At 34.1% G+C, this 72089-nt stretch overlaps 3 protein-coding genes across 5 annotated transcripts; 2 read left to right on the top strand and 1 right to left on the bottom strand.

Annotated features, from left to right (window-relative positions):
- Positions 1-33883: 33883 nt before the first annotated feature.
- LOC131028622 (UPF0496 protein At4g34320-like) lies at positions 33884-36287 on the top strand. 2 transcript variants are annotated; one of them, XR_009372371.1, is made up of 2 exons: positions 33884-35237; positions 36158-36287. XR_009372371.1 is itself a non-coding variant. In XM_057958926.2 (1 exon), exon 1 carries the CDS (start codon positions 34091-34093, stop codon positions 35156-35158), a length of 1068 nt encoding a protein of 355 aa, XP_057814909.2. In that variant the 5' UTR covers positions 33885-34090; the 3' UTR covers positions 35159-35319. The 2 variants fall into 2 exon arrangements, 1 of the variants encoding a protein (XP_057814909.2); XM_057958926.2 differs by lacking the exon at positions 36158-36287 and having other exon boundaries at positions 33885-35319.
- Positions 36288-36809: 522 nt separating this feature from the next.
- Positions 36810-38169, top strand: LOC131028660 (UPF0496 protein At4g34320-like). Its single transcript, XM_057959000.2, has one exon. It carries the CDS (start codon positions 36929-36931, stop codon positions 38000-38002), a length of 1074 nt encoding a protein of 357 aa, XP_057814983.2. The 5' UTR covers positions 36810-36928; the 3' UTR covers positions 38003-38169.
- A 3000-nt stretch (positions 38170-41169) lies between these two features.
- On the bottom strand, positions 41170-45308 carry LOC131028625 (chitinase-like protein 1). Of its 2 annotated transcripts, none has more exons than XM_057958927.2 (4): positions 45115-45308; positions 44611-44977; positions 42299-42452; positions 41170-41939 (listed from the first exon to the last, which is right to left on the bottom strand). In XM_057958927.2, exons 2-4 carry the CDS (start codon positions 44951-44953, stop codon positions 41531-41533), a joined length of 906 nt encoding a protein of 301 aa, XP_057814910.2. In that variant the 5' UTR covers positions 44954-44977; positions 45115-45308; the 3' UTR covers positions 41170-41530. The 2 variants fall into 2 exon arrangements, with proteins under 2 accessions (XP_057814910.2, XP_057814911.2); XM_057958928.2 differs by having other exon boundaries at positions 45119-45263.
- Positions 45309-72089: the final 26781 nt, after the last annotated feature.

Genomic DNA, 72089 nt, shown 5'->3' with positions numbered 1-72089 from the left:
AAATGAGTTAGGCTGTGAAAATCTCAGGCAGACAAGACAATTTAGGGTTAGCATCAATGAAATTCAAGGCCAAGTCAAGAAAACCTTAAAAATATATTGTTTATAGAACAAGCAACTCAGAAATTTATAAGACAAATTTCACAGAGAAGAACGATTATTGTTACTGAGTCGAACGAGTAAACCCCAAAAAAGACGACAAAGTAGGAACTCGTATGATGATTCCCACAAAGTCGAACGAGTATTCCCAAAACTCGTCCTGTAATGCACAAAAACTCATATGACCTTTTGCAGAGGTTGTACAGACGAAAACCTAAAAATAAAATAAGGATTTTGCAAGGCCGAAAATGAAATTCTCAAGCCCCACTGTGGGCACAAAAAATGTGTGTGTGAAAATTGGATTCGTATCTGTATATGTATCTGAATACACAAAAGTTCAATTAAGTCATTAGATGTATGGTTAGTAAATCAATAATCAACAATGAACAATAAACCATTATAAAGCGACCTATTGCCTTCTAGTAGATGTGAGTTTAGTTTTGCTCTCAGATTTCCATATGCAACACCAGTGACTAGGTGACACCTAAATGAAGGATTTAATCTATATGAGTATGAAATTGAGCTAAATGGATGCAAGATTAAGCTAGATATGCATGATTAATCTAACATGATTTTAAGCAATATGAATGAACATTAAGCTAGATGATTTAACAAATATACAATAACTAATATGTAATATCTCAATGCACAAATCTCAATAAGCCTAGAGAAAAAATAGCATAATAACAATAATCTCCAGGTTCTTTTTTTATGAGAGATGAGGGCCTAAATTTATTAAAAATCCAGGAGAGACCAACGGTCAAGATCGATCAATGATGAGTGACAAAGATTCTCCAAGAGGAAGCACAATCCAGGTGAATTGATGTGATTGGCTGCTTTTCTCAACTTTAAAGGAATTTGAACTAAATTTAAGATAAAATCAAAAAAACTGATTTATTCCATATTTTATATTTTTTATATTTAATTTTGATATTTAATTGATTAAATTCATTTAATTGCTTTTCTGAGATATTTTCAATTTAATTCCATTTTGATTTCTTTTCTCAATTTTAAATTATTTTTCCAAATTAATTCTTTTTTATGATTTAATGGCAAATTGATTTATTAATTAAATATGCTAGGATATTTAATTAAATAAATAGGATAATTGATTAAAATGATTTACTTGGAATGATTATTTAATTAATATTGAGTGATTTATTTGCCATGTGACATTTATGACTGAAAATTAATTAATTAGGTGCTCATGATTGATTTAATTACCTTTGGTTAGGACCTTGGTGATGTAGTCAAGATTAGGGGCCCATGGTTTAGGTGACCATTTTTAGGGTATTACACATATGATAGGTGACATTGATTTTTTTTGTTCAGTCTCTTGCATAACTCAATAACACTTTGTTTATTATTTTTCACCTCACTCTGTGACATTAATAGTTCATCTCTTAAGGGGTCATTATCACTTGTGGTGGTACAGTTTTATGTGCAATCATACTTGAGTAGCAACATAATAGTCTCTGGTGTAGTTACTATTGCCTATGCACTAGGGGACAAGGATAATTGATATCTTGGAAATATGTATACTTCATCAAGGATATTGTCTCCTTTCTTTTACAAGGGTGAGTATCCCTAGAAAGGATCTCCTTCCCCTTTATTTAAAAAATTAATCCTTCTTTGAGGATTTCATCTCTTTGTTTTGAGGAGGTAGGTGTCCTTAGACAAATATTTCCCCTCCTTGCCTTTTGGTAAAATATACATATCCCTTAACGAAGATCCATTCTCTTTGTTAAAAAGTGTGTATCCCTGCTATGGAACTCTTTACATGTTTATAAGATGTATCCTTTATGAAGATATCTTATGTTCTCAGAAGTGTGTATCATTATGAGGATGTCTTCCTAGTTTAAATATATGCATCCTTTTTTAGGATCTCTCCTTGGTTTTGAAGGTGTGTATCCTTGATATACATCTCTTTCTTAGATCTTTAATATATTAACATAGCAGTATGCTAACATCTTAAGTAAGGGCATCTTGCCACCTTGTTGCTTTTTTTTTTCATTGATATGCTCCTTGAGTGGTTATTTGTGTTGTATAAAAGTACTTGAGGTGTGGTTGCCAATATCTCTAGAAATTTTTATGGCGTATGACTTATCTTGATAGGTTTGATTTTCCTTGGATGAAGGAAAAAGATTAGGAATTTCTCCTATCTTATATGAAGGAATGTTTCTTTTTTTGTTCAAAGGTAGTGAAGGAAGAAGTGGATGTAAAGGAGAAGAAGATAATATTACATCTTCTCTATAATGGTCCACTGTAAGGTCTATATCAAGACTAATTCCTTCTTCCATATGCCCAATACCATGCTCGTTATATCCTTGTTTAGAAAGTATGTTGAAACCAACACGATTATGTATTTGTAACTCTAAAAGATTACTTTCATCTCAAACATAACTAGAATAATTTTTATAATCATATTGTGAAGCTTGGAAGAGATGAATAAGGATTGATCCTTTTTTGAGGATGTGAATCCTTACTATCATTATTCCTTCCCAATTGAGAGTGTAGTGTTAGCAAGGGAGTCCCATTTTATTATAATATCCTTATGGTATTACAAGTTTTTTTAGAGGTGGAAGTGCCTTAATCCTTCAATATTTCATCTCTACTTAATATAAAACTCTTTAGGTGACATATCATAAATAGTAAGTGACTAACATCCTCTTGTACTAAAATATGTTGATTAGCAAGATAGTTTCTAGGAGAGGAGTGATTATATTACTTCATCAATGTGTTGTGATGGGGGTTATCAATTTCTAATATATGTTTTTCTTGCACCCAAGTATCCATGTGAGAGGAAATTTTGGGGAGAAGGACAAGCATACTTAACTAATGCTTGATTTCTAGGAGAAAGATCATTGATAAAAGTGATAATGATATCATCTTCTTGCACCAAAATATCATCATAAATGGGACAAGCTTTGAGAAAGGAACAAAACGAGTTCACCTACTCATCATTTATGGGAGTACCAAATGTACAAAATGAAACATCTAGAAATTCTTTGATAAAATAAAAGCATGATCAGAAAAAAAAATTAAAGTGCCTCTTGGCCTAGTTCTTGTTTGTGTGGAGCCTTTTTTCTAGTTGTGTCTAGTTTTATAGTTTTTAGTCTACGATTGTTGCCCTACAAGTTGATGGGTGTGCATTCTTTTATATTTTGTTTATTTTTCTTTGTTTTTGGTCGCTCCTTTGCCAATGTCCTTGTTTCGTTCTAGGTTCGGGCCCTATCAAAAAACCACCTTATCTTAATCAAAAATATTTTTAAAAATTCCATTATGTAATGTTTAACTAACACTAAATAAAATTTATATGATGTGTAGACACATAAAATTTTCCTAACCTAATTAAATAAATATTTTTATTTATCTAATTATCTATCCTAAGCTTTATATTTATTAAATATATTTTTTATTTATTTAATTAATTCACTAATCCTCTTCTATCATTTTCTCATTTAAATAAATATTTTTATTTATTTAAATTATCCTTTCCCTAAATTAAATAAATATTTTATTTATTTAATTGAACCCACCTCTTCTATTAATTATATATAAATATTTAATTAATTCATTAGTTTTTTCTCTCCATGACACCTGTCATTCATCTCTTAATTTATCTTTTACCACCTCTCTAATATTTACCTATTTCCTATACCTACCCTCTAATATGAGCCAACCATTTATCCCTCTACTTCTTGATCCTAGTCCTCCATTTTCTAGGGTATTCTCAATAAAAGAGGATTCTTTCCTTATCTTTCCATGATAGGAATAAATCAATCAAGTGTCTACACTCTACCAAATTACACAACCACAATCTCTTCTTTATTGAGCTCTTGAGAGCAAATATAATAAATATCAAGCAAGATCAATGGAGATAAGAAAAATCGGAGATCAAACCCTAATGAGCATGTGAATGGTATAATCTTGCTACTATGATGTTTTGCATGGTTTTAGGTTCTTTGAATTGGTGTATGGTGGATTCATTGTAGAACTAGGGTTTTATGTGGTTGAATCTTATTTATTTTTACAATAATTGAGTTTCCAATTCCATCGTATGCATTTTGGCATGTTCAATGGGACCTAGTCCTTTTTTTCTAATGTTTTAGTGTTTGAAGGTTGGTAGATCTAAAATTTGTGACAATTTTAGTTTTTCAGGCATATGCGATCATTTATGTTGCATCTGTTTTTTTTTTTTGTTTTTTTCCTAATGTGTTTTTGTTAGATCCTAACACATTTTTGTGCATTCCTAGTGCATTTCTAGCTCATTAGGGTATCTGATGATTTTGTAGCATTAGATCTTGGTGAATCTACAATTTGTCTTGTTGCATTTTGTCAAATCTTATTATGTTTACAATCAGTCCTATTGCATTTCTGATTCTCATAACTTTCCACATTACAGTTTTTTGTCACGTTTTGTCATGTCTATGGCTTGTCCCACCACGTCTAGGGTTAAGATCATATTTCCATTTTTTTGCTAACTCTTAACATGTCTATGGTACGTTCTATTGCATCTATGTTTTTCAAGTTGGTTGAAGATTGAAGCATCCAAAATCGTTTGTAGAAGGCCCCTTTGATTTCATTTATGTTCTAATCCTTTTGGTTGCTATTTGGGCTATTTTGAAAACTACTAATACATTTTGTGCTTGTAAGGGTAATTTAGGAGAGTGATTGTTTTTATTATATTAGAAAACACTTCCATCGGTGCACTAAAAAGAATAATTTGATTAAAGTGTTTGGGGCGATTTCCCAATATATTGTAGAACCCTAGGTATTCAATGATAGTATCATCTCCCCTCACCTTAGCAGATCTTGGGTGTAAGAGAACTCATTTAGCACCTCTCTTTTATTGTAGAGAGTCTACTTTGGTACAAAAAAGTACTCACCCCAAGGTGACTCAAGTGATACTGTCCTTCGGTTTGCTAATAAAAAGGGTAGAGATGAAATTTGTAACCTAATTGGTATTATCTTTTGTTGTACTTTTCAATCTAAAAGGGGTTTTATACTCTAACTAAGGTTGATTTGGATGCTCGTAGGGTATTGGTGTCCCTAGATTGTGACTAGAAACTTCAATATTGGCCCACCCTATTTTTCACTGAACATTTCAATAGCTTTAGTGCAAGGGCATAGTTGGTTTTTCCCCTAAGATACTCACCATAAGGCTCCCTTGAGATGAGACATAAATCCTTGGCTTAGCATAAGCTACTTGTAGTTTTTTAGGGAGAGGGTGATTGGGTCATCCTTCTAGTCCTAGAGGCCCCTACCTATCCTCTCTCGAAAAGACATAATAGTGTGCATACCCATTCAGGTGTCCCTACATTTGAGTCAAGGAAGATTCAAAGATATGGGATGGAGTTATTGCCACAAAACCTTGGCCTTAGGGCTAAGAAGTGTTTGAAGTGTATTCCTTTGTGTTGAAGACCCATGGAAATTGGGTTATTTTTACCTATATAACATACATGTTGCACTCATACCTAGACAAAAACCCTTTCAAATATTGTGTCTTCTTGTTTGTTGTGTCTTCTTACCACAAAAACATCAACATTAAGATCTAATCACATTTTTACAACTTCAAAATTTTGGACAAACTTGAGGAAAATAAAAAAAATTATCAGAAACGTGTATGTGGCACTTCCCAATGCATATTTGATCGTTCTGGTCACGTTTGTGTTCATTTTCAGCACGTTTTTAAGACATTTTGTTGCATTTTTGCAACTTTCTAACACGTGTATAAACAAAAAATTTGAACAACAATCAAACTGAGAAAACACATTTTTGGATAATTTTGTCACTTTTATGCAACATTCTAGTGCATTTCTAAGATATTATATTGCATATTTGGACAAAACTAAGAACAACTTTACAATTGTAAAATTGTGTTTTTGGATTCCAAAGTTGCATACTTGAAGTATCCTGATGCATCTGTGGATTAATATTCCGTCTGTGATTTTAAGATTCAAAGCGCTTCTAAGATCGATTCCATAGCATTACATTTAGTCAACCATCATCTTTTCATGGCTTTTCATTTGGTTTCAAACGTCATTTTCCAAGCCTTCATTCACACTCTTCAACTAGAGTCAAAATGTTGTTGAGTACTCCTTATCATTACCTTGAAAACACGTCATAGAAATCTCTAAGTGGTTCCTACATCATATTTATCATCTTGGGTACCAGTTTGACATCTTGAGTTAAGGTTAATTTACCTATAGGAATTTGTCATCTCCTAGGAAGCCACACTTTCCTTAGATCATCCTATTGACTTTAAAACAAAATTTTGGGACATTGCAAGACAACTCTAGACTCTTCCTCCATTTCCATAATTGCCTCATCTTTCATAATCTCATTTTTTCACTTATTCTTTCATATTCCATTTTAGCTAAAGTCTTTTCATGGTTGAAACCTAATCCCAAAGGTCTAGAAGACAAGTTGAAGAAGCTCGAGAATCTTGAAACATGGATTCATATACATTTGATGATGAAGAATTTTATAATCTAAAACATAATACACAAGAATTTGACAATGAGTCCTTTACAAACAAATAAATTCAAGATCACATGTCCAACACAAGGTTCAACAAGTTGCTTGAGACAATTTTGAGGAGAGACCGCCAACGATTTTTCCAAATGTTCATTCAAGATGGAGCAAGATTACCCTGTGATTTTTATGTGACACAATTATTGGAAGAAGATCAAAATCAAACTAATGGTAACAATGGTGGACCTAGATGTGACCATACTGAGCCTGAGTCACCTTCATCCCTTTTTCAAAAAACCAAACTACTTAATGCTTATATTCATGCCAATTATGCTAGACAAACTTATGAACAACTTTGTGCGTGAACTTTTCAAAGACAAAGGAATATACCAATGCTTATACCCAACAACAACAAGATACCCAAGGTCCTAATCATGATAATTCTTATAACAAAAGACCACGTTTTTTATTTAATGACCATACCCAAGATCATGCTTACAATACCAATTATACACATGGTCATGACACATACAATTTCCCAAGGCCTAGTGCACTTCATCAAAAACATATACCAAGTGGTCCATATAACAATTGCATTCCTCCACCACTTGAACACATATATGACCAATATCACCCCTACATGCAATATGTCCCTTCTCCTCCCAGTGGCTTGGGTATAGGGATAGCTCAAAGAGACAAGGCACGACCTAGCAATGATTTGTAACAACAAATCAAGGAATTGCAACAACAAATGGAAAGTATGCAAGCACCCATAAAGAATTATATGATTGAGAAAATTTTTCCTTATCCTTATGACAAAAGCATACCTATGCCACCTTTTCCTCCTCAATTTATCGTACCAAAATTTGATAAGTATAAAGGAAAAGGATATCCAAAGGCACATATTAGATAATTCTTCACGGCTTGCATAGAAGTTGCTAGAGAGGATTCTTATTTGATGAGACTTTTTCCACAAAGTTTAGGTGCACAAGCAAAGGAATGGTTTTTGCACTTACCACTTGGAATTAAACCATGGGGTGAATTAGTAGAGGCCTTTATACAACATTGAGTGTGAAGTTTCAGTGACAATATTGTGCAACACTAAATAGAAAAATGGTGAATATTTTGCGTCATTTTTGCAAAGATGGAGAGGCTTGGCTAGTCAATGCCCTTGTCACATTCCACAAAATCAAATTGTTGAGATGTTTACCCAAAATTTGAATAAAGATATTGGATATGACCTTCGTAAAGAATGTTTATCTACATTCCAAGAATTAGAAAAGGTCACTCTATTGAGAAGGTCCTCATTGAGCAAGGCACTATCAAAATATTTAAAGAAAACAAGGATGAAGGAAATGGGAAAGATGAACCCCAATTTTGGAACAAGAACAATAATATCATTAATTATGGGGTCGTTGATACCAATATGGTCAAATCAATGATAATTTTTCCTGTCACTAGTTCATTTAATACTCAAGTAAATACCCAAAGATAACCAAGACCCCCAAGGAAGTACACACCTTTGGGAAAGCCAATTGAAAGTTCATTGAAGAAGTTGGTTGCCAATAAGCTCATCACATTACCAAAAAGTCAACCATTTGAGCCAATGGTAAAACCATTATGGTGGAATGCTAAAGAATTTTGTGAATACCATAGCAATCATGGACATAAAGCTTCTAATTGCTACAAAGTTAAAAACCTTATCCAAGACCTTATTGACCAAGGTGAAATTATTATTGAAGAAAACCAAAATAATTGGGTAAGTGCACAAACATGGTGGTCAAAAAGGGGGGTATAAGTGGACACTTTTTTTCTGAAATCGGGTGAACTTGAACTTAGAGGCAAAATTTGAAAGTCATCCACTCAAGATATGAAGATAATCAAAGAAAAAATATTGTAGTACTCTGAATCTAGTTTCCAAACTACTAAACTTTTTCAAAATTGGATAAGATTAAGGGGGTCAAATCTTTCGTGCACGAAAAACTGGCCCTATTTTTTTTGAAAAACATAACATAGTGTCTAACGTGTGCATCAAAAAAATCATAGTTAGATTTAGTATTTTGACAAATCCTTTGGCAGAAAGATAGTTAAGAGTGAGAACTAGAAGATGTGGATTTTTTTGTAATTTTTTGTAGAGTATTTATTTTTTTATGATTTTTCCAATCGAGCACATCCTGAAAATTTGGTACCTGTTCGTGCGTGAAGCATAAGTTGCACTAAACAAATCAAAAAATACAAAAAAAAATTTAAAAATTTTAAAGAGTCAAGTGCACTACAATAATATATAATTTTTTAAAAATTTGGATACGTATATCAAAATTTATTCAAAAAATGGTGCACCTATGTCTGTGAGAACTATGGAGACACTAGTAAAAGAAATTCAATAATAATATGTTATTGTTGTTCAAATTGAAAAAAAATTATATGGTTAGAAAGCTCAAAAGATGGGTGAAAATATGGTGGCAATTTTAGAAATACCCACTTTATGAAGTGTAAACTTGATGATGACAAAGTCGATAAACCAAGTTGATAAAATAAAACACGTCAAAAATGAGAGAAATTGAGGGAAATCAAACTTCAAATCCATAGCTTTGTCATCCAAGCCTATTTCCAAGCCTAAAAAGACAAAAGCGCGTATGGGGTACTTATGGTTTAAAAAGCGCATACGGGGTATTTATAGTGTAAGCAGCGCATACGCGCTTGTTTCCTTTTAAACAGCGCTATCTTTACTATAAACAGTGTGTACACACTATTGTATAATATGATATTCTATGTATAATATGTGTATATTCATATAATATATGTAATATATAATATGTGTATAATATGACATTGTATATATAATATGTTTATATACATATAATATATTAAACATATATATACACATGTAAGTGTATCATCTCTCCCTCTCAAAAGCATACAAGGTCTCTCTCTCTCTCTCTCACTCTCTCTCTCCCCTTGCCCCTTCCTCCATACCCCATCCCTCTTTCTCTTCTTCTCTCCCTCCATACCCCACTGCAACTCTGTTTGCACTTCTATAGAAGTGAATTTATTTCTTATCTACAACTTCCTCTTTGATTTTTATCATGTATTCTCTCCCTCCCTCTACCTCTCCCTTTCCCCCATGTTCTCTCTCTCTCTCTCTCTCTCTCTCTCTCTCTCTCTCTCTCTCCCTCTCTCCCTCTCCCACCCACTCTCTCTCTCTCTCTCTCTCTCTCTCTCTCTCTCTCTCTCTCTCTCTCTCTCTCTCTCTCTCTTCCCTCCCCCCTCTTCTCTCCCTCTCTCCCTCCCTCTACCTCTCCCTTCCCCCCATGGTGTCTCCCTCTCTCCCTCTCTCTCCCTCTCCCCTCTCCTCTCCCTCTCTATCCCTCTCCCCTCTCCTCTCCCTCTCTCCCTCTCTCTCCCTCTCCCCTCTCCTCTCCCTCTCTCTCCCTCACCCCTCTCCTCTCCCTCTCTCTCCCTTCCCCCCCTCTTCTCTCCCTCTCTCCCTCTCCCTTCCTCCATACCCCTTCCATAACTTTTTAAAGGCTTAGTAGCACGTACGCGGTACTTATTACTCATAAGCGCATACAAGGTACTATTCCCATTATTCGATACCCTAGGATAACATTTTTAGGCTTAGTAGCACATACATGCTACTTATCAGCCAAGAATACTGTTGGGCTTGCCAACATTTTATGGCCTAGCAATGCGTACGTAGTTTATAGACATAGTTTTAGTTACCCAAGAGCCTCAATGGCCTCAAAAGAAGTTTTTGAGGTCATTGAAGGCCCCACTAGAACTGTCTGCACTTCTATCACTATTGTATACATAAAAGTAAGTGAATTTTTTGTTTTTGCATGATTTCAAATGATTGAATTGTTTTTTTTATTAGTTTTTTGTTTTTGCATGGTTTCAAATGATTAATTTTTGATTGTTTAATAGTTTGATTCCAAAAAATAGTGATAAGATGCATACTTATGGTTATTTATTTATTTTTGAACTTTTCTTTACATATATATGTAATATGATTCTATTTAGGTCAACCGATCTCAACCATGGGAAAGAACAAGTGAGGAACGATGGAACAACGAGAGGCTCAAAAGGAAAGACAAAGGCAGCGTATGAAGAAATTGCGTGACATAAGAACAATGGGAGAAGAAGGTATGTCAACCTCAACATCTCAATTCGATTTACCAAATGAATATAATGCACCTAATCCAATTGCAAAAGAAACATTTGATAATTTACCATTTGAACCTAATGCAATTGAAGAAGAAACATTTGATAATTTACCATTTGAACCTAATGCAATTGAAGAAGAAACATTTGATAATTTACTGTTTGAACCTAATGCAATTGAAGAAGATACCACATTGAATAATCAATTAAATGATTAACATATTACACCTTCTCTACTTGATGAATTGAATGTACATAATGCACCGATGTTAACACCTCCTAGAATCATTCGTAGGAAACCAAAGCATCTAATTGACATTGATAAGAATATATTGAAGTCAATTCCCAATAAAATGAATGAACGAACTTGTAGGAGAATGGTTAAAAGAATATGGCAAAACTATTTTAAAAACTTAAATCAAACCGCAAGATGTCAATCAATTGTTCAAATGATTAAAAATTTGAATTTTAGAGAGACAATGAAAATTCTAGGCCTAAGATCATCTGAAAGTAATAGTGAAAGAACTATTGTCAGAAATCTATTTGATGCATATCAATCTATTGGTTCAAAATCACATAGTAAAGATTCTAATGCTACTCGACGTGTCATTACATCAACCATAATGAGCAAGAAAATAAAAAAAGATCATTTGATAAGCAAAACAAGTAAGTCATTGAACATTAGTAGAACAACATTAAGTAAAGCATTAAAGAGGCGAGAACAAATAGAGGAACCTAACAATAATTCTCTTTCGGCATTCTCGGGTAGACTACCACGCAAAGACAAGGTTGCTGTAAATGCACTAAAAACATTAATTGAAAATTTTTGGCATGACAACACAAGAGTATCGCCCAACCAAAGAGATGTTGTTAGAAGGCGAATTGGGTCTAAAAATCATGAGCCACGTGCGAAACACTATTTGGATACGACTCAAACTAAATTTTATGAAAGATTCCTTCAAAAGTTTCCTCAAATAAAAATTTCTCAAATATTTTTTGAAATGGCAAAACCTTTTTATATTAAGATTATTCATTTACGCACCATGTGTTGTTGTAGGATGCATATTGAATTTTCCATGCATTATGATATTTTTCATCATATTTGTTCTACTTTGCACACTAACAATGTTTTGCAGGAATGTAATATACAAGCACCTCCTAAGTCGGCAAGAGAATTTATTTCAAGTGTGTTATGTAATAGACATGATGGTTGCATTTATTATAAGATGTCTTGTTTGGAAGGTTCTTGTGCTATATGTGGTGGTTTGCAACATTTACCAAGATGCATACATTTGGAGAGCACACATGAAATTGGTACGAAACTAGTTTCTTTTGGAAAATACAAGACAGTCACATATGGAGTTAAAGATGGAAAAGATTTGAAGAGATGTGAGCTAGTGAAAAATGATATATGTGTAGCTCAATTTATGAAAATGTTTCAAGAGAAACTAGTTTATGAGTACATAATGCATACACATAGAGATCGATGGTTAGATGAGCAATTCAAGTTGTGTAAGGACACATTTCCTCTTGGCACCATTGTCTCTATCATTGATTTCGCTGAAAATTATACACTACAACCTCAAAATGAAGTGCAATCCATGTATTATCACTCTACATAAGTTTCTATTTTTGTACACATAGCATTCATGCATGCAGATGATAGCACAGAGGAGGATAGAAAGGTTGTAAGAGAGTATCACTTCTACATAAGTGATGATCATACTCATTCATCAGAGTTTGTACAAGGATGCTTTAAAGTTTCCTATGATAGTTTAAGGGAAAGGAACATACGATACAACTGACACTTAATATGGTCAGATAATTGCATTGCACAATTCAAGAATGCAAGGATGTTTTATTGGCTGACAAGGATGCATGTGACAAGCGGTGTACAACATTTTTGGAATTTCACTGAGGCTGGACATGGTAAGGGAGAGCACGATGGTGTCGGAGCATGTGTGAAAAGAGCCCTAGCCAGGGAAGAATTGAAGTACGAAGGTGGTGCTAAGTTGGTAGATGCAGAAACAATTGTGCGATGGTGTAGGTCTATGATGGGTCCAGGTAATCCAGGTATGTCATTGGTTCGTAGATATTTTTGGTTGATTATTGAATCTAACATTGAAAACTATCTAGATTGTTGTACAGTTGCAGGATCGAGTGACATGCACTCATTTATGAGTTCAAATTCAAGTTCACTGGTAACTTATACGAGATAGATGGTATGTTTTTGCTCTTCATGCATGTATTGTTTGTGGGAAGAATGTGAATCAAAAGAGTGGGTTGACAAATGGTCTTGTAGACCGTTGGTTCCCATTGATTCATATCAAATTCCCAAAGCACTACAATTGAGCCAGATGGAGACATCAGTGGATTTTGACCATGTATCCGACCTAGTGGATTCAGGTGATTTTTTGAGTTAATTTTTTTGCAAGTATTCTTTTTGGTTCATTTTGTTATACATCATACTTTATTTTGGTATTAATTAACACTTTGAAAAATGCAAGTCATGTGTATGCAATTGTTGCAGAAGAGAACAATGAAGAAGGAACAAATTACTATTTGTGTCATTGTGTTGAGCCTAAAATAAAATTGACAACCACAATCATTGACGGAGAGGGTATTGAGTACCCAATAGGGTCTGTTGTTGTGATAGGAACATGGCTTCGGAGATACCCTATAAAGAATTATGATGTTTGGTTGTTCGAGGACTTTGAAACACACAGACATATTCTTCATTTCTCTAACCTTGTTGTTGCAACAAATATTCATTTGATGAAGTATCGTGGTAGACCTCATAACAAGATTTTATGGAAAGTTTGTGAATCTGACCACAAGGCAATACTTGACACAATACGGGTTAGAATCAATCCTGAAGGCTCACTTGATTGATTCTACAGTTCAGAGTAGAATGATTTTGAGAATTTTGTATAAATCATCGATGAATTGTTCTATATTCATTTTTTGCATATATAAATGCCCATGAGCTGATTTTTACATGTTTAGGGGCATAATTTTGGATATTTAAGTGACAATGAGTTGATTTGTACATATGTACATGCCAAATTTTGTATATTAAAATGGCAATGAGCTGAATCGCACATATTGTAATGCCAAATTTTGTATAAAAGCCCATGAGATGATTTGTATATTAAAATAGCGATGAGCTTAATCGCATATATTGTAATGCCAAATTTTGTATAAAAGGCCATGAGATTATTTGTAAGACAATTTTTTGTATGATCAAATAGCCGAGAGCTGATTTGACCATATTTAGAGGCAAATTTTTGAATAATATGTGACTATTTTGTGTGTCAATGTTTTGTGACTATGTTTTGAGTATATGTGATGTGTCCCTGGTCAATCATGAGCATTCTTGATTCTTGTATAATCATGGATAATTATTTGAGTCATTATTGGGTCATAGGGGTGATAGATTAAGACTAGATACAATTTGAGCAAAAATTGTCATTGTTGTCAAAAAAATTGTCAAAAAAGTTGTCAAGCAACTTCTACATTGCATCGGTAGGGTATGACTCTCGATGTTCTAGTGCTTTGGGATGCATGATAAGGGCATGCCTAGCATAAACATGCCCACCCGGATGCGCTCACGACGTTGGTTTGTGCACACGAGGAACAGAATCAATTCTAGCCAATCTTGCAACTTTTCCTTGCAAGCAACTGACGATTTTTTGAGCAGGCAAAAAAATGCTACTAGTTGAAAATGGCTCTGATTCATCGAAAACTGAGATAGGCCATTGTAGAGAAGCCTCACACAACCCCATGGGATCAAACAGATCAACCGTATGTATCATGGATTGGAAGAAACAGTCCGTCAAAAATTGATAATTTTTTGGACTCGGGGCACTTGAGAGATCTCACTAGTAGGGTATGACTCTCAACGTTTTGGTGTTTTGGGATGCATGACAGAGGTATGCCTAGCGTAAACATGCCCAACCAAATGTGCTCGTGATGTTGGTTTGTGCACATGACAAACAAAATCAATTCTAGCCAATCTTGCAACTTTTCCTTGCAAGCAACTGACGGTTTTTTTAGCAGGCAAAAAAATGCTACTAATTGAAAATGGCTCTAAGTCATCAAAAACCAAGATAGGCCATTGTAGAGGAGCCTCACGCGACCCCATGGGATCAAATAGATCGACCGTATGTGTCGTGGATTGGAAGAAATAGTCTGTCAAATTTTGACAATTTTTTGGACTCAAGGCACTTGAGAGATCTCACCGGTAGGGTATGACTCTCGACGTTCTGGTGCTTTGGGATGCATGACAGGGGTATTCCTAGCGTAAACATGTCCACCCAGACGCGCTTGCAATGATGGTTTGTGCACACGAGGAACAGAATCAATTCTAACCAATCTTGCAACTTTTCCTTGCAAGCAACTGATGATTTTTTTAGCAGGCGAAAAAATGCTACTAATTGAAAATGGCTCCAAGTCGTCGAAAACTAAGATAGGCCATTATAGAGGAGCCTCACATAAACCCATGGGATCAAACAAATCGACCGTATGTGTCGTGGATTGGAAGAAACAATCTGTCAAATTTTGATAATTTTTTGGACTCAGGGCACTTGAGAGATCGCACCGATAGGGTATGTCTCTCGACGTTCTGGTGCTTTGGGATGCACAAAAGGGGCATGCCTAGCATAAACCTACCCACCTGGACATGCTCGCGATGTTGGTTTGTGCACACAAGGAACAAAATTTGACCATTGCGAGCGTGAGGGTGCTCTCACACCAAACACATTGTTGTTTAAATTCATATTGTCGATTTTTGTTGTTTATATTCATATTGTTAATTACATATGCAAATATTCATTTAAATTTATAAAAGGGCAGCCACCAAATACAGTGAATACACAATAATGAACTGAATACAAGGAGTTTTGTAGGGTTAATTTAACATTTTAGAAATTTTATCAAATCATATTCCATGATTGCAATGTTTTATATCATATATTTTTGTTGTTTATATTCATATTGTTGATTACATATGCAAATATTCATTTAAATTTATAAAAGGACAACCACAAAATACAATGAATACAAAATAATGAACTCATTACACATTTATTGGATCGAATATCGATATTTATATATATATAAAAAGGCATGTCTGCCAAGTCAATACAAGTATTACAAAAATGTGGCATATGTCATGTCCAAATCGATATACAATAAAAATGTAGAATATATCTACATGTATTTGTCATTCTATGACCAAAACTAACACTATATGATCCTAAACTTATGGTGGATCATCAAAATCAAGCCTCTTCGATGCAGTACGCGGCTCTGTAGATGGCTACAAAACCACAATTCAAAAGCCAAGTTAGAATTCTTTTGTAGAAAATAGTTCACAATTAACATCATAACTATGCATTTAACTTTAATTCCTTTGCAATTGAAATGTAGATTACCTCATCGGTTGATCCAGGAGCTAATGTCTTCGCTCTCCTCTCCTTATCACTCTTAGGAGTTTTCTTGAAGACATACTTAAATTGATCCACGTTATGGCCGTACCGCAAAGGAGTCTATTGTAGATTAAATATACAATTAATACAATGTACTAACATAAATATATCAAAAACACTTAAAAGCTATAATATAGATAACAATGACGTACCTGTGCCTAAGATGCTTCTCCAATGGACTGAGGATGGCTCACCATCGATGTAGAAACTGATGCTATTACCTATACAAAAAATGTACAAAGATTAAATATAATTAATAAAATGATAAGTATTGAAGGTTGAAAACAATTAATTTTACATATCAAACAAAAGTGTACTAGATCCTGAGATGCTTCTCCGGTGCAAGGAGGAGGGTTCGCCATTGACGAAATAGGTATGGATATTTCCTGTATGAAAAAATTATAAGATTATAATATATCAGAAGTGCACATGTACGCGTGCATATAATCATGAAATCAAGAAAATAAAGTAGAGATACATACCTCCGCCCTCTCTTGATCCATGGGCGAATCAGGTGCATTCAAGATATCCACAAAGCTCAATGGCCGTTGTACATGTAAAATAGACAAAAAACACTATTCAATCTACAAACCCCAACTAATACTTGATTTCAACATTTTCAAACAATTGTACAACTAAAAATGTGTTCAATTACCTTCTTCACATGTTTTGGCGTCTTCGAGGAATTCTTTTTCTTAGGACGAGCTCTAGACGCGGAGGGGGTACCCTAAAAACACAAAATTAACATGAGATATTAGTATAGATAATAAATTAAACATAATTTTAAAAATCTAAAATGAAATGACTTGCATATTCCATCAAAACAATACATAAAAAGAGTTGTACAAAATATCATACCATATAGCCTTGTAGGCCAAAATCGATCACTGAGAGCGTGATGTCATCAATCTGGGACATTTTGTCCCCTATCAACACCTACAAACCAGAAATTGGACCAAGTATTAAAGATAGTTAGTATATCTTGTATTTTTTTGAATTCAAAGTGTACTATTCTATTTTAACATGTTACAAAATTTATACCTCAAGCGTCGAAGTTGCAGCTGTGGTAACTAGGGGCGGTGTATGGGATACCGCTGCTTCATCCTGAAATGCATATTATTTGTCTCAATTTAAATCAATGTATAAATGAAAATTCATTTATGTAATTACAAAATTAAAGTGACTGATAAATAAAATGTTATGAATTCAAATCAACAAACCTGTGTCTGTGGCTCATGGGCAAACATCATGTCCATCAACTCATCTATCAGCGCGACATCCTCAACTGTGTGAGCCTGACATCTACAATCGTAAATCATGCATAGATGATATGAGTATCCATCTGCATTGGCTGCATCATCTATCCCTGAGCATATCCCCAAGCAACTGACACACATATGCTCGATGGGCTCTCTGTCGCCCTCTAACGGCTCATCATCCAATACAATAGGTTGTGCTAATGATGCCCCATGATGGATGATGGCACCAGTCAATGTTGTAGCCGCCTGAAGAGTCTGTAGCTCCATTGACTCTTTCAGCTCTAATGGGACAGCCTGATGCACCTTGGGTTTGGGTGCTAGGGGGCAGTGACTCTCCGCGGCTAATCGCCTATGGGCTCCAGGTCTATCTTGGGCAGAGCCACCACCTCTACCATGAAACTTTCTCATGTCAAAATAATTTGGGTGCACATTGAGCACAAACTCACAATATATTTTTCTCAAAAAATATAATGGCACCTCATAATTATTACAAGGTGGATCGTCAAAGACCATCCACCACCTCTACCAAAAAAGATTGTTCATCTGCACATTGGTACACCAATGTATGGGAAACCTCTTTGGATTAGGAGGTAATGACTGACCAGTTTTGGGGTCAACAAAAAGGTCACATATTTGTTGTTTAGAAAATTTTTTTGTTTAACTCCATCGTATGATAGCCCATTGGCATAGAATTGACGACACCTATCCCTAAAGCTTCCCCATTTGGTAATTTCTATGGAAACAGCTATGGCACCACTAGCTAATGTTTCTAGGCTAGTGGTGAGGGATTGGTGATGGTCAAGTTCAGAAGTTTTCAATTTTACAATCACTCTATTGATTTTGGATGTATTTTGCCCTAACTGACTAATTAATTCTTCCCGTGTTTCGGCTATGCGATCAAAAGGAGGAATTGGGGGTTGTTCTTGTGTGTTTTCAGGAGGTGCATTTGGTTGTCCTTGTGGGTTTTCAGGAGGTGCATTTGGTTGTTCTTGTTCTGGATTAGAAGAATTTGGTTTTTGAAACAAAAAATGAAAAAACCTAATCAAAATTAATGAAATTAAATTCAAAATGTAAAACAAATTGCATAAACCAGAAAGAAAGACAAAAATAAACAAAAACTAACCTTGATCCATAGCCTGGAGGACAAATTTAGCACCTCATTCACGGTTTAGGTTAGAAAATGGGAAAAAAACAAAGTAAAAAATGCGCTTTTCAAGTAAATGAGGACCCAGTTTTTTTTTAAAAAAAAAATTTATCAAGAACCATGTATGCGGTTTTACTAGGATTATTAGTGCGTACATGCCCATTTTCCTATAAGCAGCACGTATGCGCTAATTTTCCTAGGCGTAGCACATACGCGCTCAGTTTCCTAAATGCAGCACGTACGCGCTACCTTTTCTAGGCTCGGGAAGAACAAACCTAAGCACATACACAGGAATTTGAAATTTTAAAACCACGTACGCGCTGCCTATTTTTCCAAGTTTTTTTTGGGTGGTGTCCACTTTTCTGACCACCATCTTTGTGCACACGCCCAATTTGCTTAATGAGGAATTAGGCATGTCTCAAGATACTCCTTCCAAGCATAAAACTCTTGATCATAAATAAAATATTTCCTTTTAGAATCATTTAAATTTTCACTAAAATAAGCAATGTGTTTTCCTTCCTGACTCAAAACAATTCTAATGGTATTGCCACTAGCATCACAATCTACCTAAAATACCTTGCTAAAATTTGGAAGTGCTAAAATAGGTTGCTCAATAACTTTTATTTTCAACAAATCAAGAAATTTTGTTGCTCTCGTAATCCACTTAAACGTTTTTCTATCCCTTCTCATTGTTTCAGTTAGGGTTCCACAAATGTTAGCAATTTGGAGGAATTGGTTATGTGTTGCATCGATGTTTGTCATTGATGTCAACACTAGCTTATTTGGTTGTCTACCGGATTCCAGTAGAGTGGTTGGACTTTGATGATGACCAGGAGATTTGTCTCTGGCATGTTTCGATTGGTGGATTTGGTTTGGTTCAGTTTTACATGTGGTTCATATGTGTGTCACATTTAGTTGGTTCGGGATTTGATGATCCATAAGCTATCATATATTCTAGTAAGCCTTTTGGTTGCTAGTAAGGGTTTTACCTATAGAGCTTTGTTGAATATCCTTTGATAGATTTGATAAGTGGTGTTGGTGTGGCTTCTAGAAGGTTCTCAGGATGTTGATGGTTATCATGTTCATGTTCCTGTTGAACAGTGGTGCTACATTTTTCTTATGGTGACCTATTTTAAGTCTCGTGCTATTCTGTTAGGTTATGGACTGGTTTGTGTAACGTGTTGGTGGATGCTCCTGATGCATTACTGGTTGGATTTATTATTTGGTTAATGTTGTTTTGGTCTTAGGCCAACTTGGTTTGCGAGTTTATGTAATGGATTTATTGTATTATCTTTTAGGTGGCCAACCTAATTGTTTAGGTCTTAGGTTGGTATAAATATGATGTAAGATCTCTTTGTAGGTCGTGGTTGTGGGTTATGGGATTATTTGTATGCGAATAATATTGTAATCATATGCAGAGGTTTTGATCGATCATAGGTGATCAAATTGGGTTTGTGTAAGAGGTTTAAGACCTCCGACATTGAGTTTAACCGGAACTATACTCAGGCATAGGAGATGTTATCTTGCAGTTCAATCTTATTTCTGGATTGTAGTCCAAAGATTTCTATAGTTAGTGAGACTCCTTTTGTGATGAGCAGTGCACTCTAGGCTATTGGCCTTCCTACATGTGTAGGCCCCTTATATGTAATATTTATTCATCTAATCAGTGGATAGATATTGTGGGTCTCCAATCCCACCGTGGTTTTTTCTCTTTGAGGTTTTCCACGTATAAATTTGTAGTGTTATGGTGTTCATCTTTGTGGTTGCATTATTACTTGTTGATATTTTCTTTTATGCATACCAATTGGTAAGGTGTTGTGTTAATAAGGTTAAAATTAATCATTTCGGCAAAACACTGATTCACCCCCCCCCCCCCCCCCGCCACCTCCCCTCAATGTTCTTGGATTCCAACAACAAATACTACTGAAATTTTTTAGATTTTTTTTGTAAAAACTAGCCAAACCATGAAAATGTTGCAACTCAATAGCACTCCTTGGAGTATGCCATTCCAGGATAGCCTTTACTTTCTCTAGGTCCATGGTGCAGGAGCACTTGAACAATTTTGTTGTGTAGATTCTAGGAGTTTGGAATCATGTGAATTTTGGTTTTTAATAAGGTCAATATTTTAGTGAATAAGTACTCAGATGTTTGTAAGGACCCTAGGAGTCACTGATTGGCCAATGTTGGCCTATGGGCTCTTAAGGGTGCTAGGTAGAGTACTTGGTAGAATAAGTTGTTTTTATGTTAGAATAGGTTGATTGATGTTTTTTAGGGGTTTTTAAGGTCATTTGAACCTTTAGAAGTGATCTAGGTTTGATTGGGGTAAAAGTTGCTCAACTATGTAAAAGTTGTAAAAACGTTGCAAAAGTTGCTCATAGCAACTTTGCAACTTTTGCATTTTCCAAACACCAATGGCTAGTTGGTTGTATTTTTCAGTTAAAAGACACTTGTAACCAACCCAAGGGTAAGTGCACAAAGTTGTGTCCACTTAGTGTGGAAGTTTTACACTTAGAAAAAAAAGGCAAATCTCACGGAACGCATGAGAAACGAAACGGGATCCCGTTTCCCGTTGGGATCCCGAGCCAAAATTTGAAATGGGATCCCATTTAGCTTCGGGATCCCGAGCCTAGATCTAAAAATGGGATCCCTTTTCAAAAACAAAACGGGATCCCGTTTCAAAAACAAAACGGGATCCCATTTTTTTTAAAAAAAACATTTAATAAAAAATACAAGCTATATATACATGAAATATAAAATTTATATATAAGTCACATTTCTCTGTCTTTTTTTCCTTTCTATCTCACTTTGTCCCCTCTCTCCAAAAATCTAAAACTATTTCTCTACCTCCCTCTCACATCCTTAACTCTTTACTCTTTATCTTCGCTATCTCTATACACCTCCCCTTAACCCCTACTTACATAACATAGGTCCTATTATGTCACAATAGGTCTTATTATGACATAATACCCCTTAACAAGTCCTAGTAAGGGGTATAAAGTCATAATAGGTCTTCTTAAGAGGTTTTATGATATAATATGACCTATTATGTCATCATGACCTATGATGTCATAATAAGACCTATGATGACATAATAGGACCTATTACATCATCATAGGTCTTCTATGTCATTATTAGTCCTATTATGACATAATACCCTTTAACGGGTCCTACAAAGGGCTATAATGTTAGGTCCTATTAAAGGGTCTTATGACATTATAGGACCTATTATGACATAATAGGTCCTAATATGTGATAATAGATCTTATTATGTCATAATAGATCCTACTAAGGGGTCTTATGTCATAATAGGTCCTGTTAAGGGGTCTTATGACATAATAGGTCATATTATGTCACAATAAGACCTATTATGTCACAATAGGTCCTATTATGTCACAATAGGTCCTATTATGTCACAATAGGTCCTATTATGTCACAATGTGACCTATTATGACATAATAAGTCATATTATGACATTATACGCCCTATTATGTCACAATGTGACCTATTATGACATAGCATGTCGTATTATGACATTATAGGTCATATTATGTCACAATAGGTCTTGTTATGACATAATACCCCTTAACTCTCTCTAAAAGTACCATCTCTCTCTCAGCCAACTTATCTTTCTCTACATATGTCATAATAGGTCCTACTAAGGGGTCTTATGTCATAATAGGTCCTAGTAAGAGGTATAATGTCATAATAGGTCCTCTTAAGGGGTCTTGTGACATAATAGGTCGTATTATGACATAATAGGTTGTATTATGACATAATAGGACCTATTATGTCACAATGGGACCTATTATGACATAATAGGTCATATTATGACATTATAGGTCCTATTATGTCACAATAGGTCCTATTATTACATAATACCCATTAACAAGTCCTAGTAAGGGGTATAAAGTCATAATAGGTCCTCTTAAGGGGTTTTATGACATAACATGACCTATGATGTCATAATAGGACCTATGATGACATAACATGACCTATGATGTTATAATAGGACCTATGATGACATAATAGGACCTATTATATCATTATAGATCCTATTATGTCATTTTTAGTCTTATTATGACATAATACCCTTTAACGGGTCCTAGTAAGGAGTATAATGTCATAATAGGTCCCCTTAAGGGGTCTTATGACATAACAGGACCTATTATGACATGACAGGTCCTCTTAAGGGGTCTTATGACATTATATGACCTATTATGATATAATAGGTCATATTATGTGATAATAAACCCTATTATGTCATAATAGGTCCTACTAAGGTCCGTCTTATGTCATAATAGGTCCTAGTAAGAGGTATAATGTCATAATAGGTCCTCTTAAGGGGTTTTACAACATAATATGACCTATTATGACATAATAGGTCCTATTATGTGATAATATGTCATATTATGTCATAATAGGTTCTACTAAGGGGTCTTATGTCATAATAGGTCCTAGTGAGAGGTATAATGCCATAATAGGTCTTCTTAAGGGGTCTTGTGACATAATAGGACCTATTATGACATAATAGGTCGTATTATGACATAATAGGTCGTATTATGACATAATAGGTTATTATGTCATAATAGGTCGTATTATGTCAAAATAAGTCATATTATGACATTATAGGTCCTATTATGTCACAATAGGTCCTGTTGTGACATAATACCCCTCAACTCTATCTAAACATACCATCTCTCTCTTCCAACTAACTTATTTTTCTCTACATATGTCATAATAGGTCCTGCTAAAGAGTCTTGTGTCATAATAAGTCCTCTTAAGGGGTCTTATGATATAATAGGTCGTATTATGACATAATAAGTCGTATTATGTCATAATAGGACCTATTATGTCACAATGAGACCTATTATGACATAATAGGTTGTATTATGACATTATAGGTCCTATTATATCGCAATAGGTCCTATTATGACATAATACCCCTTAACATGTCCTAGTAAGGGGTATAAAGTCATAATAAGTCCTCTTAAGGGGTTTTATGACATAATATGACCTATGATGTCATAATAGGACCTACAATGACATAATAGGACCTATTACATCATCATAGATCATATTATGTCATAATTGGTCCTTTTATGACATAATACCCTTTAACAAGTCCTACTGAGGGGCATAATGTTATAATAGGTCCTCTTAAGGGGTCTTATAACATAATATGACCAATTATGACATAACAGGTTATCTTAAGGGGTCTTATGACATTATAGGACCTATATGAAATAATAGGTCCTATTATATGATAATCGATCCTATTATGTCATAATAGGTCCTACTAAGGGGTCTTATATCATAATAGGTCCTAGTAAGAGGTATAATGTCATAATAGGTCCTCTTAAGGGGTATTATGACACAAGAGGACCTATTATGTCACAAAAGAACCAATTATGACATAATGGGTCGTATTATGACATTATAGGTCCTATTATGACATTATAGGTCCTATTATGTCACAATAGGTCTTGTTATGACATAATACCTCTTAACAAGTCCTACTAAGGGGTATAAAGTCATAATAGTTCCTCTTAAGGGATTTTATGACATAATATGACCTATGATGTCATAATAGGACCTATGATGACATAATATGACCTATTATGTCATCATAGGTCGTATTATGTCATAATCAGTCCTATTATGACATAATACCCTTCAATAGGTCCTACTAAGGGTATAATATAATAATACATCCTCTTAAGGGGTCTTATGACATAATAGGACCTATTATGACATGACATGTCCTCTTAAGGGGTCTTATGACATTATAGGACCTATTATGACATAATAGGTCTTACTAAGGGGTCTTAAGTCATAATAGTTCCTATTAAGAGGTATAATGTCATAATAGGTCCTTTTGAGGGGTCTTATGACATAATAGGACCTATTATGACGTAATAGGTCGTATTATGTCACAATAGGACCTATTATGACACAATATGACCTATTATGAAACATGAGGACCTATTATGTACCAATGGGACTTATTATGACATAATAGGTTGTATTATGACATTATAGGTCCTATTACGTCACAATTTATAAGATCTTCTAAAATCTAGAATCTGTATATTATAACTCCTAGAGATCTGAAACCATTTTCAAACATCCTACTAATATATACATAAAATATAACTTAAAGTATAAGAAAGGAAAAAGACAAAGGGAAATATGACTTAAACTTAAATTTAATATTTCATGTATATATAGTTTGTTTTTGTTTTTGTTTTTTTTTAATTTAAAAAAAAAAAATTAAAATTAAAAAGAGAAATGGGATCCCATTTTGTTTTTTAAACGGGATCCCGTTTCCTAAACTTTTTTAATTATTTTAAAAAAATGAAACGGGATCCCGTATTTCAACTTTGGTTCGGTTTTGGCTTGGTAAATGGCTTGGAGAGCCGACCCTTGGGCTTGGACCTGGTTTGACCTGCAACTTGAAGGCCAAATCAATCTTCATATAAAATAATGACTTCAAAAATATATCTGAACACCAAATTTTCAGAATTTTTTTAAACAATGAAAACCCATTATAGTAGAGATTGTCTAGATTCTAAATATGTAATTTTAAAAAAAAATTGATCAATATTTTTATTTTTAAAATAATTACTATTGAAAGAGGTCTATAAACTCAAAATAACATGGTTTTTTTGTTTTTTAATAACTTTTTTGTTTCTAAATTTTTTGAAAAAAAAATTATATGGCATCAAACTAGAGACAATTCTATGCAGTTTAAAAAAAAAAAACCAAAAAATGTTAAGTTTAGGTCAAATTATGCTCGTCGTACACAAGAATTTTTCAAAACAATGATTATGCCCAATAAAAAATTAACAAAAAAAAAATATGAAAAAAAAAATTACAAAAAAAAATTCTTATCAAAGGTGAGTGAGTTATAGATCTTTTCCCAAAATTATTTATAAAAAAAAATTCATTTAGGTCAAATTATGCTTGTCGTACACGGGCATGGTATGGTCCTGAAAAGTGACTTTTAAACTATAGGTTTTAGTAATGCCTATTTAAACTTCATTTTTAAGATCTGGGTATTAAAATAAATTACATATTTGGAAAGTAGACTTCGAGCACTACATTTTCTATTACTGATTTCTTTTCAAGATTCATTCTTTAAGTGCCTCAAATATTTAGGTCAAACAGGACGAAATCGAAAAAAAGGGAAAAAACTTCCACTTTTTGGCCAAAAAGTGGACACAACTTCTTGCACTTACCCCCAAGGCTGATATAAGTCTTGGGACAACCGATGAGAAGGTTGGTTGAAGAATTGAATTAAGAAGAGCAAGTTTGGCCTTCAAAATTTTGTGTTTTCAACAAATTACATTGAGTTTCATAGGTATTGTATGGTTTGTACGGACTTCCACGCCTAGACCAAGACATGAGTTGTTAGAATAGAGACTTATCTTCCAATTCATGGTGATTTGAAGTTTTGAAGTGTTCTTGTTTGCAATTTTTGGCATTTTTGTTGCAGGCGGATCCTAAAGACCTTGAAACAATGGTTTTGAAGACTCTATGGCTCAATCCTAGCATTCCATGGTGGAACCACATACTGAAACCTGGTGGAATTCTAGGAGGCCTTCTACAATATGTTTTCATTTTGTTTTTAAGACAAAGAAGGCTAATTACCAAATTTGCCACCATACCCTAGGCTTGGCACGTTGAGTTGGCAAGCAATGGGGATCATGGACAACAGGCTCTAGATGGGTAAATCAATTGGATGGATTTGATTCCAAGTTGGATTGGACATCGTCATGGGTGTACAAACCTGAGACAGTCATCAGAATCCTTGGTCGTCTGGACTGGTGAAGGCATTTGAGCAAAAGCCTATTTTGTAGGCTTAAAAGGAGGACTTAGGCCTAAAAAGGGTTAGGATGGTTAGCAACCACACCCATGTCCAATTTTGTGATATTGTATGAAGCTTCCAAAAGGGTATCTGAAAAGCTAAATATTTCATATCGGTGTTCAGGATGTCTGACAAATAACTGCAAAAGACCTCACCGGTAGGGCTAATTGAATGAGGTCTCCTAGTTGGCCTAAAAGAGCTGAACGGCCCTAAGGATTGAAAATGGTAAACACCAAAGTCCATAAATGAAGGGATAGGGTTGTAAAACTAAGGAAAATCATCCCTAAGTGTGTTGGTCATGTCTATGAAGATCCTATGGTAGAGAGGGTTGGCTCTTGGTTAAAGTGTTGAGTAGGAAGGTCTCTAATAAGGAGTGTTGGACACTCACTAAACCAGAGGAGGTCACCTTAGGCTAAGGACCTAGGGAAGGTCAGTAAGGGTGGTCCCTACAACCTTTGGAAGGTTGGAAAGAGTGGAACCATTGGATGGTTCAAGAGACAACCTAAGGAGACATCAAGAATAAGCAAACCCTGAAGGAGTGAGCATCCTCTCTACATCAATCCATTTTAAGACCATCTGCTCAGACAACAAATCCCAAGTACACTAACTCCTTCACAAAATTGCACTATTCAAGTTAATCAATAACTTTTCTTCTCTTAACTTCTCAAAGACCCTACGAATATGCATTATATGCTCTTCCAATGTCTTACTGAAAATCAGAATATCATCCAAGTAAATAGTAACAAACTTACCCAAATATTATTTTAATACCTCATTCATGAGCCCCATGAATGTGCTCGATGCATTGGTTATCCCAAAAGGAATGACTAACCATTCATGCAATCCCTCCTTTGTATTGAACATTTTTTTTCCATTCATCTCCTTTTCTAATTGGGATTCGATGGTATCCACTCTTCATATCTATCTTTGTGAAGTATTCAGCTCCACTTGAAAAATCTATTATGTCATCCATCCTTGGCAAGAGAAATTTATACTTGATAATGATCTTATTGATAGCTCAGGAGTTTGTACACATCCTCCATTCTCCATTTTTCTTTGGTGGTAATACTATAAGTATTGCACATGGAATCAAACTCTCTCAAATCAACCCTTTCTTCAAAAACTCTTTCACTTGTCTATTCAACTCTTCACTCTCAATTGGAGTGATTCTATGGGCTTCCTTAATTAGCAAACTAGCTCCAAGAATCAAGTCCATTTCATGACTAATATTTCTCACTAGTGGTAATTTCCATTAGGTACATTATCAGATACAATATCTTGAAACTCATCCAACAAATTTGTAACTTCCACGTGTACATCTTCTACTTCCCCTTTATCAACTTTTGGAATTAAAGAAAAACACATATTCTCATGTTTCACGCCTTCTAGAAACTTTCTCCCATCAACTAAATAAATTTAGCCTTTTAGATGTAGAAGTGTGGGAAAACAATTGAATGTATATTTCTCTATAGAAACAAAGGACATATGGAAGGCATAAAGAGGTTGTTCACATGTGCATAGGTGTTTCTATGATGGAGGCAAAGAAGAGAACAAAGTTATTGTATTGTAAGAATATATATTGTTGATATTTCAAGCTTGTCCTCTCTTCTTGGTGGAGTTTTTTCTTGCAAGGGTTTCTCCACTTAAATCCTATGTTATATCTTGATTTTATGTTTTTGATTTATGCCTTATTTGTGCTATCTTATGGTGATGTGAATTATTATTTATTTCTATAATAAGTATTGGAAACTTGAGTGTGTTGTCATTGATATCAAACTTGTTAGTATGAGAGATTGTTGGAAACATGAGTTTGTATTGTCAATAGTTACAGTTGTTCAGTTGTGTTCTCAATATAGTTGTGGTTATTTTTGTCTATTTGATTGTTGTCCGATGTATATGGTCTGGAAATGGGTGTTTAAATGTTTTATGTTGTTTGGAAATGATATTGAGTAAATATGTTGTGTTTTCAGAAAGAGAAAGTAGTGGACGCTAAAATATGCATGAAAAAGTATTTAAAGTCTTTATAGGAGAATGCTTTGCATTCCTCTAGTTTTTGAAGATGATTTCTTGTTGTTCAATATTTAATGGTTATGTTTTTTCTATGTTCTACAACCATGTTTTCAAGTTCTCACTTGTTTAAACGTTGAAGTTGGTTGTTGCAGTTTGCTGACAATGAGGCAATTTGTGAGGACTAGTTTGAAGAATGCTCTGCATTAATTCGTTGTGTTGATTAAAGTGTTGCAGCTTGGAGGAAATGTTCATATGGTTCATGTAGGGTTCTAATTCAAAATTCAAGTGTTGATGCACTTTGCAAGTGAATTTATGTTATGTTGTTATGCGTTATTAGTTATGTTGGTCTTTGGCCAACTCAATTGGTTTACCTTATTTGAATCATACTCTTTTAGTCTAGATATACATTGGAGGTTGTGTGAAGATATTATCATGCATCTCACCATGGCATACATGAAGATTTGTATTGAGTAATTTGCATTGGGTGATGTCTTTGGGTCGACTAGTTATTGTGCTTTATTGTTATAAGTTATTGTACATTAGCCAATGATGTAATAGGTGTATTTAACTTTTTGTTTGTCTATCACCACTTTCGCATTTGTTAGCTGGAAGTTGGTCACTGCTTTCGCATTCATCTCTTATTTATATACAGTGTTCTTTGTTCATTTGTATATCCCATTCTCATCAATACAATAGTTCATTGATTGGTGAACTAGCTTCTTTTTTGTCACTTCTCTTGGTCTTTGTGGAGGTTTTGTTTGGGCTACAAGTCAAGATCCTCGGTTTGATTTTTTGCATTTTTTAAGGAATATATTTAACAAATAAGTAGATGTATCTAAATTGTTCCACCCAAAATATATTTGGAAGACACTTGGTTTTGAGAATGCCTTTAGCCATATCTATAATTGTATGGTTTTTATGTTTAGCTACTCTATTTTGCTGAGGGATATAGTTTGTTGTCATTTACATTTGAAATTATTTATTTGTGAAAAATATTAAAATTCAATTGAAATAAGTTTTCTTCCTTTATCTAATTATCTTTACATAGAATTATAAATGTTTGGAAAATTAGGAATCAGGGTTTTACTAAGTAAATCCACTAAATAGCCCAATTAACCAAATTACATTGAAAAAGGATTTAACCCAATAGATCTAGATTCAATCCCAATGGGAATGAGACTAAAATTCAAACTAGATTCAATTTGGGTGAGAGTTGATTATCATCTTTCTAAGTTGAATTGGATTGATTGTAAAATCAAGGTAAACTGTGGGATTATTGAAGTAATCTAACAGAAATAATAAGCTACAAATGTCCCACTGAGCCACAAACTTGGATATGGGTTAAAAAAAAGATGTGTTAGACCTGTTCTTGGAAGTTTGGCCTAATTTTTCGGGACCAAGTAGTATAGATTTGCCTTGGTCCTCTGAATTTTCTATCATCAAAAACTGACATGTTTGTCACTATTGACTCTGTCAGATTTCCTAAATACAGCTCTACGCCTATTTCTTGCACACAGAAAGAAAGGGAAAGATATTGAGAATAAGGTTTTGCCTTAGGTCAAACCCCAATTTTGGAATTAACCATGAATGAAATAATGTAAATACTGAAATAAATATTAAGGAGATATACCTTAGATCTGAAATTATTGATGATGTGCAATGCTCTTTGAATGTAATCACAAATGTTGTATGTAATGGAATGACAAACACAAACATAAAAAAACCCTAATCACACACACATGCTTGCATGAAGATTGATGCAACTTTGATCCACAATGCTTGAATGAAGAATATGCAGCCTTGAATCTTTGAATATGCTTGATGATGAAAATGCTTCACAGATGCACAAATACTAGGTATAAAGTGTAGAGGAGGCGATTTGTCACCTCCAAGATGATGAATCCCAGATTACAAATCGATCCACCGCTACCTCACTTAAACCAGTGCTAAGGTGAGCCAAGGGATACAAACAACAGAACTAGACGATCATGCCATAGAGAGGACCTTTAAATGATCTTGTGAAGCCTCTATCTTCGGAACGGATGCGCAAAGCTAGGACACCATCACGACGTGCTATCATCCTGTATGGTCAGAGTATAGAGACCGTACAATGGACACGAATGCACTAATATGACTAAATTAACAATGTTATGATAAATAAAATAAAAGGGATAGAATGTTAATAATTAAAGGAAGGTAAAGGAAAGTTGAGGGAAGCTTACAACCTGTCCACGATTGAAGCCTCCAGCAAGATAATCTTCTTTCTCCGATTACGAACCTACACACAAGCAAGAAGGAAAATGTTGGGGTTTGTGTTTTGGAGTCTGCCTCAATCAGACCCCCATTTTGGTGTTTCAACCTCCACAAACAACCCTGATAGATTGATAGAATAAAAGATAAATGCAAGATAAAATAAATGATAGAAGAGGGATGTGATAAATCCCAAGATGCTCAAAGATAGGATAAATAGATATATATATTACTGAAGAGGCTTGATAAAAGCCAAGAGAGTTGCAAGAGATGTCGTGAGAGCTTGAGAGTGTTGTAGAAAACTAGAGACTATTGTAGCAAGAGCCAAAAAAGGTTGAATAACCAAGAGAGCCAAGAGCCAAGAGAAATTGCTTGGAGAAGCTAGAGAGCTTGAATGAGGAAAGAAGATGGATTTAAAATGAGAGAAGAGGAGGGAGAAAGAGGGTTGGTGAGTCGTTTAGAAGATTATGAGTCGTTTCCACCAACCAAGATAGGTGACAAGTGGAAAGGCACATTCAGAACCGATATTCGAACGTTAAGATGTTGTAGGATGAATGTGCGATGGGCGGACGTCTATGCGGCGTGCTAGTGCCCAGAAAAATCACACTCAAAATTGACAAGTGGCAAGAGAAACACGTGGGTAACAAGGAACAAAAGATGAAGGATAGTTGTTGAAAGGTGGTCTTCAGCATCATGAGAGGGAAAAGGTTGATGCAAGGGCTAAAGTGAGCCTGCTCAAGTACTATGGGAATGGACACCAAAGTGATTACAAAAGATGTCAGCGAAATTACAAAGGAGTATGTAATTTTCGACACTACATAAAGACTTCAATTGCTTCTAGGCTAAAATTAATTGATAGGATGTCTTTATATAGGGTTCCCTATATAAATTATTGATTAGGTTGAGCTCCAACGGTCATGTGTAGCCACGAGGATCAACAACCATTAGGGAGATATAGCACCTATTCTATTTCAAATTAGGTCCCCCCTTTTAAGAGGGACCGTGGTATTTTGGGACACCATAGTCTAGATTAGGGCATCCCACGCCCTAGTCCTTCTGCAATTAGGACCTAAACAAAGAGAAAAGAGGGAGGGTGTCTCATAATGAGACCCACCAAAGGGTGTTCATGGCCTCCAAGCTAGAGAATTGGGTCAAATCAAACCTAGAAAGGGGGATGGGGATAGAACAAGCTAAAGTGGAAGCACAACATGAGGTGTAAATTGGACAGGTGACAATTTGTGACACTCCTAGAATCTTAAAGGAAAACTACTTTATTTATCTATACTATCTCTGAGCTATTGAAACATAATACAAGCTTTTAAAAAAAATTTAATGAGATAAATCCAAGTTCTTCAAATGTAGTCATCAAGAAAATGAGAAAATATAAAATTTTGTTAAAGAAAAGGTCTATACTAACTCACAGACATTAACATGCACTACTTCAAGTGGTGTGTTTTGTTGCCCAAAATTTTCTTGCCAAAAAGAAATCTTGATGTTGCTTAGAAATAATACAACCTTCATAAACTTGATCATCTCATTTAATAAATGGCAATCCTTTTTCCATTTGCTTCTAATGATATAATATTAACCTCAAAAGCCCAAATGTTCCTCTGTCATGTGTAATAACCAAGATTCATGTTTAAAAATAACATTTAGAAATTGAGTTTCTCCATATGCAAGTCTAAGAGAAAATATTATGTCTTGCAACATTTTGATACTATTTGATTACACTTTTTTATCATAAATAACACATTTTTATAAATAATAGAATATCCTTTTTGGATGAGATGTTCTATGTTAAACAAATTATGAACTAATACAAACACATATGAAACATCATAAATAAACTATATCTCACTTTGTTTTTTCTTACTACAAGTGTTACTTTACCCAGACTCCCATCCATCTTTACAAAAATATTTAATTTTTTTTTTTTTTTTCCATGTGATTACTACAACTACTATCCAAAAGCCAGATTTTTATACAATATTACATGGAATAAAAATTGTTTTAATTTTTCAATTTAGAAAAATTATACTGAATTGTTTGTTAAAATAATATTAGATTTGCAGTTAATGGGCTTGTGCTCAAATGAGCAGGCCATTGGATTCTCATGTTCAAATCTCCCAATGTGACATCTATGTGCCTTTGTGATTTTATGTTACTTATTTGTTGATTATGTTTGAGGTCCCCCTTGTGAACTCCTCTAAAATACGGTTTATAGATAAAAGAAAAATATATCTTCTGACCACAATCAAATTCTGTTCCCATCAAATAAACTATTTAAATTCCCTGCTCTTTTGAAACTAAGTATTTCAGATCATATTAAACACTGCATAATAATCAGAAAACTTCAACACATGTAATAGTTGATGAACATACGCAAAATAATGCTTAGATTTCAGTTTTATTTATAAAAGTCTGATATATACACTCATCATACCCTTCAGATCAAGAAGCTGGTTCTATACAACATGGTGGCAGCTGCTGGGACAGAATATACGGCAGCCAACACAGAAATTTCTCCTACTCATAATACAACAGACTTAAAGGATATGACGCTGCCAGAGAAAAGATTAAAAACTAACAGTATTGAAAGTTTAATATGTGTGATGCGGTGGTTAAACAGAAATTTACAACTAGCGACAACTTTAACAAGTGACGGGATGCTAGCGATCCCTTTCTGCAAGTGGTCGGGAAAATATCTGACAGCTGGCATTTTAATGGCGGTGGCTGTTTATGTGACGATGCAGAGCTAGGTGGCAACGTTAGCGTGTAGTTGTGAGAATGTGGAGATTGACTGATTTCTGCTCGGTGTACAAGCGTGTTGCTTTTTTTTTTCATCATTCTAAAGGTTGTAGATTCACAGTTGTCTGTGATGAATGCCAATGTCGTGGAATGTGTTGATTGAATGTTTTCTGATACGTGTACTGAGCGCATTTCTGATGTAAACTCTCAAAATGACTTGATCAAGTTTCCGATGACGTATATGTCCATCAAAATTTTGATATTTAATTTCGAAAACATATTTACAATTTTGTCTGCACCAATGAATGAAAATGTTGTCGGAAGTGGGGAGGGCGGAACTTTCATTGGTTGCGAGAAGAAAAATCTTTCATCCACGCTCCCAGAAACTATAACGCGTTTATCCTGTGACACGATCGCTAATTCTGAAAGCCTTTATATAGAGAGATTTCAAAGCACAAAATAACCACAATTTTTAAGTTGTGGATCGGGCTTGGATTTTCAACTGCAATACTGAAAGAATTTATTTTCATACAGAAATGGATTTTCAGCTGTAATTCTGTTTCATTTCTATTAATAGGGTTTAGGAGAGATGGGAAGCCATATGAGCTGCGGGATTTGTAGGAAGGCTAAGAAAAAGACTGATTGTGAAGGAAAACCCTGCAAAAAAGATACAGACATGAAGAAATTCGGCGAGGGGCTTAAAGCTCACATAGGGCGAATAATCAAGGTCACTGAAAGTGGCGCAGGAAAGCACAGCTTGTCTCTCGATTCTTTAAAGGATGTCACTTCCTGCTTTCTGGAAATGGATCAGAAAGTCCTCGACCTCATTCTGGACTCCAATAAAGAGATCTGGAATGATCCAGATCTGTGCGAGCTGGTAAAAGATTATTTGGATAACAGTAAAGAAACCTTAAGATTCTACACCGGGCTGCAAGATTCCCTCAGAAGGGCGAAGGACAACCAGCTTATAATTAAGATCGCCTTACAGCACATAGCGACTGTAAACCCTCCTCCCGGCGAGGCGCAGTACAAGAAAGTTATGGAAGGGCTCGAAGAATTTAAGACGGCTGTAGATCCCTTCAATGAGGAATTTTTCCGGCAATTTGAGTCAATTGGCGAACGGCAGAAGCAGATCTTGGTGAAACTCGCGGAAAAAAGAAAGAAATTAGATATAAAGCTCAAGAAGGTGCTCCAAATATTTTGCATTATTTTCGTGTCGACGCTTGCGACGGTGTTGATTTGCTCTGTAGTGGTGCCGGCCCTAACGGTGTCGCCAGTAGTGAACGCCATGGCCGCCATCTCAATGACTGCCATGGGATTCATGCCGGAGTTGCTCGATTTCCTGTGGATAAAATACGAGACGGTGAAGGGGCGGCGTGAGGTTATTGACGAACTGCACAAAAGAGCCAATTTGGGGATTGAAGAGCTGGAAAAAATTAGGGTTTCGGTGGAGGAACTGGAAAGCACCATCGGTTCGATTCTCAGGAGCGTCGATTTCTGTTCAAAGGAGAATGCCCTGCAAATTGTGGTGGAGGATATCAAGGAGAAACAGCAGAGCTTTACGAATCAGAGCGATTATCTTTTCAATCATGTGGATCGCTGCAGCCTGGACCTAGACAAGGCCAGGGACCTCGCTCTTCAAAAGCTCCAGAAGTAGATTTAAATTGAATTATCGTTGTATTGAATCTTGTCTGGTTTGCAATCAGTTGAATGAACAGCTGAAACCCTATATACAGGTATCATATATGTATTGATATAAGGAAGAGTATAGTATTCATTTCAGATCAATCAAAATTTTGTACATAATTAATCAATAAATTTTATTTTTTTAAATCATTTCCACTGTGTAGTTGATAAAAAAGAAATTAAAAAATAATTAATTACTAATATGTATTTAAATTATTTAATAAGTCATTTTTTCATTTTAAAAAAAATTATGTTAATTACCACTCTATTCTATTCAAGTGGTTCAAAAGTCAAAATGTACTAAATTTACATTTACATTTACATATGCACATTAATGGTGTACAATATGACATAATATAAAACAACTATCTATTTTAGAAGCTATCAACTGCATTTTCTCTCAAACTTCCTTTCATTTTTTCATACACTAACTCCATCTACTTTTGGTACCTGTATTTGCAATAGGTGGTATAAGGCCCTCCAATTTTTTTAATAAAACATAAAATCAAATATAAAACTGAATTCATTGAAGCCATCCTAGAAATCAGACATAAATTACAGATACAAGTATGAAATGATTAATTGTTTCATAAATATATTCAAATTTGAAAATCAACTACCATAAATGAATGCACTCATTTTTCATATTCCAATTTTTTTATAAGAAAAAAAATTTCAAAATCATTTTCCTTAAGAATTCTTCCCTATTTTCACTAAATATCCTCTACAAAATTCAGAACTCAGGAGACACCCTCAACACAACATTCTTATCATCTCCAAGTCATTCTTGAATTTTGAAACCTCGTCTATCATTACAAAAAGTATTTGTAATCCTGTTATGCAACTAAAATAAATTGCTTTTTCTTTTTTGTTTAGAAAAATTTGCACTAAATTGTTTGTAGTAATAACATTAGACTTGTGAATTATTATGATTTTGATTCGCTGCTACTACTTTTTTCTCTTTCATCAGAGCCTTCCGATCAAGAAACTGGTTCCACATGACATGGCGACAACAGCTGGGACAGATTATATAGCAGCCAACACAGAAATTTCTCCTACTCACAATACAACAGACATGGAGGATATGCCGCAGCCAGCGAAAGATTCAAAAAGAACAGTACTGAAATTTTAATATGTATGATGTGGTGGATAAACAGAAATTTACAATTACCAACAACATTAATAACTGGCGGGATGCTAGCCAACACTTTTTGCAAGTGGTGGGAAAAGTATCTAACAGTTGCCATTTTAATGGCGGTGGCTGTTTATGAGAAGATGCAGTGCTAGGTAGCCACGTTAAGTATTCGTGTGTTGTTGTGGTGAATAAGAATGTCGTGGAATGTGGATTGCTACTTTTTTTAAAGGCTGTAGATTTATAGTTGTCTGCGATGAATGGCAATGTCGTGGAATGTGTTGATTGAAAGTTTTCTGCTGAGCGCATTTCGGGGGTAAACTCTCAAAATGAGTAGATCAAGTTTCCGATGACGTATTTGGCCATTAGAAATTTGATATTTGATTTCGAATACGGATTTACACTTTTGTCTGCACCAATGAATGAAAATGTTGTCGGAAGTGGGGAGGGCGGAACTTTCACTCTGAAAACCTTTATATAGTATTATAGAGAGATTACAAACCACAAAATAACCACAATTTTTCAGTTGTAGATCGAACTTGGATTTTTTCATACAGACATGTTTCAGCTGTAGTACTGTTTCAGTTCTATTTATAGGGTTTGGGAGAGATGGGAAGCCATATGAGCTGCGGGATTTGTAGGAAGGCTACGAAAAAGACTGATTGCGAAGGAAACCCCTGCGAAACAGATGCAGACATGAAGAAATTCGGCGAGGGGCTTAAAGCTCACATAGGGCGAATTATCAAGGTTCTTGAAAGTGGCACGGGAGAGCATAGCTTGTCTCTTGATTCTTTAAAGGATGTCACTTCCTGCTTTCTCGAAATGGATCAGAAAGTCCTCGACCTCATTCTGGACTCCAATAAAGATATCTGGAATGATCCAGATCTGCGCGAGCTGGTAAAAGATTATCTGGATAGCAGTAAAGAGACCTTAAGATTCTACACTGGCCTGCAAGATTCCCTGAGGAGGGCAAATGATAACCAGCTTATAATTCAGAACGCGTTACAGTATTTAGCAACTGTAAACCCTCCTCCTGGCGAGGCGCAGTACAGGAAGGTCATGGAAGGGCTCGACGAATTTAAGACGGCTGTGGATCCCTTCAATGAGGAATTTTTCCGGCAATTTGAGTCTATTGGCGCACGGCAAGAACAAATCTTGGTGACACTAGCGGCAAAAAGAAAGAAATTGAGTATAAAGCTAAAGAAGGTGCTTCAAATATTTTGCATTATTTTTGTGTCGACGCTTGCGACGGTGTTGATTTGCTCTGTAGTTGTGCCGGCCGTGACGGCGTCGCCAGTAGTGAACGCCATGGCCGCCATATCATCGATTGCCATGAGATTCATGCCGGAGTTGCTCGATTTCCTGTGGATAAAATACGAGACGGTGAAGGAGCGGCGTGAGGTTATTGACGAACTGCACAAAAGAGCCAATTTGCGGATTGAAGAGCTGGAAAAAATTAGGGTTTCGGTGGAGAAACTGGAAAGCACCATCGATTCGATTCTCAGGAGCGTCGATTTCTGTTCAAAGGGGAATGCCCTGCAAATTGTGGTGGAGGATATCAAGGAGAAACAGCAGAGCTTTAAGATCCAGAGCGATTATCTTTTCGATCATGTGGATCGCTGCAGCCTGAACCTAGACAAGGCCAGGGACCTCGTTTTTCAAAAGTTCGACAAGTCGATTTGATTGGTTTGGCATTTTGATCTTTGTCAGTCGGATGAAAAACTGAAACCCCCTGTATAGGGGTATCATTTGTACAGATTTATTTGTATTATATATATATATCTTTATTAATATGAGGAGAGAAGAAATAACAGTGATGATGGAAAATGAAATAACAGTATTATTTGTATCAAATATACATCTTTTTTGGGGGGTGGTTAATTTATGAAATATAATTTGTTTTTTACATTTTGAAGTATTTGTTTTTTACATTTTTAATTATGTATTGTTTAGTTATTAAATTTTAAATATACATTTTTCATATATATTTAAAATTATATTTTCTTTTTTTCTATTATGTATTATTAAAAAAAATTAATAAGATTTCAAATTAAATATAGAATATATATAAAAAGTTACCCTCACAAAAATAGGTAAACTAACAAATATTGTTGATTAAATGTAGGTTTGGATCAATAAAAAGGAAAAAAGAATAGTTGATTTTTAAAATTAAATTATCATATACCTAGCTTTTATTTGTTGGCCTTAAAAGTGTTTCTCACTCGAAATTTTAGTTGATTTCTTTTCCAAAAGATGTTTGGTTGACATTATATTTAATTGTATTTGTAATGGTGAAATTAGTACATCCATACCAATTCATATTCAAATTTGGTCCATTTTAGAGGGATTACTTAATATGATTGCATATTGATAAATGGCACATTTTTGTGATAATTTTTATATCTGCTTCTATGTATTTGACAATATTCCATCTCTATTTTACAGCCAGTGTCATTGATGACACTATCTTTGCATTCATCTTCATAGATTCAATCTGTGCTTCAAACTAGGATGCTTATATTTTAAAAATTCTATGTAAAATCAATTTTAAAATTACTATTAAATTAAACAAAAAAATAATAAAATCATGTCACAATGTTTTAGATTTTCTAAATTTTACTTCTTTTAAAATAAATTTAAAATTTAAAAAAATAGTTTGATAAAAGACTCTAGACATTAAAATAAAACCGTCAAATTATCAATATGTTAACAGTCGGTCCAATCCAAATTATCAATATGTTAACAGTCAGTCCCATCCATGATAGTAAAAAAAATACTTCTAAATTTAAGTGCATAATGTCAACATTTTGAATTAGCTTCCATTATCTCCACTAAATTAACAATATTCAATATTCAATCTTTATTTTCTTGAATTCGGACAGCCCAAAACAGGCCAACTTTCTGCATTCTATAGCTATTTTTTATCATCTTTATCCAATTAAAAAAACCAGGCAACGCTCTCAATAGGCGGCTAATCCCTGGATTTCCTACTTATCATAATAAAAAACAAACTACTTAAAAGGAAATTAAATAAATTTGAACTTGAAAACCTGGCAAACTTGTAAATTTAAAAGACTATTCACTTTGTTTCAAATCCTGCAAAACCTGAACAAATCTGCACAACTGTAAATTCTGAATAAATCCACCGAAGATTGGTCAAGTGGATTTTTGTCCACAAAATAAGATTGCCTTAGGGTTTTCATTTGGATCGAATAGTTAAACAATAACTCAAAACTCAGAAAGAAAGTTTTGCCAAAATGCATAATCAACAACGATGAAATTAGTTTCCCTAATCCTCTTTTAAATACTCTCCTAAAACTTCCTAAAATTTTAATTATTAAACCATTTTTTTAATTTTAATCATTTTTTATCTATAAAAATGATTTGATGATATTTTAATTTTTTACTCTAAATAAAATCACTTTATTAAAAACAGAATTAATTAAATACAAGTTGCTTGACAACTTAATTTAATTATTCAAATTATGTCTTCCTTGCAAACTAGAACCAAAAATGGGATCATTACAAACCATTGAAACAAATTGCACATACCTCAACAGACCAGGTTCAGTCTATAGGAATTGCAAAGAATATCTTTTGTTTTATTTTTATGTACCTAACTATTTATTAGTGTTTATGATTCGTTACTTCTTTCCAACACCTCGGAGACCAACAATAAAGAGGATAGTGAAACAACTCCAAGATTAAATTTTACTGCAAGGATTTACACTTTAACAGATCCTAATCTAGTCTACGATGCCAAAAGTTTATCTATCTAGAAGGAGAAGTTTATCCCTCAAACCTACTGATGTAAAATCTAACATCCATGCGTCGAAGTGGAAAACATGTTGAGGTAAACAGGATTTGAAGTTCACAGTGATATTACAGGGTGAAAGTTTGTTTCAACATAACCACGCTTCGGGCAAACACAAATGAAAATCACACATCTGTGCAATAAGGTTGAAAAAAGTTAAGTAAAATAGGATTTGAAGTTCACAGTGATGAAGTTAAATTTTATAATCACAGAGTGAAATCGTTTGAACATAAGCAAACTTTAGAAGAAAACAAATTTAAAATCACATATCCATCCATTAAAGTGGAAAGAACGTATGAAAAATAGCATTAGGAGTACACACGGACATGTTTGCCAAACTTTCTAATCACAGGTTGAAAATTGTTTCAGCATAAACACACTTCAGCAGAATACAAATGCCTGAGAATCAAACTTTCAAAATCTGCATATTTGCTGCTGTTAAATTTACATCAATGAATTGTTAATAGTAAAAACCCAAACATCATCCAAAATAACAAACAAGGATGCCGAGGAGGAGGAAGAAAGCTGTCTCTGGAAAGCTTCCCAGCAAAAAGTAGACGTCCCAAATAAGTTCTACCAAAGCATAATCTCACTAGACACTAAGTTAAAAGCTACCTCTAAACTTTCCTTCACCTCAACAAATAAGAAATTATTTTGCAGTCTATAGTTCACCTTATTCATCATGAACCAAGAAAATTATTGCAGGAACATTAGTTGATAGATCTTAGTTCTCACACAATAACCAAAATTCAGGCAAGGAAAGAACATGCACCTGAGGCAAAACAATAGTTTAGCCATAGCAGAGTAGATTATACATTAAAAACAAATGTTAATAAAATCACATTCATTATTTAAGCAACACGAGCCAACCATAAAATTAGTTCAGAACATAAATTGCACCAAATGATATCATTATATGACATTTCAAATTTGTTTTGCAGTTGCCAATAGTCAGTAAATTTTAGCTAAAAATATATGTAATAAACATTTCAGAGAATCCTCTCTATACAACCAAGAAACAAAGACCACGTCAACATAAAGAATTATATGTTTATACATTCTTTCGACCTTTGCAATTGCAGGAATAGAACCAAATAACAAATAAAATATGTTGATCATGGATCAACATTAAATTCAAGGTAGTACATTTTTGCACAGATAGTATCTGTAACATTGCAGGCATATATTACATAATTGGCAACAAACCTTATTCACAAACACTTGCAAATGTAAGGTAAAGCCCTGACATTCTTTCATCATTGAACATATATTCCTAATCGTGCAACACAGAACTAAAACAATACAACATAATGGCCAGGCGTCCATTTTATTTACCCTAGCATCAATAGAATCAACAAAGTTTTAGACTTTAGATATATAGTCACGTAAACTTCCAGCTAACGAGAGGATGTAGAATCTGTGACAGGATTAAGAGGAACCTGCTGGCCACAATCAAGATTTAAACCAGAATTCTGTTGCCCAACACCCATCAAATCAAGGAAATGCAGGTAATGTGAAACTCTTCTGTCCATTTTCTCAACATCCCCTTTCCCACATTCTAAACCCCCATCTAGAACGTTGATGGTCATTCCAAAACCAGGAAGCCTGAATGAGGCAGTGTCATTTTTGGTAGGAACCCATTTACCCACCATCACATCATGAGCTGAAGGCTGTTTTGGCTTGGTAGGTGTCATCCACTGCCATATTGCAGCTTGGAATGCAATTGTGGCATTCTCTGCCAAATATTCTGGGTGATTAAGCAAATCAACTTTAATTCCTTCACCGATCCGTCCATAGTTATAGTTCCTGCATCAAAAAAGAAAACCAAGGAGATGAAACCTCGATATTTTAAGACCCCCTCCATTCAAGGAAAATGAATCAAGTTCTCAAGGCTTCAAAATTGTGAACATTAACTGTATTTCAGCATCAAAGTAAATACCATGTTTGTATTTCATCATCAAAGTAAATACCATGTGAAATACAAACATGTGAAGAATGCATATTAATCATTTCAGAGTCCACTGCTTACAAATCAAATTAGACAATTGTCCCTGATGAGACTGTAGAAATGAAACCGTATATAGTTGCCAGATCAAAAAATTGGCACAATCTTTATATTTCTGATTGTTAAAGAAACAATTTCATACAAAACATAATTAACCTACCAGTAGACTGGCAGAGCACCACGTCCATGGTAACTGGCCCCAGGAGCACATGGGTAAAGGAGGCTCTGGTCACAGTAGAATTGATCTGGGCTCATTTCTTCTTTATAGCATAAGCCCCAAGCCAATGGGCCACCAGTGGCAACACCATAGCCACCTGTAAATCGAGTCAAATAAATCCCTTTCAGTGCAACATTCCTTGGTTCCCAAGATTTACAAGGTTTCTCTGATGTTATTTTACAGTTTCACAATGATAACATCAGCATTAGAGATCTCCTTATCATGTTCTAAAAAAGGCTAAAGAAAACCAAAGCTGTGCAATTAGTTATCCGTTTGTAGGATAAAAAAGCATTCTAGCTAGCACCAGAACATTCAACGGACCAGACCATCTGAATTTGTTGCCAAGAGAACCATTTGATTGTTTCACTTTCCTATGCTTTTGCAATCACAAATCCAAAGAATTGATGTTTAAATAAATCAGAAATATCACAAAGAGGGAAATCAGCTGAGCAGATACACCCAACATACAGAAAACAACTGAGAAAGGAAGTAAAAGCTTCATGTTCTGGTATGCTGTTTCCAAGATTTAGCAACACAGTAGACATTAAGAGCATTTATCTATGTATGATCAAGTAAAACTAAAGTATTCAATAAAGAAAGATCTACACAGTCTATATTGCCTGCTGGGTTTGCTCAGTAAAAAATGTGGCCAACACATATCACAAATGTCTTCACATTAAGAGTGTCAAAAAAGAGTACTAATAATTGTAATGTGCCATGTACAGAGATAGATCTAATGCAAATGGCACCTAAGCTGCTTACAACAGTAACATAAATAGCATATAGCTGCATAAATCTTCTATTAGTTATTCTAACCGATACTTTCTACAGTAAATGGCACTTTCTTCTCTAAGTTATACAAAGAAGCTAAGCATGAATGTAAGCGACCAAATTGTATTCTCAAGCACTAAAATAGACAAAAACAAATATTCTCAAGCACTTTTCATCCGAAGACTGCCAGTGAAGGTCTAATAAATATCACAAACAAACCCTGGATATACCCAGTTTCAAGAATTTCACATGAAGACTGAACCAACGGATATCTTGTAACTGATCATCCCATTACGAGAAACAAAATGCTGAAACAGAGAAAATAATTGAGAATATAATTACTACTCCACCTGAATTGTGTTATTTCCAAGATCAAGAGATGAAAGCATAACAATGTATGGTGTTCTTCTCTTGCTTCTAACACAAGGAAATTGGCATGAATGAAAGTAACGAATTTGGGAACCATCATAATGTAGATTCAAACCCTGTGTATATTAAGATGGCAACATGAGTTGATGTTGGCTAAAATTTCACATCTAAAGTACTAGTTGACTTTAACCAGAGGGAGATATCCCAGTCATAGCATCGAGGCCACATAAGAGATGCCTCATGATGGTGGCATCTAAGCTGCCAATTACCTCCCAGTCATAGCGTCTACAACCCAGAAGAGACACCTATTGGTTGTGGCCTCTGAGCCATACGAGACTTAAATCTACCTCTCAATGAGGTATCTACACCAAAGAATAGATACCTGTCGCTCCTTAGCCTATCTACGCACAGAAGAGATCCCTCTTTGTAATGGCATCTAAGCTGCAGAGGAGATACCACTAAATCGTGGAATCTAATCCACATAAGAGATGCCTCTCCATCTAAGCATCTAAGCTAAAGAAAACACCTCTTAATGATGGAATTTAAGCCAAAGAAGAGATGCCTCTTGGACCTGCTATCTAAGCCACAATAGATACCTCACAGTCTAAGCATCTCAGCCGCATAATTGTTACCTCTTGTTTGTGGCAACAAGACCATAGAAGAGATAGCTCTCATCATGGTACCCAAACCACAGAAGAGATGCCTCTTGTTAGTGGCATCAAAGTCACAGACAAGATGCATCTTGCTCATGACATCTAAGCTGCAAAAAACGATACCACTTGGATGTCGCATCTAGGTATAACATTACCTCTCATGGAAGATTCACAAGACAGAATTTTTTTAGAAAACATAAATTATACAAACAGAAACATTCAATGAAACAGAGCGTGTTCAAAAAGCAAAACGAAACACCTTCACGCCCTAGGTACAACCGAACCAATTAAGCAACCAATACAGATCTAGTAAACAAACCACTCCATCTCAATGCGGAATATTATCAACCCCTTGGAAACCTAGGGTTTCAATCAAATTTCAAAACAAAAAAAAATAAAAATTATTACCTGGCAACAATAATAAAAAAAATAAAGAGTTAACTTAGGGCTTTCAGATCTTACATGTAGTTTCAGCTGCAATGTGGCCGAAAAAAGCGGCAAGCTCCTGCTGCTGTGACAACATTCCTCCGGTGGTACCAAAACCTATCCCCTCGTACAATGCAGCCGCGGTAATGAAGGAATGATAATCCCAGAAACCCACAGCATGAGCAATAGGCGTATTTCTCTTCGGAAACAGCGACTCAAACTGATCCACATTAAACACCTCAGATATAGTCTTATTGCAGCAATATTCTCCCTTGCACTCCCACCCCCTGTCACAGATCTTTGCCTTCTTCGCCGACGAAAAATTCACACTCAAAGCTAAAACCAAAAAAGCCACAAGGCAAATCTTGCCTGTACCCATGGTCAACGAGATCTTAATCTTCCCCTGTAAAATTTAAAAATCAAAAGCTGAAATTATATGAACACCAGAAAAAAAAAATACAAATAGAAATTGACGCTTCGCAGATCTACTGATGAAGCCTACAAAAAATGCAGAGAGATTTAAGGGTTTTGTTCTCAAACCAACACTTGAAAGTGGAGACTCTGAACGGCTGTGAATCGAACTGGCGACCTGTGAAATCCTAAAACGCTGGCATAATATAAAATTAGCTACTTAGACTGAAGGTACGCTGAGAGCAAAGCATTCATGTCTCTTCGATAACTAGACGTCATGTTGGAAGTAGTTAGTACAGCATCTTAGTTGTCACGGAATGCGTGCGCCGTTGATTGTGTGAGATGTGCACGTATTTTAACTGAAAAGAATAAGACAGACTGGAAATGTTGGCCGTTTACTTGGGGAGGCAAATCATTTGCTAGATTGCGATTGTTGTGGTAACTTATTTTGTCGGCAGAGTGATTTTCAGTGTAAAAAAAATATTACTGCAGGTAAAAGAAATCTGAAGGCAAATTTCATGTGATGTAAAATGAGTGGAAGAGAAAAAGCATCTTCTGATTTTTCTGATTTCTCATGAGGAGTTGGTATATGGTTTTTGTTATCAGTCCTTTTCAAAATAATGTTAGTTATTGTATTTTAAATAATGAAAAGTACATATTATAGTTGGTATATTATTATATGAAAGTTGATAATTAATTTAAATAAATATTATTAACTTTTAGTTTATATATTATGTTATTTATGTTAAGTTTATATGTGTAGAAATCAATTTAGTTCATATTTTTTTGTGTTAAATTAATTTTAAAGCTTTTAAGTTCAATTATTGAAATGGATCTAAGTTGATTTTCTTCTTATTCTTTATTTATAGACTTAGTATGAAATGTATTAATTTATGTGTTAAGTTGTTGTATAAAAAGATCAATTTGGGTTCCTTAGCATGAAATGTATTAATTTATGTGCAAAATTGTTGTATAAAAAGACAAATCTCAATTCACTTTTATTTATTTACTATTAAAAGGCTAACTATGTATTTAATTCAAAAGTGTCACATTTTTTCATCAACTTACATTAGCGATTGCTACAAACTAGGGTATATTTTACCATCATGTGTGCATTTGATTTTTGTCATAACACTATTTATTTGATCTTAGGTTTTAACATAAGAAGAAAATTATCTCTTAACAAACTTCCAAAGGTGTTGTCAACATTGCCTATTTTCTAAGCAAAGTTCCAAACATCAAAGGGGACAAATTCTAGACATTAAACCTAAACAAACTATTTTTACAATGACAAATCAAATTCATTTCTATAAGCACCAATATCATCTATGTGAACTTGCAAATTTACTCTAAAACTTAACTTCAAATCTAACCACTTAACGTTGGTGTGAGTCATCAAGAATAGTCTTTCACAAAATACTATGATCATTTCAATCATAGCCACTTCTTCTATCTATCTTTGTTGTTTCAAAAACTTTGTTGTATATCAATTATTGTTAACTAGTTAATCCAAAATATTTATTGACTATTGTCTATTTATCTTACTTCTTCGACTCTTCAAAAGGCTCCACTACCAAATCTATTATCACACTTTGGTTTTTCTTTTCATGTAATATGCAACAACACATTCAATATATAGCATCTTCTAAAATTCACTCCTAATCTAAGAAGATAATTGATGTAGCTTCATGTTGTCCATCTCTTTGTTAACAACCACAAGATAAAAAATATTGAAAAAGCATGGTTAAAGAAAATGTACAATTCAATGCCTAATTGTGAAAAAAAACTTTATTAGATCCTTGTAGATTTTTATCCATCTATTTCACTACATTCAAACTTGTAAAATGTGTAGCGTTGTAAATTGTACACTCTTAATTGGGTGGTACAATTCCATGCTTAGGTTAGCACCCGCCTTAGTGTGTTTGCATTTTGCATTTCAAATTCCCTTTAAGCATTTAATTAATTAATTTAATTTAATCTAAAGTCTTCTTTTATCCCTCTACACATCATAAAATTGGGCCCTTTACCCTAAGTGTTCTTCTTTCAATTAATCATTTCATCAAATACCCTAATTATGTCTTATTTTGACCTTCAAGGCATGATTTTGCATATCTAGATGCCTCAAGTTTCCACATACTCTTGGAATTAGCTCTAAAATCACAATACATTGCTTCCCCAAAAAATTGGCGAAAAGTTGGTTGAACTGTGTGTTCAGACCAGGTAGCTACCTACCTCCCGAATTTTTATCCCTAAATTTTGGGAGCATATTTTGGCAGTATTTAAATATTCAAATCCAAGAGATTGGCAAAAAATATTATTTCTAGGTCGGCCTATGACCCAAAAAAAAGTTAGGGTTTCATACATATAGCCTTTCCTTTCCTCATTTGAAGGATCTAATTCTCTAGCAATTGAAGGAGCCTCTTATGAAGTGAAAGTGCAGGTTATGTGGAGTCTACAATCAGCAAATCAATCATTCATCAAGCATTTATCAAGGCTACATCAATTAGAAGCTTTGAAGACATTGAAGAATAATAGGAGATCACCAACTGTTAATTGGCTTGTACCTCTCCCTTAGGGTTTGGTATGGTTTCATGTTATTTTCATGTCTTTGTATGAGATTCATAACACTCATTTTCATATTTAAATTCATGATTTAGATCCATTATTGCATTGGTGATTTGAAGAATTTACATTTACATTCATTTATGGTTTACTCTCCAAAGTGTAGGGTAGATTCTTGCACACACATTTTCAATACATTATCAACTATTTATGGAGGTGGAAATCACCAAAACAAGGGTTTTGACTAAGGAAAACCCCTATATAACCACATAGACACCATTTTTCAAGTTGCAGGTGTAGGTATAGGAATATGGCGCATGTGCAATTTTCGGGACCGACAGAACACACAAATACAAATCCAATCTCATAATTTGACCTCAGTCTTCAAGGACTAGGGCATGGCGCCCTGGTCCTCCTAGGACCTGGGCATGGTGCCCTAGTTCTCTGAGTTCTTTTGCATTTTTTGGCAATTATGCATTTCAGGTCTTCAGAATCTCGGATCCAACAGTTTCAGTTCTCTATTCTGACAGGGACCAAGGCGTCTAGCACCTTGCTCCTGTTGGATATTGTTGGTTATTGCTTCTGCTAGGATATTTTGTTATCACTGATGTCAACATACTCATGTGTATTGCTCTGGTGATTATAGATTGGGAAGATCTTATGATCTAGTTTGCAGTGTTATTTTGTTGATCGTCGTTTTGCAGAGTTCAGATCTTGTGCTCATTTTTTGAGATATTGCTTGGGATGGTCTTGTGTATCTTAATTTCAAATGGATCATGATTTGGTGCTCCGCAAGTTATCTTTCTTTGTGACAGTTTCTGATTGGTTTTGTTCTTGAGCTTTCAGACGTTGATGGATGAAGATTTGATAACTGGTGTTGGCACAGCTGTTCCTGATGATTCTAATGTTCTTGATGGTGTTTCTTAGTTGTGTCCTATTTGTTTTGGTGATCCACATTGATCGTTGTGCGATTTTTTGGTGGTTTCTATGAACCGGTGATGATTGTTCATGTTATGTGGTTTTCCTGGTGGTGTAGCATGTTGCAGTTGATCTTCGCGTGATTTTCGATGGTGTTGAGCATTTGGGAATTTGATTTAGGTCCATGTTATGCTATGTAAATAATTATATTGGTTTGATGATCAATCTTTGTATCGTGTGGTGTAATTTTGTAATTGAGGGTTGAGGGTTTAGCCGACCTTGTTATCAAGATTGATGATTTGTATATATAGGTGATATGCTTATGTAATTTGGGTGTCGATGTTATGTCTGCATTATCAGAGAGAGGTTTATGTGCAAACAAGAGATTTATCTTTTGGTGTTGAGATTGAGAAGAGATTGGTGTTGCAAAGCAGACATTTGTGCTTAATTGGAACTGTAATCAGGCATTTGGAGATGTTATTCTTTTGGTTCATTTCTTTTGGATTGTAGTTTGAATCTTAGTGTAAGTCAACGAGACTTCCTTGAGGGTTGTAGCCTTCTGGGTCATTATCTTTTGAGCAGTGAGCTCTAGGCAGTGTGCCAGAATGCATGTGCATTCCCCATTGTAATATTTTTCGCATACTACTGTAGAGTATCATCTTATTGTGGGTAGGTTCTCACCGTGGTTTTTTCCTTAATAGATTTTTCCACGTCAAAATCTTGGTGTTGTGTGTTGTGCTTTCAATTTGCTTATCTGTCTTATTACTACAGTTTATCAAATCTATTTTTGTAGTTAAATTTTATAATTTGGTGAAGACTAATTCACCCCCTCCTCTCAGTCTTCCTTCTTGGCTGCTACTAATGGGTCTTCCCAGTCAACTCCAAATTTCAATCATCGGTGCACATTTGGATTTCCCTTTCTTCTCTATACTCGGTCTCTTAGTTTCAATTCAGTTAGATTCTGCATTTTCAGTTCATGTTTGATATATTGTTCATCTCTTAGCCTAGTTGATCATTGCATTGCATTTTGTGCATCTCCTCTACATTATAGCAAAGGAATAGAAACCCTAAGAGATATTCCTTCACTCTCTCTTTATCTCACAAGAAGTATTCAAGGTGAAACATCTCCCTAGGCTCTTTCATATTCCAATGTGTGTATGAGAGTGGGATTAGGTCTTAGCTACTTGGTTCCTTTTTTATGCATCACATAATGAAATGAAACATTTTTCTCCTTCTATCAAATTTGTTGAATAGTACTAAAACTAAGTCATCATCCATTTGTTGGGATTAAGATGTCTCAACCTTTTGAGTCCTAGCATTTAATTTGGTAATTATTTATTTAATTTAACTTGTTTTATTTGCCTACTTAATTAATTTTATGTGCACCTAATAATGTCACTTATTGGAGTGACAAGTTGATTTATCTTCAAACATGTGAGGTGGTATGATTAACATGGCTCCTATTTTCTAGAAGGTAGTCATCCCAATTTGTAGTGTGAGATTTTGCCAAGATCTAGAGGCAATGGAAAGCACAAATAAGAGAGAACAAAATAGATGATAGGAATAAACTCTATTCTATCAAGATGCAAAATGTTGATCAACTGGATCATCAAAAGTTATTGTTGTTACATACAATGTAGATGAGCCTTCTTATATAGGCAAGGCTATATGGATATGTGAGCACACAAACATGACATGTGGCTCAATAAGAAACAAGGGTAGGTAGGAAATAGGTGTGGTAGGTAGGAGAAACAATAAAATATTCCACATGAGGTGGATCACCCACCGAAGGTGGAATTATCACTCCACAATAAGTGGATATGATAGAGTAGTAACAAGATCAACACCATAAAAGGTGGAGATTCTCCTACACACACTATCCCAATGTGGAACAAATACCCAAGTGTCTCATACCCAAACTACTATGAAATGCATTTCCTAAGTAAACTTAAGTAAGGTGTAATAATATCCAAGATGAATAATTATTTACACCAACATGTGTTATTTTGCCAAGATCTAGAGGCAATGGAAAGCACAAATAAGAGAGAACAAAATAGATGATATGAATAAAATGTATTCTATCAAAATGCAAAATGTTGATCAACTGGATCATCAAAAGTTAGTGTTGTTACATACAATGTAGATGAGCCTGCTTATATAGGCAAGGCTATATGGATATGTGAGCACACAAACATGACATGTGGCTCAATAAGAAACAAGGGTAGGTAGGAAATAGGTGTGGTAGGTAGGAGAAACAATAAAATATTCCACCTGAGGTGGATCACCCACTGAAGGTGGAATTATCACTCCACAATAAGTGGATATGATAGAGTAGTAACAAGATCAACACCATAAAAGGTGGAAATTCTCCTACACACACTATCCCAATGTGGCACAAATACCCAAGTGTCTCATACCCAAATTACTATGAAATGCATTTCCTAAGGAAACTTTAGTAAGGTGTAATAATATCCAAGATGAATAATTATTTGCACCAACATGTAGAGTTGATTGAAGTCAAACTTGATAGTTATCCCCTGTTGCATTGTGAGTTACAACTTAAAGTTTATAATTTCAAAGAGTCAAATTTGGGAGTTTCTACTATAGGAGGAGTTGTGCATGAAGTCATTATCTATTTCATGTTGAATATTGCATGGGGTGTGGGCGCCTTGGAGGTGCAGTTACATTTTAGCAAATGTAAGTGTGCATGTGCAAGTTGAGTTACAAATGGAAATTGTAATATTGCATGTAGTGACAAGTGGAAATTCATTGTTATGCATGTGTAGTGTTCTCGGCACCTTCAATTTTGTGTCTACAGTCTTGGGCATTGGATTTTGGATGTATCTATTTTGTGCATTGTAAGCTCCTTATAAGAATTTGCCTATAACAACCCAAGATCTAGAGGCAATGGAAAGCACAAGAATAAGAGAGAACAAATATATGACAAGAACAAACTGAATTATCATCAAGATGCAAAATGACCAACTGGATTATCAACTGGATCACATACAATGTACATGAGTTTTCTTATAAAAGCAAAGCTATAGGGAAATGAGGGCACATGATCATGACATGTGGCCCAAAGAGATACAAGAGTAGGTAGGGGTAAGTAGGAAAAATATTAGATAATTCTACTAAAGGTGGAATTTCTCCTACAACCATATTCCCTAGATATGCAATTTGTCCCATATGCAAATTACTATGATATGAATTATCATAAGTCAACTTAAGTAAAGTGTAATTACATGAGACATAAATTACACCACCACCCCCCATTAAGTGAAACTTAGGGGAATGCAAACTAAAGCTAACAATGCAAGATGGGTCCCAACTACTAGACCATGTTAGGTATCCATGTGCAAATGCAATGCAATTCTCACAAATGAAGAAAGAAAGAAAAAACCAATGGGAAAAAACTCCCCCCCAAAAGAGAGATGAATACACACAATGTTCTCAATGAAGAATGAGAAGAACAAAACCTCATGTAAGGAAAAATCCCCCCCATAAGAGAGAAGAAGAGAGACCATGAAGCCCCCCATTATTGTAGAATCTTTTGTGAATATTGTCCAATGATGACCAAAGTTCCTCCCTATTAAGAAGAAATAGAGTCAATGTTCCACCAAGAATGTCGAAGTGTGACAAAACTAGGTATCGTTGTCAATGAAGAACTAATGATGAATCTCTCACTATAATATGATGAAGATTAGGCATGGAGACACCTACTTGAGCATCAATTGGATGCTCATCAATAGAAAATTTGGTAAAATTTAAGTCTTGCTAGAGCCATGCACAAATTGGTACAATATACGTCTCAATTGGAGCCATGCATCAAGTCTCACAAGATATTTCCTAATCTACTAAGTATAGGAAGATTACATCCAATATGTCATCAATAACAAGGTACAAAGAAGAATGACACTTTATATTAGTGTGTGTACAACATAACTCATGTAAGAGAATACAACATGATATGGTGCAAATCTGGAAACATGAAGATAATGCCACCAAAAAGATGCCATGTAGAAGACTGCAGATAAAGATGTGTCTGATTGGAATATTTCTAAGAAAAATATAGGAGCAAACTAGCCCCCCCTTTGGTTGTCAATTGGAAGACGCTACAATACATGTATGTAGATGGATAAGAAAAATGTGTTCCTAATTTTGCTTATTTGATGACAATTTTGTTTTTAAAAGATTTTTAAAAATCTCATTAAAAACATTTTTTAAAACCCATGAAAAAACTTTATTAAAAACTAAAGAAAAAATTTAGAAAAAAAAAATTTTAAAAACTCCATTAATAAAGAAGGAAAAAAACACACTCATTTTTTCAAATTTTTTTAAAAACACTTTATTAAAAACAATAAAGAAAAAATATATATAGCTTTGTTTTTTAAATATTTAAAAGAATTATTAAAAAATATTTAATAAATTAAAAAAAAAAGAAAAAAAAAACATTATTAAAAAACAATTTAAGTTTTTAAATTTAAACAAAAAGACCTGCATGGCAGGTTTGCGAAACTTGCACGTTTTCCTACAAGCCGCAAGTGGCCTGTGAGGCCTGCACCCCCCTCCCCCCCCACACAAATTTTAAAAAAACAAAAACCTTTAAAAAATGCCCCCACAACGGATTTCATTTTTTTAATAAAAATGAATTCAATAAAAAGTTTAGAAACAATGATTTAAAAGAAAAAAAAAATTAAAAAGTATTTTTTTTTATCAAATTGTACTTGCAACAATGACATTCGTATGACAGGGGGGTCTTTTTTCCTCAACTCAGGGTGCCCAATTCTTATTTGGATGAATGGACATGCGATCTTAAGGTTTTTGGGCCTTCTAGGCGTGATGGCAATGTCGGATTTTGCCCAAAGTGCTCTAACATTGCAGATCGCTCCTGGGTATGGTAACCACCCTCTACCTTCAAACAACTCTAGATTTGGCCTCTAGCATCAGATTTGGACGAAACAAATGATGATTCTAACTTTTTCAGACCTCCTCAATCCAATGGTAACCTTAAATGTAACCCAACAAGCTCCAATATTAACCTCCAATAGAAAGCTCAAAAATTCAAAAGCCCAAATTGCATCAAAATTCTCTCAAATGGCAAACCAATGACACTCTAATGGCTCTAATATCATGTAAGAATTTGCTTATAGCAACCCAAGATCTAGAGGCAATGGAAAGCACAAAAGAATAAGAGATAACAAATTGTATTGTCATCAAGTTGCAAAATGTCCAACTAGATTATCAATTGGATCACATACAATGTATGTGATCCTGCTTATAAAGGCAAGGCTATATAGGAAAATGAGAGCACACAATCATGATGTGTGGCCCAATGAGATACAAGGCTAGGTAGGGGTAGATAGGAGAAATAATAGATAATTCTACTAAAGGTGGAATTTCTCCTACAACCATATTCCCTAGATATGCAATTCCCTAAGTGTCTCATATGCAAATTCCTATGATATGCATTGTCCTAAGTCAACTTAAGTGTAATTACATGACATAAATTACACCAACACTCATATATAATGAGCACTTGTCTTTTGGATTAGTAAATTGTTTCTTTTTGAAGTACCATTATGTTGTTGGAATTACACTGAACTTTTGAAAGTGTGAAAACTTCTATAGAACATTGGCTCTATGACATTTTATTGTAATTGTTATTTGTTCTTGAATAATATAATCAAGCTTGGTGTTTTGAAGTGTGGGTTTTTTCCCAAATGGGTTTCCTCGTGTAAATCATAGTATTATGGTTTGCATTATAATTATAATTATTTATCTATTTTAATGTGTTCTTCTGATGTGTATTTTTCTACATCTACAATAGTTTAAGGTTTTAATTAAAAAATTTGCAACCCTCTCTTGCTCAAATTGGTGTAGGAAGTCCTTTATGCACTCTCAACTTCCTTAAACCATTCAACTACTAGCAAATGACCTTGTGGTGGCCTAAAATTAATTTCAGTGACAATAAATCTCTAACATACAAGATATAATATGCCAAGATATTTCAAATAGAAGGTGTAGTCACACAAATCTGTCCAGTTTAATTAAATGAATATTTGATATTTATTTGATTAAAAATCCACTAGCCATCAGTTAATTAAATTAATATTTAATTAATTCTTCTTCAAACATTCTTCTATTAATTAAATGAATTATTCAATTTATTTTAATTAATTCATTATACCAAATTCACAATCAATTAAATGAATAAATTCTATTTATTTAATTAAGTCCCCCTTGTTCCTCTTTTAAATAAATTAACATTTATTTAAATCATTTATTCCGCCCCCACTTGCATTTTCCTACAAATGCAACTTGCACCTATTGATTGAAATAAATTAATTTTATTTTAATTAAAATCCTATTTTTCCCTTACCCACCAAATCCACTTGCAATCTTAACCCTCTTCTAGATTCTTCTAAGCCCTTCCTAATTAACCTAATCCATCCCCTAATTATTGTCACATTCCTAAGCAACTTGGAGTCACTTCTCAAAGACTTCAAAGTCTTTGAAAAGCATTTAAGGCTTGGCATGTTCAACAATTTAACCTCCAAAGTCTTCCATGACCACTAATGGCTCTTACATGACCATTTATGTTAATTCAACTTGCACTCATGTGTCTCCTCAAGCATTTATTGCTTTGACCATGGTTATCCCTTTTACCCTTGCACAAGAGTTTATCCATTGGATAAAAGCTTTATTCTTTGAATAAAGAATTTACTCACTCAACCCAACCTTGACCTTAACCCCCAAGTTGACTCTCAGGTCATGTCAAGCATTTAATGCTTCTTCCCTCTTCTCTCAACCTATCTCATATTGACACTTGTCATCCTGGGATTGGGTTGAAAGCCTTCACATGGATTGAATATCATTCAATCCTGACCCTTGTTGAGATTACTCAATCTCAACCATCCATTGCTCCATTTTCCCTATAAATAGAGCCCATTTCTTCATAATCCAGATCCTGAAAACTTGTATGCATCTAATCTATAGGCATTTCTAGAGAGCATTTAGCATGAATCACTAATATCTTGTCATTTTGGTTTAAAATAAATCATTTTAATATCAATAGCATCTAGTATTAGCTTTTTATTCACATTTAGAGTAAATACTTCAATCTCAAACCTCCATAAGCATCCATAGTGCAAAAAGTTGTTGAGAGCTACACTAGTTTGGAACTTGGAGAGGAGAGGAACAAAGGAGAAGGAGCTAAGAGCATGGTAGAAGGCATTTGGAGATGTCTTCTTGCATTTACATTCATAGTTAAATGCTTTTACTTTGTGTTTGATGTCTCTTTTGATATGCCTGCTTAGATTAGTCTTTTGATTGAATAACACTAACCTTAACACTTGTTTCTTGTTGTTTGTGTGTTATACGACCACAAGTACCAGTCTAACACTTGCCCTTTTTGCAAAGCATCAGAAGGTATGTTGAGCTCAAAAGAACATGTGCACCACTATTACCCTAATTAACATCATAATACACTTGATCACAGTTAACTTGTAGAGAGATCTTCTCATCCTAGTCACTATCACTATCATGTTACTAACATAATTCTTCAATTATGTTTAGCTTCCAATCATTTATCATATATGTTGTATTCAATTCACAAGTCTTGACATGTGACACCATGAGTATTTTGGGGTGTAGAGTGAGATACATGTTTAGTAACATGGTAGAGGAAAATGAAGTTACCATGAATGTATTGTGTCTTTCTTTTTCAAAGAGTATCATAGAAAATTGAAGTGTAATATTGTCATTAATTGGGTCATGTTGTTAAAATGCAATCCTTTTAGTAGATTTTTATATCAAAATCTATAGAATTGCTTTAATTATTTGACATGGGTATGAGTTTTAGACTAAAACCTCTTCTATTGATAACTTAAGGTTGAGAGGTATTTATTTCATCAAAATTATCTAGAAAAATAATGTTGGTATGATCCCTTATTTATTATACTTCTAAAGGTTTAAATATTAATGAATGGTATAATTAGTTCAACATGTACACTACCCTCAATATCTAATTAAAATTTCTGTTATAATGTTCAATGAGGTTAAAAATGGCTATTTACATAAATCTAAAAGAAAAGACAAGAAGACTATTCAAAGTATTAATAATTCAACATCAAGCAATGAAATAGTTAACTTTATCTTCCACATGACCCACAAGAGTGTTTATGATTAGATTATTATAAGGGACCTTATTTCTATCAAGAGATGACAATGACTCTCCCTTGATTATCCAACCATTAGACTTTGTTTGTCAAACCACTAAAATTATATGCTATATTTTTGCCTTCTATTACTTACAATGAAGCGCTTGTAAGATATATGCAAAAAAAACCCGGTTGTAAGATATATGCAAAAAAAACCCGGGAGGAAATGTCATAAGGGAAGGAAGGGTACATGGAGAGTGCTAAAGGAAAATAGCAAAGATTTGTGAGCTGAAATAAGAAAATTATTTTATGACAAAATGCTGAGAGAAAACATGGGAAATTAAAGAATATAGTGTAAAAAAGATAAGAGAATAATGTAGAGATAAGAGTGTGCAATGAAATAAAGAGCTGAATGACAAGTGGGAAGAAGTGCAAGCAAAGATAACTATGCAAAGGCAAGAATAAAGAAAGGGTTGGAGAAGTGCATGGAGATCGGAAGACATTGCAAAGAAGAAAGAACGTGTAACAGCTTTGAAACATATTTATAGATCTTGTTGTGAAACAAAGGAGCAATATAAATAGAGAATTTTATTTTGGTGAATTAAGATTGGTGTACTCTGTAAAAATTTATTTAATGACATTTTAAATTTTTGTTCATTTGGTTAAGTGGATTCATGAAGCATTTGTCATGGTATGACATTAGAGTCAATTAGTTGTTATTTTGTTGTGGGATTTGGTTTATACCCAGCTTTGTCTTGCATCAATATGTAACCATTAATGTTGTTTTTAGGTTCGTTTGGTTTCATACCTAGATTTATCCAACCTTTAGTGCCAAACTTGAGTCTTGTGAATTTATGTCTCTTTAGCTTTTATGTGTTAGCCAATGTGATTTTTGTATTTGTATCATGTTATTCTATCATTCCTAAGTGTTTGTTTGGATTATTATACTCAAACCTCAACATGATATGCAGATGTCCATGCATCATGGCAAGGTCGACTAACATTTCAATGCATCACACTAGCATCCACTAACATTTCAACAATATAACAATTATTTTTCTTTCAATAGATTGCAACCTTGCTTTAATTGAGCATGCATAACAACTGCTCTGGGATGAATCCCATTGGCCAATTCTAGATGTTTGCCTTTTTGTTTTCCATTAAAGCTCCATTTTTTTATTAACATCTTAATATTTCAAGTATTTCTTCTTTGAAACTTTTGTTATCATTGTGAAGCGACCTTTAGAATTTTGTGTTTCTTGAGAGGGTTGCACATCCAAACGTTAGTCCTCTTGCCTCTATTCCACTCTTGAGGATATTGCATTTGGGATATATATAGGGTGGTTTTATCTCCATTCCAACATATGAGGCGAGTTTATTCAAAACTCGTTGTTTACTTTCATGCTCCTTATTGGGATCTTATACTCTTGTGTGTATCTTTCATCATTGGTATAAGGCTCTCCACTTTTATTTTTCATCCCCATATACACTAGTTTGTTAATCAATATAAACCTGGAATAGATATTCATAGCTTTATTTAAATTTTTTGTTCTTAGTCTAGACACACATAGGCTAGATACACACATCTTATTTCCTCCATCATAAAATGATCAAGGAATCCAAAAGGTTAAATGAGGGATTGACCATCCATCATAAGCTCCTAAGAACTCAAAAAAAATCTTTTGTCTAAGCTACAAATCTTAAAAAGCATTCAAATGCACACATGTTTGTTTCTACCTCTTCCCTTGTTCATTTTGATTTTTCATTCTATTTAGTTATTTTAGCTTCATTTTAATCATTTGTGTTATATGCAATTCCCCTTCTTTGTTGATCACACAAACATTTGTGCAATACAATAGTGTCTGAAACAATAGGATTGTGAGGTTGATTATCAAATACATCTTGAATTATTCTTCACTATGGCTTTTTTAATTTTAAATCAAATTCTAGTAATCAACCTTTATAATAATATTCTCTCTTTCCTTATGTTAGGATTAAGGAGACATTTGCCTTATAAATCCTATGTCAGATTTTATGGTTCCAACAATCTTAGAGAGCGTCCCTAGGCACTTAGGGTGCATTGAGAAAATTATTTGAAATATTTATTCTCGCCACTGTTTGTAATACATTCATAGTGTATGATGGGTTCTTCTAGTAGTGGTAAAGGTGACATGCAAAGATAAATATTTAATATTATTTTCACAATGAATGCCTAGAATAGGATGGTAAAAGACAAGTGAAGAGGACAAATGATTGATTGTTAGGATTCTCCAAATGGATTCTTTGAAAGAGGAAATAGGTGGGTTCTTGGAAAGAGGCAATAGATGTCTCTTGGTATTCCATCATTTAAAATAAATTCAAATTTGTTGGAGGCTAGTGGTTGCAATGAATTTTCTATGAGTTAACTTTATTTTGCAAATTTGTGAGACTAGAATCCATGGATATTGTCAATGTGATCTACGCTAGGCATTGGAAGCTCATGATTGTGGATCATTGTGGAGCTGGTTATGTTTTGGTAAATTGAACATCTTATTTGGTAGTTTTTTTCCTTTACCTTGTGGTCATGTATAGTGATAAGGTGGTCATGTTGGACGGTTGCTTTTGAAATCCTCGTCACATGGAGATACACTCACTACTTGGACTACGAAATGGAGTGCTTATGTTGGTTTCATGGTATTAGCCCATGGTCATATGAAAGCATTAGAATATAAGCCACTAAAATCTTTGTGAGTTGTGGAGATGATATGTTTCATATGTTATAAGATCCTAGACAACTTGGATTTGTTGCAAGGTGTGCGCCCTTGGTCTCCTTGTGTTGTGCAACACAACGCTCAGGTTTGTGACATGGCTTAACTGCCTCCTATGGATTCTATAAGTCTAGTGGTTGTATTGAGAATTAACAAATCGATCTTTTGGTGCAACGACAACCACACTTGTAAATAGTAGTATCAGGGCTTGGTCATAGGTTCAAACCCCTCGCTTGCGTTGGGGGGATTGTTGCAAGGTGTGTGCCCTTGGTCTCCTTGTGTTGTGCAACGCAACGCTCGAGTTTGTAATATGGCTTAACCGCCTCCTGTATATTTTATATTTTATAAGTCTAGTGGTTGTATCGGGCATTAACAGGTTGTTCTTTTGGTGCAATGACAACCACACTTGTAACAGGTTTTCCTATTGGGTTTATATTTTTCTCTTATTTCAGCTATGGGGTGTTAGATATACGTTTATTCCATTGTTCAAATGACATGTTTAATGTCAATGTCTAGATGTTTAAGTGGATTTTGAATTTATAGAGATGGTTTTGCAAATTTGACATGTTAACCAAAATATGTATATGTAGATTTATGATAGGACTATATTCAAGGTGTTTTGGATGAATACAATTACTAGTTTGCATAGTTGTTTAAAGGGTTCTTATTGATCTATTGTTACTCTTATGTTATTGATGTGGGGTTGATTCTATTTTAAGTTATTTGAGATTGGACCACTAATTATGTATTTCTCTTTTGAGATGCTATATATGTGTAGATCTCATAAAATTGTCTTATGAGGATTCTATTTGGTAAGCTTTATCTTGGTCACCATAATTACAATCATATGTTGAATAAAATGAGAAAAGAGATAGTTATTGGGAGTACCTATTATATTTGCCCATTTGTATCTATAGCAATAGTTATGGTCAATGAGAAGCTTTGTCCACTTTCAATAGAGTTTTGACAATGATATTGGTCATGATGTCAGGTATAGCTAGGTATCACTTTTAGTGGGATATGTATTCAATTAAATAATCTGATCTATCTTCTTTGTTTTGAGATTTTTTTCTGTTATTTTTGTAGTGTGTAGCGAGTTATGGATAATATTTGATTAGAGTATTGATGGTCTTTTGCAATGGTTGTTGGTGTCATGAGGAGCTCTTAGATTATACCTTCAAATTATCGAGATAACTTAATTGAATCTTTAATTCTATTGACAAAGGATGTGTGTATTAGTGCATATGATCTCCTAGGAGGAGATGATAGATCATGATGTCATGTTTGGGTTCTTGATTCTGATGTTGGAACTATAACAATAGTTTTGTTGGTTCTCTTTAGTTTTGAGTATCAATCATCTGCTTAGAGCTTCATGATTTTTTAGGGTTGTATTTGAAGTTAACATGGGTTGATTGGGGGGTTCTCATGGAGACTGGAGAGTATTGGGTGAGGCTAAGAGATCTCTTATTTATGGAGATCGTCTATTGATATGGTTTATCTTTGATGAGGTTTCAACAAAAAGATCAAGGAGCCTACACCTAGTTATGGACATGAATCCATTATGGACTTAAATAGAATATTTATCTTTATCAGAAGCTTTTATTTCATGGTATTATGTGTCCAAGAAAATATTAAATCTTCTTTGGTCTACTTGGTAGATGAATAATCTGAGAGGTATTGCCTACTTGAACATCATATGTGTTTTTTATTTTGTATCTTGTCTTCTCATATGAATTAATCTTGAATATAGAAGTTCTAAAGACTTATTAAGAAGAAGATGTGTGGTTTTATGCATTTTCATTATTCTTCTTTCTTTAGGACTTGAACTATGGATCAAGTTCTGAGGACTTATTTGGAGAGGTATAAGAAACGGTATGTGACTTTGGGCATATTTTCATTTATTGTGGAAACGATTGGTTTGTTTGATCTACCTTTAGTAAGAGATATTTACATTTATTGATGTCATGTTTTCATCATATTTGAATGTTATATGTAGATATGCTTTCACTTTGGGAATGGTGAAGGATATATAACTTTACACATCTTGGTACACGTTAGTGTGGAACAAGGATATGATTTGATTTGTAGGTTCTCTCTTTACTTTTGTTCTTCCTAAATGTTGGTATTCACATGACATTGGATTTGAGATTTATGTCCAGCACCATGGTGATCACTATGTTTTTAATCGTGTTGTTCATTATTTTTGGTGACAACATGGAGGTTCATTAACACTATGTAATAAAGGAGTTAGCCACATCCTCTATATGAAGTGCTATATAGATAGACTTGGTATGCCCTAATCTATCTTCAAATTTGACATTACTCGTGTTGTGGGAATTTCTAGATACTTGTCTAGTTATCGTCTTTGATATTCTTGTTTGTTAATTATTGATGAGATGAATAGTTTGCATGTTTCGCTATATTTGAATCTATGAGTTATGCAGTTGTGTGGGTTGATCACCCATTTGATTGCATTCGGGTGACTCAAACATGGATTGTCTATATCCACAAGATTGATTTAGTGTTAATGTAGAATTTATTATTTGGCCTTCTTTGTGGTAATTTGTACATCGGTATGATGCATTTCAAATAGGAGGATGGATTTCTAAAGAGTTGATTACAACTTTGGGTTGATATTTTGATGGCATGAATTTCTACCTATTATGGTTTGAATGCCCTAGTTTGAGATATGATTAGCTTGGACGAGTTATGATTTGATGTGGTTGCTACTCTAGCTAGTATGTGTAAGACAACCACTCAAAGCTTTTGTTATCATTTGAATTGAATGCTTATGTTCATGGAAAGATTGGCACAAGTTTAAGTTTTAGTTGATATTAACACCTTGGTATGTTCATTTTTTTATCATATCTGACATAATGAGAGGATTTTTTTTCTTAATGGTGGTTATTGTACTTTATTTTGCAAGTATCTTGTTGGAGCATGAGAGCATGGTGAATATGCGGTTCATACATGATTTGCTAAAGTATTTTTTCCCTTGTTTGTGATTCCTATGGATCTATTTACAATGTGTCATATCAAGTGGGATAATTTTAAGATTGAGGTGTCATCTACCCTGTAAATCTTATGTCACAAAGTATTGTTCTAGGATTATATCCTTTCACATTTCAAGGAGGCAAAACAAAGGTTTGGATGTTTGGAATGAAGAGTCATTTTTAGGTGTCATGTTTAATTCTTAAGACCTCTTTATAAATCTAAAGGTCAGCTCCTTGGTTGTGGAGATTGTGAGAAACAATTGAATAGAATTAATCTAAAAGATGAAGGACAGGTTGGAGCATAAAGAGGTTGTTCGTAGGTACACAAATGCTGCCATATTGGAGGTGTAGACACCTAAAATTAATTAAATTAATACTTAATTGATTTAAGTCTGTCAACATAATTAACCAATTTAATTGTGTTAATTCCCTTTGTCTCAATGTTAATTAAATCAAATTTACTCTAATTAATTTATCAATAAATTAATTAATTTCCCCATTCTTCTAAATTTCTCTTAGTTAATTAACTTAACTAAAGTGATTCCTACAAATCACTTTTCCTAATCCCCACTTACCCTAATTAATTCTTCTAGAATCATGCTTATCATTATTCTCTAATTTCATATTCATCCATTCATTCTCTCTCCTCATGTCACATCATCCTAACTTTCTTACTTGCATTCTAATCCATCATTAACTCACCTAATCAGTCCCCTTAATCATTTACACATCCCTAATTGGGTCAACTTTGATCCTTTCAAGAAAATTTAAAATTCTTTGAATCTCCTCTCCCCATGCATCCTCTTCCCAAGGAATTTTTAATTCCTTTTTTCCATTTAGTCTTCCCACACATCCTCTTATTTTGGAATTTTTAATTCCTCCTCCCCCCCCCCAAGGAATTTTATATTCCTTTTTCTCTTCCCAATGTACCTGGAAGCTCTTCCTTATGTACCTTGAGAGGTGTAGAGACAAGAAATGTCTTTATGACATCTCTTGGTCTCCACACCTTGTCCTCTCAATCCATGTGCTCCCTCTCAAATCGATCTCAACCCTTCATCTCAAAGTCAATCTTGGCCCTTCATTTTGGCCTCCTCCAATCTATAAATTGGAGTCTCATTTCCTCACAAATCATGAAAATCCACTTCCATCACATGCTCATGTTGTCTATTTGAGGATGAAAATCCCCTATCATAGTCCTATAATGCCCAAATATTCTCTCATCTAATCCATATCCATCATCATTCAAATCCAATCCAAATCCAACTAATCTTGTTGTGGGTGGAGAGTAATCCACATCCCAACCAAGGAGTTAATCCAAACAAGTCAAGGAGGGGCGCATCCTTGCCTTAGCCAATATCTCAATTGGAGGAACAAGAGAGCTCTCTCTTGCAAGGTATAAGAAGTTTGGTTTATATTTTATTTGGATTTCTATGATTATTTGGGTTTAAACTAACCATCTAACCTTGCTTTGGTTTTCCCTTGCTTCAGAAGGAAAAGAGGAGAATAGAAGTGTGTGACGAATTGTAATCTTGTTTCAAAGACAATGCATACTTGGCATCTCTTCTTGGTGTTTTTTATCCTAAAATGGTTCTCCACATAAATCTTGTGTTATGTGGTCCCTTTTATGTTGATGATTTTTGCATCTTTGATTCTATTTTATGGTGATGATTTTTTTTATTTATTGATGTTATAAGTTCACATAAGGTGGTGTTATTAAGATTTTGGTTGATTTTGAGCATCATAAAGAAGAAGGATTCAATCATGGCAATTCCACATTACGGTAACTTAAATTTTCAGATTTGCATGTAATTTTTATATTTTCATATTGTAATAGTTCAAGCCTTGTATCTCATAGCTTGAGAATAAGTCTTTGATGTTAATTCATTGGATAGAGATTGCAAATTTTCCAACACCTCTCACATAGTTTAAGTAGGAAGGATAATTTAATCTAGGTGATACTTTATTTAATTTTCTATTAGTATACTAGTAGATTAAATCATAAAAACAAAAAATCCAAAAGTATTTCATTCTATTCAATCTATCTAGGTTAAGCAAAAAATATCTCAAGCTATAAGATTTGGTTGTGAAGCCACTTAAGAATGGAAATGAGCGAAAGGAAGTCATTAATAAAAAATTATAAATAATAGAATAAATCGTATTATTTTCAACATGAATACAAAGCATATAACATGATTAATTACAATGATATCAATAGGTGAATATATAGGATATACCACTCAAGACTAAAAAGACAACCAATGTGGGATAAAGTGAAAATGTCCCTATGTAAAATTGACTAATTGTGAAAAGGATCTTAGTGGAGAGATAGATAGGAAATATGCATGCTAAGAAATATACCAAATTCACATTGTTGATGCATAACTTTGTAGGTCCCAAATCCCTAAAGGCAAGTCTTCTTCTAATAAAAAAGGGTGTCAAACTTATGATTAGGCTAAGCAACAAGGACCAATTTATTGAGGAGCATTAGGCCTTCTTTGACCTTTGACTTTTCAAACCAAGGGAGTCTTCCCTAAGGTGCCATTTATAAAAATAATTATAAATGATAAGCATATACCTTGCCAAAAACCATACTCAATGCATAGTATACCTCTAATTAGGGTGTCATTATGTATCTATATGTTGGTTCATAACATGCAATCTTTTGCACCTTATTAAGAAAATGAACTACCACATGAAAGGTCTAAGGATATTTTTCCTATTAGCCTCTAATATTTTTATGCACGTCTATATGTGGTAGTGAATGAAAATACTTGCAAAAAAAACTAAAAATTGTGTTTAAATGTGAATTTTTTTGGGTGTGTTGGTGTGATGGAAGGTTGAGCATAAGGAGAATGGATATCTTTATCCAATAGGGAAAATAAAGTCTAAATAATTCAAACAAAAAAGATGCAATGACTGGAATCCACGTGCAATACCTTAATCATGATATTATTAAAGACTACACCTTTAAACCCTACACAAGCTAAGCTTTATACATACAAATGAGAAGATTAATGAAAAATTGTATAACATTAAAAGATTGTAACTTAGCAAAACATGAATAAACCTACAAATTTGTAAGGACCTCCATATTATTGAAATAACATATCACAAAATTTCACTTAATTAATCATGAATTAAAGTAACTCACTCAAACATATAAAAGAATAGGAACATAATATTATATCATGACTAAAAGTCTAAAGCCATAAGCCAAAGGTTGAATGCAATGAGTGCATAAAGTACAAAGTTGATAATAATTTGGGAAAGAACTCCAGACATACTATTTGCCTTGAGTACACCACAGAACCATGAAGCTTTAGAAATAAATCAAGCCAACATAAAACATCCTCAAGTGTACCATTGCAAATATCCATTGTACCCTTCCCAATTAACATCCATTGGAGAATCATCATCAATGAGAATATGAGGCATAACACAAGGCCTGAATGAAAAAAAAAAGTTCTTGGTTTGAACCCATATGGTGTAAGGCACCTAAGTCAAAAATACACTATTCCCTATGATGCCCTGCAAAATGGACAAGGTTAGTCTAAGAAAAACAACACAAAACACACAAGAAACTGTTAGTGTTATTTAATCAAAGACTAATCTAAACAGGCATATCAAGAGAGACACTAAAATCATGCTAATATATCTAACTAATGAAACAAAGATAATGAGGCATCTCCAAATGCCTCTTAGCATGCTCTTAGCTCCTTCTCCCTTGTTCCTCTCCTCTCCAAGTTCCAAAATAGTGTAGCTCTCAGCAGTTTTTTGCACTATGGATGCTTATGGAGGATTGAGATTGAAATATTGCTCTAAATGTTAATAAAGAAGCTAATATTAAGCTATTGATACTAAAATGATTGATTTTATCCAAAATGACAAGATATTAGTTAATTATGCTAAAATGCTCTCTTAAAATGCCTATAGCTCAAATGCATACAAGTTTTCAGGATTTGGATTATGAAAAAATGGGCTCTATTTATAAGAAAAATGGAGCAATGGATGGTTGAGATTGAGCAATCTCAACAAGGGTCAGGATTGAATGATTTCAAATACATGTGAGGGCTTTCAACCCAATCCCAGGATGACAAGTGTCAATGTGAGATAGGTTGAAAGGGGGGGAAATAAGCATTAAATGCTTGATATGACCTTGGGAATTAAAGTCAAGGTTGGTTGAATGAATAAACTCTTTATTCAAAGAATAAAGCTTTTATCCAATGGATAAACTTTTGTGCAAATGTGAAATGGATGAATATGGTCAAAACAATAAATGTTTGGGGAGACAAGTTTGAAATAACCATAAATGGTTATGTAAGAGCCATAAATGGTCATGTAAGAGCCATTAGTGGTCTCGGAAGACTTTGGGGGTTAATTTGTTGAACACACAAAGCATTAAATGCTTTTCAAAGACTTTGAGGTCTTTGAGAAGTGACTTCAATTTTCTTAGGAATGTGACAATATTTAGGGGATGGATTAGGTTAATTAGGAAGGGTTTAGAAGAATCTAGAAGGGGATTAGATTTTTGCAAGTGGATTTGGTGGGGGAGGGAAAATAGGATTTTATTAAAAATAAATTAATTTATTTCAATAAATGTGTGCAAGTTGCATTTGTAGGAAAATGCAAGTGGGGGGGAGGATAATGATTTAAATAAATGTTTTTATTTAATTTATTTAAAAGAGGAAAAGGGGATTTAATTAAATAAATAGATTTTATTTATTTAATTGATTTGTATTTGATTTAATGAATGAACTAAAATAAATTGAATAATTTATTTAATTAATAGAAGAATGTTTGGGGATGAATTAATTAAATATTAATTTAATTAACTGATGGCTAGTGGATTTTTAATCAAATAAATAGCGAATATTTATTTAATTAAGCTGGATAGATTTGTGTGACTACACCCTATAACATTCATGCTCCACATAGCCAATTTTAATGATATGAACAAGCTATTCTTTCCTTCTTTAGTGAATCCTTGATCCACTTATTCTATGTGTGGCTTGTTCTTAAATCATTTATGTTGCTTGTGAGGATGACCTAATCCTTTCTATCCCATTGGCTAACCAACCAAAAAATCCTAAGAATGCTATTAATTTAAGAGACCCATAGGTAGTATTTTTTCTTGCTCATGCATTAGTATTTAATAAAAAGAAAAAAAAAGGCATAGTATATGCTAACCCCAAAGTTAACCTATGAGTATGAAAGATAGAAACAAAATCTATGGATTCATGAGCTTGTTTGTTTAGTGTATTATAGACCAACTAAACATCATTCTTATCAATACCACAATTTTGTAGTTGTGATTAAAGGTTATTAGCCTTCAGGATGTAATCTTAGATATTGTCAAAGCATTTAAAATCAAAACTATTTATTACAATGTCAATCTTATAGCCTTTAACTTCATCAATTTTATCATACAATGTCTTTTTTTTCTCAAACCTCATTGTTTAGTAAATGATCCAATATGAAATAAAATATTAAAGAAAAATAAACTACCAAGGCATCCAAGTACTTTGATATTTTTAAGCAACAAAATGTTTCCTTAGTATCGGTAGTTTCCAAAACCTTTTTCTCAGCACAGGGAGTATACCCTAGACTTAATGAAGTATTCCAATTATTTTGATTCCATATTGCATAGTTTTACATTTAGCAAAGAAAACCTAAGATGACCCATATATGCAAGAAAACAAAGGCACAAGTTACAAGGCATTCAAGTTCAAAAAATACAACTTTATATAAAGTGTGATGAGAATATTTTTTTTAAATGGAGTCACTTAAACAAGAATGTATTATACCACTACAAAGAGCATGCAATTCCACCCGTATAAAAAAAAAATGATTTAAAAGGAAGTTGTAAGCTCAAGATGTTAACCTTTGAACTTAACTTAAAAATCAAAAGTTGTAATAGTGAAGAGGGAAAAAATCAAAAGTGACAATATCAACACAACATCAACACCAAGTTTGGAAGAATTGCTACCATATTTGAAGGCTTTGCCAAATTTATTGGTTTTCCAATTAGGTTTGGAACTCTTATCAAATTTAAATGATAGACCGCTACATTCAAAATACTACTAGATTTAAAGTACTACTTAAGGTAGTGGAACCATCAAGTTTCCTACTAAATCTTACCTCTAGTGTTCAACATTGATAAAAAAGGAAAATATAACTTTCTTAGCTAATCTAGACTAAACAGTGAGCCTAATTTTACTCCAATAAGCCCTAGTAATGTAACTACAATTGACAAGTTAGAAAACAAACCCCTTATAATTTGACATTTCTTATACATTGTTTTATCCTCCAAATCATTTGAAGATGCAAAAAAAGTTCATAATTATATGCTTGAAAATATAATATATCTACACTCCTAGATTTCTTAAATGCTAACCCACAACTTTAAAAATATGCTCTCTAATACCCATGTAAGATTTGGATATGAAGCCACCCAAGAATGCAAATGAGTGAAAATAAACCATTAATAGAAAATTAGAAGTATGATACAAAATTTTATATTATATTTGATAGAAATGTAAAGCATACAAGCATGAGTGATTACAATGATAGCAACAAATGAGTATATATAGGATATACCATGCAAAATACTAAAAGAAAAATCAATATGAGATATAGTGTGAAGTATCTAAATAAACTTAAAGGTGAAAAGGACCTAAGTGGAGAACTAGATAGAAATATACCCTCTTTACACTAGCACAATCCTATTCCATATTTCGATGAACTTTTCTACTTGTGATTCAAATTATTTAGTAAGACATCTCATATTCTCAAATTTCATATTGTTTTATTGATACTCACAATAATTTTGTTTTATGAGTTTCACCATAAAGTTTTTTATTCTAACAGATTTTTTCATATGAGTTGTCACAACTATTCCAAGATGTCTTCTTCGCAATAAACTACCATGAATCTTATTCATACAACTCTTAATTGTTGGTACTATGGATGTGTTGCATTGGTTTTGTCATTGATGTCAACACTTGTCAACACTTGTCAACACTTATTAGCACTGAAGATCTTTGGTTATGTTCACCAGCATGTTCAGCGAGTTATGCACAGTCACCAGTATCTGGTTCACCGCCAGGTTATATTGTTCACCGACACTGAGGATGATCTGTTATCATCTGGAGATTACTTGGTTATGTCAAAGACATTGTTTGGACACTTGGTTTTGGTGATTTGGTTATTGGTCTAATCGAGTTTGCATATTTGTTGTTACCGACAAATAGGTCTAGGTTATGGACCGGCAAGCGTTATCTATTCTAGATTAGCATGACACATTATGGAGATATTTTATCAATTGGTTATTATTATAAATGCATTAAGCCGACATGATGCATCGCATATTGATTCATTTGTAATTGATTTAATTGTAATATTCTTAGTGAGCCGACCTACACATTTGGTCTTAGGTTTTGGTATATATGTAAGATCTCATTTGTGAGATTATGTAAGAAGGTGTGGTAGAGGATTGTAATAAGGTATATGTGAATATAAGCAGAGCTATACACGCAAACATCATTTGAAGATTCAAGGAAGGTATGAAGAATACAATCAGAGCTTAATCGGTACTGAATCCAGCATATGAAGATGCTATTTTGAGCAGTACATTATCATTAGATTTAACCATCCAATTGTAGTCAGTGTGACTCCCATTTTGTGATTGAGCAGTGAGCTCTAGGCAGTTGGCCTTTCTGCATGTGCAGACCCCATTTGTACACACATACTATTTGCAGTTGTATCATCTAATTGTGGGTAAGGTTTCCCACCATGGTTTTTCCCCTTATAGGGTTTCCACATACAAATATCTGTGTTATGTGTTGTGGATGTTATTTGTCTTTAAGTTTCACGCACTAAACTTTACCGGTACTATTATTAACTGTTAAACTGTCTACCGCAATTAAGTTTGGTTTACCGGTATTATGCATTAAGTTTGGTTAAGTTATATTTGGGTTTAAATTAATAGACAACTGATTCAACCCCCCCCCCCCCCCCTCTCAGTTGCCTCTGGGTCCTAACAATTGGTATCAGAGCTAAGTCCTCTTTTTGCAGAAGTTTAACAACTTGAGGAGATTCTATGGCAGCTAACTATTTCAGGAAGGACAGTTCGAAGCTTGATGGAACTAACAATGGTATATGGAAGATCAGAATGGAGACACGTATGAATTGCATTGGAAGAGACATATGGGATGTTACAAAGAATGGCTATGTTTGTCCTACACAAAGTCAACATAATCCACCAACCTTGGCTAAAGATCATGAGAATGATTGCAAAGCAAGAGAAGTACTTTTGAGCGCATTGTCAGATCAACGAATCATGGGATTATCAGACCGATCTACTGCTAAAGCTATTTGGGATAAATTGGAGACATTGAATGAAGGTGATACCACTGTCAAAATTGCAAAACTGGAATGCCTCCGAGTTAGGTATGAAAATCTGAAAATGGAAGAAGATGAAAGGATTTTTGCTTTTATGGAAAGACTTAATGAAATTGATTTGGGTATACAATGTTGTGGAGGATCCTTAAGTGAAGATGAAATTGTTTCTAAAGTTTTAAGAAAATTGCCACAAACATACAAAATGAAAGTAACTACTATTAATGAATTGAGAACAATGCCTAATGCATCAGTATCTAGAGATACTTTGGTTGAAAAACTTTCAGCTTTTGAACTTGAGGAATTTGGTCCTGTTGCTACAATTAAGACAAATTTGGCTTTCAAACCTTCATCATCTGTAACATCATCATCATCATCTGAAAAATCTGATTGGAAATCACTCTATGCTAGAGAACTTGAAGAAATCAGAAGAGAGAATGAAGAACTTGAAGAGCTTGAAGCACTATTTGTAAGAAAAATGCCTAAAGGTCCAGTTGGAAGTAAGTATGAAGGTAAAGCACCATTTAAATGTTTTAACTGCAATAAAATTGGTCATATGGCATCTAGGTGTCCTGATAGACATGCAAGATTGAAAGAAGAGGCTAAAAGAACATATAAGCCTAACCTTGAATATCAGAGATACAGATTTAAGAAGAATAGAGACAAATCATGCTACTATGTTGATGAAGGAGTTACTGATGATTCTGATGAGGAACTGACAGAAAATGGATGGGCTTTTGTTGCAATAAGAAAAGATCAACCGGCACCTACTGTTCAACCGATAGACCAAGCCCTAGTAGCTAAAATTGAAGAAAAGGATGAATGGATCATTGATTCCGGATGTTCACATCATATGACTGGTGATAAAAGAAAATTCTTAACCTTTCAGGAATACAATGGAGGTCTAGTAAGATTTGGGGATGATAAAGCCTGTTTGATTAGAGGAAAAGGCACTATATCTTTTGATGGTAAGCACAATACTGACAACGTTTATTATGTTGAAGGTTTGAAGCATAATCTTTTGAGTGTTGGTCAATTAGTTGAAAATGGATTTCAGTTACAATTCAAGAATGGTAAATGCAAAATCATGAGTAGAACTGGTTTGGAAATTGCAACCGGTAATCAAACTAGAGGTAATATCTTTCATTTGAATAACAATGAGAAGACATGTTTGATTGCACATTTTCATGAAAGTTGGTTATGGCATAAAAGACTTTGTCATGTAGATTTTGATTGCATTGTGAAAACGAGTACAACTAAGGCAGTAAGGGATTTACCTAAGATTGTTAAACCTCACAATCTCGTATGTAAGTAATGTCAATTTG

Source organism: Cryptomeria japonica, chromosome 4 (genome assembly GCF_030272615.1).
Source record: "Cryptomeria japonica chromosome 4, Sugi_1.0, whole genome shotgun sequence".
Lineage (NCBI taxonomy): Eukaryota > Viridiplantae > Streptophyta > Pinopsida > Cupressales > Cupressaceae > Cryptomeria > Cryptomeria japonica.
This window is presented reverse-complemented; position numbering and strand designations above follow the sequence as displayed.

What these genes read in the sequence shown, in the direction of transcription:
- LOC131028660 (XM_057959000.2), top strand. Translation starts at nt 36,929, where the DNA reads ATGGGAAGCCATATGAGCTGCGGGATTTGTAGGAAGGCTACGAAAAAG.
- LOC131028622 (XM_057958926.2), top strand. Translation starts at nt 34,091, where the DNA reads ATGGGAAGCCATATGAGCTGCGGGATTTGTAGGAAGGCTAAGAAAAAG.
- LOC131028625 (XM_057958927.2), bottom strand. Translation starts at nt 44,953, where the DNA reads ATGGGTACAGGCAAGATTTGCCTTGTGGCTTTTTTGGTTTTAGCTTTG. An exon ending in CATTGCAGCTGAAACTACAT is followed by an intron (nt 42,453 to 44,610) that starts GTAAGATCTGAA and finishes CTCGATTTACAG; the next exon opens with GTGGCTATGGTGTTGCCACT. An exon ending in GGTGCTCTGCCAGTCTACTG is followed by an intron (nt 41,940 to 42,298) that starts GTAGGTTAATTA and finishes TTTTTGATGCAG; the next exon opens with GAACTATAACTATGGACGGA.